A 60,948-nucleotide genomic window follows, 5' to 3' on the forward strand; every position below is an offset into this window, starting at 1 on the left:
TCAGCTGTCTATATAAGTTTTGTAATAACTTGTGTAGTGAATATTTTGTAATTGCACATGACATGAACTTGAACTGGCAGGTAAGTAAGCCTTGAAACAGAAACTGTGCTTATTTCACTGTGATGCATGTAGATGATATTGACCTGAATGGACCAGTCAGAGTCCAACAGTTTCCTGTGTTGTAGCACTTAATAAATATGTTATGTTTCTTATTCTCCAAGTCCAGACCTGGGCATTCTATGACCAGTGGGTGACATCCATCCCTTCGCTGTCCCTGTGTGGCCCACAAATGGTAGCTGTGGCAGTGCCATGGAGATAGTGGGATCTGCAGCCCTATTGGTTTGGCCCTCCACAAGGGATAAGGTTACTTGTGTCCCCTTGGGAAAATTAATTGCCCACCCATCCCAGTCTGTAAAACTCTGTTCCACATGGAACAGGGCCTGGTGGCTCAGCAGACTGATAGCATTGTGATTAACACCAGCTGTCTGCAATTACTGTAAGTTCGAATCTCACCAGGCTCAAGGTTGACTCAGCCTTCCATCCTTTCTAAGGTAGGTAAATTGAGGATCCAGTTTGTGGGGGCAATAAGCTGACTTTGTATAAATATACAAAAGTATGAAGGCTATTGCTTAACGCATTGTAAGCTGCCCTGAGTCTCCGGAGAAGGGCGGCATATAAATCAAAAAAATTTTTTTTTAAAAAAAGATGCTTGTAAATAGTTTCATATGTCAGCCAAATCACTGATGCAGATTTTAAGAGGGTGTACGAAGCAAGGGGTGTCAGCAAAAATCCCCCCTCTTCTTTCCAAGACAGATGTCTCCTGTCTGCAGAAGAATACTGGGATACTACCCTTTGTGGACTAATTCTGTTCCTCCTGAGTCACTATAAATGGTTTGCATATTTTAAATGTGAATGTCAGTTTTTTTGTGGTCATACCAAAATACTATTTCAGTAACATTCATCTGACTCCACATTCCCACATAAGCTCCCCACCATCATGGCAAGCTACAATATCTGAGATGCTTATTGATCTCTTTCCCAGATGAGTGTCTAACCGATCCTACACTGTCCAACATAGACAGTGTACTCCTGATTAGTTTATGTAAATAAGTAAAATATGAACTTTGCAGTAATGTTTTTCAGCAAAATGATAAAGATTCTCTTGAATCAAGGTTGAGTCAAGGCTGATAATTTTATGGAAATGTCCATGTAGCTTTCTGGCAGAAATGATTTACTGTCACCTTATTCTGGGATGTTTTTAGACTGTCCAGACTAGCCTTGAGTTTTTCTGATAGTCTCTTATCAAAGTAATATCCAGGTCTGACCTTGCTTAAGTTTTTTGAAGAGCAGCCAGTCACCTAAGTATATAGGTGATCTTCTCAGTCGATCTGCACCAATTACTCAGTGAGGCTGTGTTGTGGCTTTGAAAACCAGGTCCAAAGCAGTGCTACCATTTTCCGTACTTTTTTGCTTTCCTTTATAACAACAACAGAACAGTGATCTTCTGCTAGCTTGAAAAGGAGCAGAAATTTCTACTTTTTCAGCAACGCTAACCATAGGAAGTATGCTAGGAAAAAAATCAGTTTCTCAGCAGGCCTATCCAGTACATTCCTATTAGTGTTTTAGAATGGCTTGAATATTTTTTAAGCAAGTGTGGAATGTTCCTGTTATTTAGATTTACAAATATGGATATACATTGACTATTTCAAAATTAATCATTTGTTGTAGTGGAAGAGATGAGGTGGGAAGTAGGTGCCTTCAGGAAAAGCTTTTAACGTGCTGTCATTTGCAAAATCCTATGGGTGGTCCTGGCAACAGGTGCCACTTCCCCTTTTTTCTTCTGACTAGCTGTGCTAAAAAACATCCATCTGGGATTCCAAACAATCTGTTGAAATCCATGCTAAAAGACAGCAAGAGAAGGTTTATTTTTTCCTTGTAACACTGATTTCTTCTGCCACCGTAAAAAAAAACAAAACTTTTTTTCTTCCTCTTTCCGTCTGTTTCCTCTTTCACCTTCCACTCATGTTATGAGAATACTCCCAAAAAATAATGATCAAGACGCATAGTTGTTGTGAATCACTTTAATAAGCAGTAATGAAGATTTTCAGTATCCATTGCCTGTAGAATGTTTTAAACAATTGACTGTGGATGGGACTATATGGACCCTTGGCTCAATTTGTGAAATTCACTTCAGGATTAGAGCTTTTGTTTACACATTCCCTTTTCCCAACTGGAAGCATATGGAATTCTGCCAACTCTTCCCCCTATGCATTTTCTTTCTTGATTGGCAGGGCAATGCTGGAAGGAGGACAAGATTGGACATATACAGTCATCTATCTAAAATTCCTTACAATGCATAGCAATAGAGCCAGTTTGGTCTAGTGATTAAGGTACCTGGCTAGAAACTAGGAGACTGTGAGTTCAAGTACTGTGTTAGCCATGAAAGCCAGCAGAGTGACTCTAGGCCAGTCGCTCATCTCAGCCCCACTTGCAGGGGTTGTTGTTGTAGGGAAAATAGGAGGAAAAAACAGTATTGTGTGCATTTGTCGTTTTGAGTGATTTGTAGAATTAATCAAAGCAGGAAATAAACAAGCAAACAAATAAGGTTTTGTCCATCTTGTACTGAAGTATACATAGTTTGAAGCTGAGACCCAGTTTTAAGTGAACTGGGAGAATGCAAATGACCAGCTGTTCGCAAGGAGTATAAATTCTTCCATTCCCCACCATCCAGTCAGAGCTGAAGAAGTTTCTTGGATGAGAAGCAAAACGTTGTCAAAAAACTCCCCAGAAAGTCCAGTTGCCTCTTGAAAAAGCACCTTTGGGATTCCCAATCTTGTTCTATTTTATTATAATCTACAAATATAGGTGCATATAGACAAACCATGATATTGTTGAAGACAGCATTTTAGCTGCTACATTGTAAAGAGTAAATTATACTGTATAAGTTCCTAAATTTTTAAATAATTCCAGTATTTAACAATCTCTGGCTAAAGCACTAAGTAGAATTGATGTAAAGTAAATCAATTGTTAACTATTATAAGAACAATCATAAAATGGCAAGACACAAGACACAATTGGCTTCTTGCAATAGTTGAAATGTTTGCTGTCTGGGTTTAATGCTACTTCTGTCTGGGAAAAAAAATTAAGCCTGAAACTTGCAAAAGCTAAAAATAAGTCTCCTTTTCTCCTGAAAAAATCAACATAAAATTGATGGTAACATTATAGCATATCTACATGTACATATTTGATGCATCTTGGTAATCACAAGTGATAGTAAGACTAACAACAGAAAGGGTCAAGGAAAATCATTAATAAAATATATACAGTCATGCAAAGAAAACCTTAAAGAGAAAATTCTTTTATCCAATGAAAAAATAACTGTTCTAAGATTTGCTTAGTTAAAAAAAAAGTGAAGATGGAATTAAATGCATACAGTACTTCAACAAGACACATGTAGTTAGTGCCATATCAGTATTTCCTGAAGCTGTATGTCTAACACTATTAATTTAGCTATTCTAAATGTTACCTAGTTATTAACATAGTTTAACAAGAAAAAACTTCCTTCCACCAAATACAGTATGGGAAAGACAGAACATATTCCTGGATTTTAATAGATATTGTATGTAAGAAGAAAATGAATAGTATTCTCCAGTAATACCCTTCTGATTTGGCAAAGATAAGATATTTGAATGTGCTAAATACTTCTAAGTAGTGACTACAGCATTGAGTAAATATATTGCATATTCTCTATTAGAAACATATTCCATATTGGATATACATTATTGCATACTTGAATGGTATAAGGAAGAAATTTTAAAAAAAACTGTTGATTTGATTTAGCTAACCATCTGATGTTTTGAAATGTCCCTTAGTCCATTCATGGCCAAGAGATAAGATTATAAAAAGCCATACTCATCATTATCAAAATGACCTTTTGCTTTCATAGTTTAGCCCATTTCTTCTACTTTAGTCAACATAAATTCAAATGCCCAATTTTCATCAACAAAAGCAAGGCTCATTTAAGAGCTTCCACTTTTAGCTGATTAAATTGCCTCCAATTTACTGGAAACTGGAGCTTATCTATACAGAAAAATGTATTTTGGACCCATAATATTCGGCTTTAAGTTATCAAATTATATTGGGCCAAAGTTTGGAAAGAAATTATGACGAAATGATTCACTTTTGAAACATGAAACAAATTTTCTGAATTAAACTGATGGAAGCAACATTTGGAAAATCAAAGTCAACACTTAATAATTCTTTTTCTCAGAATGCTGTGATGGCAAATGGCTTTCAGGCTGATTTTAGCACAAATGGCTTTCAGACTAATCATCCCAAATCAGGATCAATAGACTTATTTAAAGCTTACTCATTCTTACACCTGTCTGTCATCAAAAAGCTACCATATCTAAAGAGAAAGGGGGGGGAGAGGGAGGGAGAGATCTGACAAAATAGAAGTTCTATAAATTTTTTAGTGAACATATGAAGATTTACATGACCACCAAACTCACCAAAGATGATTCTGGACAGATTACAAAAGTATAAACAGAGAGCAAACCTCAAGATGCCATCTAGGATAATGAAATACCTGCAAGAAAATAACTCAGAGAGCACCAAGGACTCTACAGTTGAATCCTGAGCTACAAATATTCTCTTCTATTATAAATGAAATATTCACTTAGGGCTTTCAAACTCCAGTCCTGGTGGTAATCTGGAATGATATTGGCTACAGAGTGCTGGTCATGCAGTTTCTTTTCCAAAACTAGATTAAAGTGGACTCTGAAAGTGGGCTAAGATAAATCCTAAGAAACAGATAGAAAAAGTAATGGCTGTTCGCATCCGGGCTATCATTTGTCCAAATACAACATATTTAAAACTAGCATCAATGAAAGGTTCAGCATGTTATTTCTCCTTTTTAAAGATCTCTGCTTGAAGTTCAACTGATGGCAGAACAAGATGCACAGTTAAATCTCTGAGGAAACCATAGAAATTTGATAAAGTCAAGGTTACATTTTCCAAGGATGCTTAGAATTTATACTGTAGAAGGAACAGTAGGTCAAGAGAGTACATTTGCACCAGCAGCACGGCAAAATAATACATTGAGATTGTGAAACCAGACAGGATAAAAGAAACAAAAAACTAGATCTGCTGGGCAATGTTGAGACTAGTAAACATAGTGTACCAATATAGTAACTGCCTATGCAGAAAGTTGGGAAAGCAGCACTTGTTTTGTTTTTATTATTGCCTTTGGATTTTAGCAAACATAATGTGCACTTTACTTACAGCTTTAAGTTTACCAAGATTCAATGCAAACGAAATAACTCTTGACTGTACTTATTCTATCCTGCTCCCTTGCTGGGCAAATGGAAGACAAATGGGCAAATGGAAGACAAATGCTTCCATTCGTCAGCTACTGTGTGATGTGATACGAATAATCTGTCCCCTCCAGTCCCAGGCACTTTGTCCAAGGCTTCTGAAGGGACCCAAACTAGCTAATCTCTGGATGTTTGTTTGTTTGTTTTACAAATTCACCATGGAAACTCACCATGGGGTTCACTGGTTGAACTGAAACAATTATCCTTTCTTCCTTTTCTTCTTCGAACAAGGTGTAATTGACAAGAGTTCTGTCAGATATCTCTAAGAGGCAGGAAGAATGATTAAATGGTGGGACATTCTAAACTGGTCTACATAAGGATACACCAGGCAGAAAAGTACTAAGGGAAGTCAACAGAAGACAAAAGTTATCTCAATGGAAGTCAAATCCTCTAAGAATCACCAATGGAAAGCAAAGCAAATGGAGATGGCTTTCCTGGCACAAATGGTGCTGGTAGTGGGGTCAACATGCAAGGAAATGCAAACATAGTTGAGTAGATGTGTATGGTACACCTGGTTCAGTCACAATGTTAGGTATCTCTGTGGCCAAAGTGGAAGAAGGAGTTAAATCTAGAAAGGGATTTTTAAGGTTGACCTCACTACCAGCAGATTTATGCAGAGATGCCAAAGTGGCAAGAGATCTCAAAGTTGTAGTGTGGCAAACCTCTTAGATTTTTACCATGAGGACATTGGGTTTTAGAAAAATTAACAAGCATCCTTGTGGTTTTTCCCCCCGTTGTTTATTACCAGATATAGGCAAGTTTTCTTAGTTTCATTTTCAGAGAAGTAGAGCAATTTAGGAAGTATTCTGCTAAGGCAGTTAAGAATAATGTCTTCTTTCCCATGCCCTCTTCTCTATAGCTGTAAATACATAGGAATGTGGCAGTGATTTACAGCTACTCGTGCCAATTTATCTAAGTTAACTTGTTTCACTATGTGTAGTGTAGTTAGCTTAAGCTTGTGACTATTTAGGGGTAGAGTTTTTCTTCAATTTAATTTATCTTCAATTGTCTCCTGATTTATCAGAGAGCAAAGGTGTTAAATTACACTGGTAATTTCTGGTCTTCTCTCTTCAGCCTCCATTGCTGTCCATCCCTCTTTTACCATGGCTTTCTCAATACACTATCCAAAAGCACTTCAAGCACTTCACTCTGGTTCTCCTGGAATCATCAGGCATTCAGCACTTTAAACAGGCTGGAGTCCATTTTAATTTGCCAGCCATCATTTTTTCCTCTCTTTCTTCAAATCTAGCCAGATCCCCACTTTTCTATGAGAAAGTTTCTGCCTGTGAGAAAAAAAAATGTTATTTTCTCTTCTCCCAGACATCCTTTACAGAAAAGAACAACAGGCTTGTCTGGGAGTTCACATCACAGGATGGCAGGTACTACTTTAACTGCTTTATGCATTATCTTCTGTTTTACCTTTTTTCTTTTGATTTCTTTGGCTCACTACTTGGAAGAGATATTAAAGTGTCGTGATGTGTCTATACTTACAAAGATCAGAATCGTGCAATTCACGGTATTCACGGTAAGACTGGATGGAAACAAAAGTTAGACTTTGAAGAAGCAGATAAGAAGAGCATTGATGCCTTTGAACCAGGGGTGAAATGCTCTCAGTTCAGACCGGCTCGGGCGAGTAGGTAGCGATGGCAGTGAGCAGTTCGTAGAACCGGTAGCAAAAATCCCTGCCCCACCCCCCCATGCCCAGCTGAGCCGCGCGATCATCAGAGGCTTTTTTTCTTTTAAATGCCTCTGACAATCCCAGCTCTGATGATCCCAGCTGAGTTGCCTGCTAAACTGAGCTGGGATGTCAGAGCCATTTAAAAGAAAAAAAGTTTTTTCTTTTAAATGGCTCTGACGATCCCAGCTGAGTTGCCTGATCGGCAGAGGGTTTTTTAAAAACCCTCTGACGATCAGGCAACTCAGCTGGGATCGTCAGAGCCTTTTGAAAGCATTTTTTAACATGGTTTTACATGTAAAAAATGGTTTTAAAAGTAAAAAATTGGTCACGCCCATCCAGTCAAATTACACCCCCCCCACAGAACCGTAGTAACAAATTTTAGTTTTTATTATTATTTCAAATTTATTTCAAATATTTCACCACTGCTTTGAACTTTGGTGTTCAAGAACACTCTTGAGAAAATGGGCAGCCAAGGAAACAGACTGATGGATCATCAAACAAATCAACCTAGAGTTCTCAATCAAAATACAAATGACCAGGCTGAAATTATTATACTTCAGGCACATTATGCAGAAATCTAGCTCTCTGGATAAGGCTCTAATGCTGGGAAAGGTGGAAGGAAAGAGAAGAAGAGGATGACCAATAACACTGTGGATGAATTGGTTATGTGGCAACAAAAGCACCATTGGAAGATCTGAAGAACCAGGTTAGGGATAGAATAACATGGAGAAAATCTAACTATATGCTTGCTAGAAGCTGAAAATGACTTGATGGCATACCATCAATCAATTAATATAATCTTATTTTCTGAATTTTGCATAATGTTGCTTACTGTGGAAGAGAATTGTGTGATGGGTAGATATGGGTATAATGAGCTTGCCTTTAAGGTGGGAAAGCAGAATGAAGAGTTTTCCAGGGAAGAAATTGCACACTGATGATGGCGCCACTATAAACAGAGCAAACTACTGCGGCAGAATGAAGAGCTGGTGAGTAGACCACCTCTTCCTAATTCCTCTCTGACAAGGACTTGGGATCATCCACAAGCGCTCCAGACAGCTGGTCCTTGTGAGGGGACTGCAAGACAGCAGATTTAGAGCTCTGGGAGATGAGGAAATAGCTATCATGCTCAAACCATGGTCAACACTTTTAAAAGGACACAGGGTTCACATTTATTTTATTTAAATTTCACATTTCTGAACCATTCATCTCCTTCAAAGAAGGACTCTGAGTTGTGTACAATAAAGTATGAAAATGTAAAACAGCATACTATAAAATTAAAAGCCAGTGCGCCAGGACTGGACAGAATACCTGTGCAGGAGCTACTGACCTGGGACCAGCTTTCTCTAGCAGCATATTACAACTTGCTGCTAGCCGCTGGCAACCTGCCAAAATATCTAGCCTGCTCGCAAGTGGTGTTTCTGCCCAAGACGGAGAAGCCATCAACTCTTGGGGACTACAGGCCTATCTCGATTGCCTCAACCATCCTACGGGCATTTCACAAGATCATGGCCCAGCGCTTCTGAGATACGCTTCAGCTCTCTCCCTTCCAACATGCGTTCCTCCATAGAGATGGCTGCCTCGAGGCAATGACCCTGCTACATACCATCTTTAAAATTTTTAAAATCTTTTAAAATTTTAGAATTAATTTAAAAAAATTTAAAAAACATTCAGGGAAGCAAAAATAATTACACCATTAAAATGTGTCCTTTTTCCTATCATTCATAAATTGCTTCACACACACACACACACACACACACACAACAAATGGGTAATTAGAACTTTGATTTTGGAAAGTTATGAACAGACTAAGTGTTAAGATGAAATATGATTCTGAATTCATTAAAATACAGAGGTACCTTGGTATTCATCATGAATTGGTTCTGGAAGGCACGATGAGTACAGAAAAAGATGAGTACCAAACAAGTTTTTCCCATAAGGAATAGTGTAGTGAGTCACAAGGCAGTTGACCCTGACAAGTTCTAACTTGTGTTTTGAGTACCAAACAAAAAATGAGTACTAAGACAAAATTTTTGTGTCAAAATGCGTTGAGTACCAAATTGGATGAGTTTCCAAGCAGTGGAGTACCAAGGTAACATTGTATTATATAGGATGGGACTTTGAAGGTTGGACACTAGAGGAACAAAAAGGAACCAAAGATTATAATTAATCTTTTAATTGACTCTGTAGCTCAGAATTGCTCTGAACTGTGAGATGAGCGGCAAATAAATTTGATAAATAAATAGACAAATTAAAACAGAAAAACACTTCTTTTCTACTTACTTTTTGTAGAAGGAGTGGAAGAACCTGGGGGCAGAGTTAAAAGAGGGACAGCCTGGAATCCCTATGTAACCACAAGTGAAATAAGTCCAACCTCTCCTTGAATTCTATTGACCCTTATCTAACTCCAAGCAGGTGCTAATGTTAGTTGAGAATATTCATATACACGAGTAGCAATAAATCAGTTTTATTGGATCTTCATGTGTTCACCTGATCTTTAATGCCCGAGATTTTTCTATTTTCTTTTCTATATCTTCTATTTTTCCTTTTTTTTCTTTAGTTTGTATTAATTCTTTGCCATTGTAGTTATAATTTTTAATAACATTACTATTAAAAAAAGAAAAGTCCAATGAAGGAGGAACAGCTTCTTTCTTTGTTATCTTGTGCTTAATTCTCTGCTGGAAATTCCTATTTCAGATGCTTTTAGGTTTCATGGTAGTAAAAGAATAGACATCTTTGCAAAGACATTAGTGAGACAATCACTGGAATTATCATCAACACCAAGCATGATCACCCTAATCTTACTTGAAGTTGGCCTTGGTGCAATTATTCATCATGTCTATCTTCCCCCATCAGCTGATTAGTCAGTGGCTCAGTTGCACAACCAGAGAAGGGTCTGCCTCTTCCTCCTCCCTGGGAGTGTTAATTGGCCAGATGTCTTCCTTTACGCTTATTTGAACTTGGGAGAAGTTCAGATAAGTGTGGGAGGACCAACAGAGTCTACCCCTGGCAGAGTCCCGAAGATGTAGGTTCCCCATTCCTGCTCCGATTGGCAGATATTTTCCTTACAGGCTGGTGAAAGGGATGATCCAAAGCCCAAGGAGGAAAAACAACTGCGATGTGTGTAAAGGATGGTAAACTCACAATTCTGGACATTACTATCTGACAGTGAAGCAGAAGCAACGGAAGCAGGAAAGGGTTTGGCCACAGGGGCAAGCAAATATTATGCTAACTTTGCTTTGTGCCAATTCTAGGTTGAGTGGACATCACTTCAAGTAAATTGTGGAAAAATGACGCAGTGAGAAATGGAAGCATGATCATTATGTTATGGGTACACCATGTATTGCTGTAGGCAATGCAAGTCAGTCTTGCTCCAAATAAATTGGACAACGTCTTCTAGGTGTCAAAACTCCAGACAATTAGTAAATGGCAGACCAAACTACTAAAGAGACAGGACAGTTTCTCTTTACTGGCATTTAGTGGTTATCTAGATTTTTGCTCCCCAGATCTGATACCCTTAAACATTTGTAGACTTTAACCATCAGGTTAGCCCCCTCCCCTCAAAAAATCCCCACATAGATCTGTATCATGTTTGCATATGCCTCATCAAATCGTCTCAAGTTAATCTGCAAATCTTTGATTTATTGGTTTCATCTTGTGAAATGAGTTGTCTTTACTGACATCATTTTTATGGGGGCGGGGGAAGCCCTATCCACTTTGGGAAACCAAACACCAAATCCTGGAACTCTGGAGACTGTACTTGTCACGCACAGTTTCCCATCTTTATTGTACCTCTAAATTTAGCTTGAGAAGTCAGTGTGGTTGCCTTTTCCTGATTAGAAATTGAGGCTTTAGTTCCATCTACAGGCAAGATTCTTGCACAACTGGTGCTGCTTTCTGACTGCCTATTTTCTTTCATTGAGGTTTGCAAACTTTCATGCAAAATGAAATGTTTCATTAAAGCATAAGGGAAAGACAAATTAAGAACTCACCCCCTCCCCCATCAATCTCTTTACACACGCATGATTTTGATATTTCAGATTGATCCAATAATCACACTGTTTTTCTGCACTAGTTAATCACATGCTGACCAGATTGTGGTCAAGGCATAGGAGCTTGACAAAACACAGTTTTATTGCTTGGTCCCTTTCCTCTAGAAATCAGTATTTTGGACTTTACAATTTGTATTTTACCATTTAGTTTCTTCTTCTGAAGAATTTCCTGAGAAATATCTGTGTATTGCAAAAAAAAAAAAAAAAAAAGCAGCAGCAGCAAATATAGAATAGGTTCACACAACTGTGCTAAAACCATATAGGTAATCCTCAATTTATGACCACAATTAAGCCCACAATTTCTGTTGCTAAGCAGAATATTTCTTAAGTAAACGTTGCCCAATTTTATGACCTTTCTTGCCACAGTTGTTAAGTGAATAACTGCAGATGTTAAATTAGTAACACGGCTGTTAAGTGAATCTGACTTCCCCATTAGCTTTGCTTGTCAGGAGGTCACAAAAGGTGACCACATGACCCCAGGACACTGCAAATGTCATAAATATGAGTCAGTTGCCAAACATTTGAATTTTGATCACATGACCATGGGGATGATGCAATGGTCGTAAGGATGAAAAAAGATCGTAAGTCACTTTTTTCAGTGCCGTTGTAACTTCAAACTACAACACTAGATGAAGTGTTGTAATTTGAGGACTGCCTATATTTTATTGTGTTTATCCAATAAGATACAACCAACATGATTTCAGGTAGTTTATTATATAAAACAGTGCAATTGTACAATGTACAATGACAGAAAAGTAGTAAATACCGTGTTTCCCCAAAAATAAGACCCTGTCTTATATTTTTTTGAACCCCAAAATAAGCGGTTGGCCTTATTTTCGGGGAGATCTTATTATTTTGGGGCACATGGAGCAAGACAGGGATCCTCTTGCAATCTTACCTGATTTCCAGCTCTGTCTCCCTAACCCTAATCAGAGGAAATGGCAGGGACCGGCTGCACATGTGGTTAAATATTTTCAGGGAGGGCTTATTTTCAGGGGGACTTATTTTAGTGCATGCGCTCAAAAGCCCGATTGGGCTTATTATCAGGGGATGTCTTATTTTAGGGGAAACAGGGTATAATATTCACCAATTACTCCCCAAAGGCCCTCCAGAACAAGTCTGTCATTAATTTTTTCTTGAAGGCCAAAAATGAGGATTGCAATCTAAGATTGAGAGGGAAAGTGTTCCCCAACATGAGGTCTACCACAGAGAAACATTACTTGAGAGGCAACCCTTCACTGCATGGGAGACATTAAAGTTGGGCAGGTCACTTTTATACAGAGAAGGAGGTCCAATTAATATTTCAAGACCAAGCTTAATAAGTCAAGACAATCACTTTCAATTGCACCCAGAAACTTATTAATAATCAATATAGCAATAGCACTTAAGACTTATATACTGCTTCACAGCCCTCTCTAAGTGGTTTACAGAGTCAGCATATTGCCCCCAACTATTTGGATCCTCATTTTACCAACCTTGGAAGGCTGAGTCAGTCTTGAGCCAGTCAGGATCAAACTCCTGGAGTGAGTAGTGAAGTAGCCTGCAGTACTACATTCTAACCACTGCGCCACCATGGCTGGGCACTTTAATATAGCTTAAAGTTACATAGGTGTTACATGATTATTGCAGCTTTGACAAATATATAGGCTACCAACTGAGTTTGCACCAAATGCAATCTCTGTACTTTGGACCAATTGTGATTTCAAGGTGCCCTCCATAGTCACCCCCATAAAGAGAATATCGCAGCAAGCTAAAGGTCTGGTGAAAAGCCACCTATCCAGAGCCTCCACCTGCATTTTAAGCATCAGCCCTGAATCTAACCAACAGATGATCTTTTCCAGCAGCTTCATATAGGTATTAAACAGGAGAGGTGAGAGCATCAAATCCTTTGGGATCCCACAAATGAGAACCTCAATGGCTAACCTCTTGTTCTTCCTGCTACTGATTGTTCCCAACCCAGGGGTGAAATCCAGCAGGTTCTGACAGGTTCTGGAGAACCAGTAGTGGAAATTTTGAGTAGTTTGGAGAACCAGCAAATGCCACCTCTGGCTCGCCCCAGAGTGGGGAAGGAATGGAGATTTTGCAATATCCTTCCCCCAGGAATGGGGTGGGAATGGAGATTTTGCAGTATCCTTCCCCTATCACGCCCACCAAGCCACACCATGCCCACAGAATGGGTAGTAAAAAAATTTGGATTCCAACACTGTCCCAACGCCTCAGGAAAGAGCAAAAACCAGTGAAACATTGTGACCCCACAGCCATAGGATGCTATAATTGGAGTAATCGAATGTTGCTGAGAACTCTAAGAGGACAAGGAGTTGTGTGCTCCCCTTATCCAGATCCAGATTTACCCTTTGTTTCCCTCCACCCCAAATCTACTTTCCATTGCTTCATCTCCTGGAAGACTTCTATAAATTAAGGAGCTCCCTGGGATCAGCGAAGAACAAGAGGCTGTTCAGGGGCAATCTTGTTGCGACCTCCCTATTTCAAATGGCAGATAGATCCTTGGTAGAACTGCCTATTCAACGATTAGGAAATTTCCCAAGTGTCCTTTGGAAGCACCCATTTCTATTAACTAGAATACAACTGAGGTTTTGTTGATAACACCCTTGACTTGGTTCACATAATACACTAATCCATAAATCAAGTTGGTTTGGTTTTAAATATAATATATATATATATGAATAACTCTACAATGCTCTGTTTTCTTTCTGTATTCATGTTATGCTTTGAGAACTGCATGCAATGAAATTTCACTTTAATGTATGCCAATTAGTGTACATTCAAAGTGACAATAAACTATTCTATTCTATTTCTATTCTAATTCTATTCTATTCTACAATATGTGTAAGTTTAAAACATGAAACTCCATGCCCTCAGTTAATTTCCTTTTTAAAAAATCAGAGTTGGCAAAGGGGCATTGTCTCCCATGCAAGCTAATAGAAGTAGAAAAGTATTTACAGTGTAAGGACCAGAACTGCTAATATGTTAAAGTACATATGTGACTGTGTGTGGGATAGAGTAGCTGAAAAACAGCTGTATTCCCATAGAAAAAAACTGTTTTCTTTGGAGCCAGCTTCTTTGGAGAAGCTATTCAGGAATACTTTAATTCTGTATTTGCCAAGCAAATTTAGCCAATTGTGGTTTAGCCATAAACAAACCATAGTTAGCATGATGCATGAATCAGCCTGAGCCATTTTTTTAAAAACTGATTCACACATAACTAAGCCACAAATTTTAAATTATGGTTTATTGAATAAGCCACAATTGGCTAATCTCAGGCACAGTGCTAAATGCCATGCTGCTTGATTTACATATTTTCTGATTGACTGCAGGGATCACACATTACACTAATCCCAACCACATAATCCATAGTATGGTGTAACATGCAAATCCCAAATTCACATAAAGCCTTAAGCACAACTTGGCTTACTTGTGTGTATGTCTTAGCATGTTATATCAAACCAACCGCTGGGTTTGCAAATCTTGGTTTACGTTTTTTGCAAGTTATTGCAAACTCAACCAGTTTTGGTTAATTCATTAAACGATGGATAACCAAATAATGCACTCAGTGTCTTTATATTCTGCTTAAATCACTGCCAGGACAGGTTAAAGTAAACACAGCCTTAAGTGGAGCTGGACACCCAGTGACTGCATCTATACAATCTTCTTGTTTTCTTTAAGCTCCTGAAGACTACAAGGGAGCTTTCCCCCCCCCCCAAAAAAAAAGTGTTCAGTCGCTCTAAGAAGAAAAAAAAAAAGAACAATATCACCTCTTTAGCAATTGTACTACACTTTCAGAGACTTAAACCACTGCGTTCAACGTATTGCAGCTAGTTAACAACGGACCCTCGGATCGTCCCCCGCGCTCTACTTACGCGGAAATCGTTCTCTCGCCTCTGGCTCCAGCTATTTAAAAGGGGTGGCCCGCGGAGGCGTGGCCTCCACAGGCCCCGCCCCAATGCATTCTTGAGCTTCTGCCTCGTTTAGCCCAGCCCGGCCGGGTTGCGGATCGTGTGATTGACACGGACCAAAGTTATCCCGGAATAAAGGAAGCACGCATGTGCCATCACACCGGATGTGAACATGCGTACTTGCGCCCCCAGCTTGCTTTACCCGGGATCTCGCTTTGTTAAAAAAAAAAAAAAAAAAAAAAAGCTGGAATCCGTGCCGAGCCGTGCCAACTTATCCGATCCGTTCTGCGGCTTCTAGAGCTGCAAAAAGGGATAGGGGAAAAAAAAAAAGGCCATCTTTCTCATCCTTTCCCTTTCCCAATAAACGGAAGCCTTAGGTTTCCCAGGACCAATCAATTGAACCGAGCCAAGCCCGTTCCAGTCCCGGGAAGGCTTCCTTGCCAGGCTCAAGCAATAGCCGCTTCATGGCTTTTCGTGCCTCCGCTCGTGCGCCTTTTGAGTTTTGATCCTTAACCGGGAGGTGGGCGCGGCGGGGAGATCGGAAGCCGGGAAAAGCATGGATTTTCGAGGCAAGAAGTACGAGCGGGGCACTAACTGGTCGGATCCCGAGGTAGTGGAGCTTCTGCAACTGTGGGCTGACGAGTCCGTGCAGGCGGAGCTGGAGAGCTGCCTGCGGAACCAGCACGTCTTCAACCGGATCGCCGAAGTGCTGCGCGAGAAGGGCATCCACCGCACCGGCGATCAGTGCCGGGAGAAGATCAAGAAAATGAAGCTCGAGTACCGTCGCATCAAGGACAACAACAAGGCTCCGCGCGGGGGCAGGACGTGGAAGTTCTACGAGGTGATGGACCGCGTCCTGGCCAGCCGTCCTCCGCTCGTCTACAGCGCCACCGGCAACGGCAACGGCAGCTACGTGTTGACGCAGCAAGGGCTCCCGGGTGGGGTGGTGGAGAGCTACCATCCCCACTTGGGCCCTTCTTCGGGGCTGACCTTCCCACCCTCTCAGCCCCCCGAGCAGATGGAGATCAAATGCGAGGAGGTGGATTCAGAGGACCAGTGCTTGATGCCTGAGCCTCTGCCTTCTCTCACTACTTACCAGCCTGGGGGCTCTGCTGAGGAGCAGGAGATAGACAGGGCCTTCCTGGAGAGGTCCCAGCCTGACTCACCCATCTCCAGGGTGGAGATCCCCATTGAGACCACTGTCTCCCTCTCAGGTAGGAATGCCACATCGATTCAGGCCATCCTGCAGAGCCTCTTATCCTGCTGCTGAAAAAAGGCTGAGCAGCGGCCACAATCCCTGGTTCTTTTGAAGCTCGCTGGGTGGCTGGGAACCCTACAGCTCCTGGATGGGTTTCCCCTCAGAGATGCTTGTCATTATGAAAGGTTTCTCCAGGTTTCCTATCTTCTTGCAACCTGAATTGCTTTTGCCCTGAGGAGAATAGCTGGATCTTTTTGCAGGACCTAACTGGACATCCTGTTAAATGGGCATCTGCCAAAACAGTATGGGTGTTGGGAAGTAGTTAAACAGCACACAGTAAATTGTAATCCTCTCTTCCAGAATCCTGCAATAAAGACTAAAACAAAACAAAACAAAAAACCCAAGAGAGGAACAGTATTGCCCCCGCCACTAATCTTTCTTCCCTCCCCAATACTTCGTCCTTAAAGTTCTGTCATTTTTAGGGAACGTTTCTCACTTCCTTTCTCTCCTTCAATTGAATGCTGGGGAAAAGAGAAATGGGATCACAGCAGTAGTGGGTTTCAATTTAGTTTGCTACCGGTTTGCTCGTGTGCGCACATGCGCAGAAGCAGGTGGGCGGAGCCTCCCGGCCCCGCCGCTACTGGTTTGCCTGAACTAGTAGCAACCTACCACTGGATCGCAGTGCAAGAAGTGAAGTTGGTCTGCTAACTGAGCAATGCCATGCAGCAGGGTGGATTTGATTTAAATCAAGTCGATTTAAATCACAATTTAAATCACTAATAAAAAGGCTTGATTTAAATAAACTCGATTTAAATCATAATTTTTAAAGTGCAACTGTCATCTCTGTCCCGCAGCAGCTCCTCCTCTGACCCACTGTTGGGGCGGAAAATAGGAGAAAAATATCTGCCTACCAAAACAATGGGATAAAGGAATATCCCTGAACTTTTTTATATTTTTAAGTCTATCCAAATATTTTAAATCAACATAACTGAAGCATGCTTGGAAACTGATCTTTGTAGTGTTTGATGTGCAAACAGTAGCTTTAACCCATGACAGACAATAGGTTTAAATGAATTCAGGACAGAAGTAAATGGCTTTGGATCTCATAAAGACCAATTAGTTCTGATTACAAGTCAAAAGTACCCTGAAGGTTTAAACTCCACCAAGCAAATATACACTACTTAGTTACTTAAACACCTTCAAGTCTTCATAAGCAGTCACAAAGTGAGTTTCTGCTATTGTTCTCTCCATTCATTTTTTCCAGGACCACAAGATCACCTGAACAGGTTTGTTAAAGCAGAAGAAACTTGTAGTAATACCTTTGACTATGGATTGGTGAAGTTCTGTTATTATTTTTAGGCCAAGAGGAAACAGCATTCTTGGAAACTTTCTTTTAGCAATCTCAGCGTATGATTGATTGGTGACGGAATAATTTAGGAAATGGACTATTTTTGGTTGGGAGCAAAACACTGGAATTCATAAAAGAAGATGATTACTTGGCAAATATTGTCTTTTTCATCAGTTTTGGTCTCTCAGAAATCATTGGGTCTTAGAATCTTGTAGAGATGACAGATATTTCAAATAGAACTGTCCATTTGACAGTGTCTTAGGAAATCACCTTTATCTTTCTGAGGTCTCAAAATACTTTAACCAGGGTATAATCTAGGATTCTCTCTGTGTTTCTATATAATAGCTTATGATAGCAGAGATTTTAATGGAGAAAGCAAACAAATCTCAGTGCTTCTTTAAGTTTTTTGTTTTGTTTTGTTACTGGGACTTATATTCTGTAGAAATATATGTGGCAATACAGATTCAGCTGATCATATTAGCATACTTGTTTAGCAGTAAACAAACTTTTTAATTGATTAACATTATTAAAATGTTTATAACCTGAACTGTATCAATATATATATAGTGATAGATAGATAGATAGATAGATAGATGATAGATAGATAAATACAGATACAGATACAGATATAGATAGATATAGATAGATATAACATAAGACATCAAAAATAAAAACAGTGCTGTCACTGAGACGTCACAAACTGGACTGTATACTATAAAATGTTCACAGGAGCTAGAAACCCCCCCCCTTCCTCATACAATATGCTATTTTTTTATATTCAGTCAGATGTATAGAGGGAATGATGGGCAGTGTGCTTCTGTGCAGTATATCCAGAGTAACACATTCAGACATAACTATACATTGGGCTCTACCCCCCATTTCAGCAGAAAATGTAAATGAAGCTGGAAGAAAAACTTTAATGAAGTAATCTATAGATGAACTCCCATGTGGTGATGGAAGTTATTTAGCTGAAGCAGATGAATTAACTTAGATTTATTTTTAATAAACCCTTATGAATAAACTCAGACCATAATCCTTTACTTGGAACCACTCATAATTATGACTGGAGGTTTGGTAAGACTAGGATATCTCTCAACTTTTGCATGTAGCCATTTTGCCTATTGAATTAATGTGGAACTGTACAATAGCCTTGGTCTAAGGAGAAATGCTGGATGGGATGATGGCTAGATTTGCATTATACCCTAAACCAAAATGGGATTTTTTTTCTCATTTATTGTTTAGTGTTTTCAGCAAAGCTAGCTACTATAAAATATTATATACTTTATAATATAGTAAACTGGAGATTCAGCTGCATTCTTGTGTCTGTGTAACATACATTATCTATTATATAAAGAAAAATGTGCATTGCTCAATATTCTTTGTTGTATGCAACTCATGTAAACTGAAATGTAACTCATTTACTCAGTTTGTCAGGAGTCAGATTAAAAGATGATAGCAGATAATCATTTAAGCAACTTTGACCTTTGCACAAAAAAAGAATTGTTAGGGTTATTTATCCTTAATCTGCTTACTCTTAGGTTTCAGGGAACCTAATGCAGTTTCTTCATCCCGGATCCAAAGTCTAGGGGCATGGCCTGGTTTTTCTACTTTGCACCGCTTGAGGAAGAAAAGGAAAGGCCAGCGGTTAAAAGATCCTATGGATGCCCTGCTGTTGAAAACTTTAACCGCCCAGCGGGAAATGGAGGAGCGCTTTCTGCAGATGGAGGAACGCCGCCTCCAGCGAGATGTGGAAGTGGAGGAGCGCCGAATCCAACTGGAGCAGCGACGCTTTGAATTGGAACGGGATCATGACTTCCGTATGTTCAATGTCTTTGCCCAAATGCTGAATGTCTTAAAGCAGGGCAATCAGGGCTCTTGTGCAACTGGAGTAGCTTCAAATGTAGACCTTCACCAAACATTCTCCAATTCCACAGAAATAGGAGAACGGCTGTCAGAAGAAGCCAAGGCCCTCCAGTTAGGGCAAACCAGATGGGATAGTGCAACTAAGGGGTTGCATTCCTGCCACCATGCTGATTTTCAAAACAGCTCTTACCTCTCTGTCCGAGGTAATATGGCTGTTGCTTCGATGTTCTCAGAGGAGGTGTACCAGCTCTACCATGATGACAAGTATGATGAGGACAAAAACCCCAGTGTGAGTAAAAAGTCTTGTCGTTACTTGTCTCTAAATAAGCTCCATCACTGGAGGTTTTTAAGAAGAGATTGGACAACCATTTAACTGGAATGGCATAGACGGCATGGCATGGAATGGCATGCTTGAACAGAGGGGTGGACTAGAAGACTGTGTTCAAACTGTTATTCTGTTATTCTTTATCCTGATTTTCAGTGACTATTATTTATTCTTTCTTCAAGAAAGAAAAGCTTTAACAAAGATGTTATGTCTTAGTTCTTCAGTGGGGAATTTAAATGACTGAATTAGGCTTATTTGAGATGTTGAGAGCATTTTATAGAATATATGTCCAATGCAGAAGGAAATAAGGAAGGAAATTTGTTCATTTATGAACTATCTTGGTATATTATATAGGACAGAAAGGAAGATAATTGCTATTCTCTAAACCTACCAAGACATTTATTTATTGAGTTAACAACTATCTTGGACTAAACTTTTTTTTAAAAAAAAACTTAACAAAAAGATGAACTTTAGGCAGTAGCCACACTAGGGGTGAAGTGGTTTAATAATTTTCTCTATAACTTCCATGTAAATTTCCTTGCCTCATCAGGCAGAAATGAATGTTAGATGAAAAGATCTTGCATTATTTATTTTAAAATGGCTTGATTTTAGAGTTAATTCTCCTAAATATGGCAAATAAGAACATTTTAAACCATAAAGACTAATGCTATTTTTTAATGCCAAGAAAGAATGCCAACCACACAAAGTCATTGTGATTGGGTCCTATTTTTAAGAGAGAGTGACCCTGAGTACCATATTTTTCAGAGTATAAGACACACCTTAGTTTTTGGGGAGGAAAATAAGAAAAAAACTGATTGGCAGGTGGATTGGCCTCCAGGAATACCCCCAATCAGCTATTCCCAGAGGTGAATTTTAGCAACAGGTTCCTTGGTTGTGAGCTCTGTGCCTTTTTTTTTGCCTTTTTTTCTGCCTCTGAAACTTCTGAAACTGTTTCAGAAAAAAAAATCCTGCCTCCAAAACTGAGCTTCAGAAAAAAAGCCTCTGAAGCTCTGTTTGGGGGCTTCTTTTCTGAAGCTTCTTTTCTGATGCTTTTTTCAGCCTCCATTTGAGAAGCTGGGCGGGGCTACATTTGGAGTATAAGACGCACCCAGATTTTCACCCTCTTTTTGGGGGGGGGAAAGGTACGTCTTATACTCTGAAAAATACAGTACTTTACTTGGCATGTGCTTCTAAATTTGTAGTGCAGATGATTTACATAGATGGCTAAATATTTTAAATCAAAGAAGAGCGGTTATGTTCTATTTCATTTTCATCAATGGATTCAAGGTAGATTTTCAGGTAGTTTCCCATCCAGACCCAAGCTAGACTATGACCTGTTAGCTTAAGTTAGTTGAAAGTTGGGACACCAGAGATTTCTCAATTATAGCTCCCAGTATCTGTTAATATGGGCATGCTTTCTGAGATGTTGAGAATTTTAGTATAGTAGCATTTGCAGGACCATACATTCCCTGTCTGTAAACAAAATAATTTGCCAGAAATACCTATTTTTATGATGGTTTAGAATTTTTTGTTCCATTTCACCCTTCATTGCTGGCATTACGTTCTTAACACTGATTATAGTGAGTTTTATCCTGCTGCCAAATTTAAAAACTAGGGTCAGTGTAGATTCTATAGTGATTTTCACAGTAGTTCTTAGCTTTTTCTCCAAAGCAACATTAGTAGAGTTTTCTGCAGATTAACTTTTATTTTACATGCTTAATACGTGACTCTTCCATCCTAAAGAACTTTCAGAGCTGCTTACTGTAAAAACAAACACGCTTTGCTCCGATGATAAACATTAAAACAGCAGGGCATCCAAATGGAAGCAGCATTAATACTACTATCCATCAATAAAACCAGCTATGCTAGCTCTAATCAGCATGATGTTTTTATATTATATAAACCTCAAATAGTTATCTTCATTTCAAACTTCATTCAAAATGTGAGTTTTTTTAAAAAAAACCAACCTAATTACATTTTTTTTAGCTAAGAAGCCCATTACAAGAATGCTAATCTTTTAGTTCATTCTCCCATAGCAATCAGTATAGACTGTGTAATATAGCTGAACTGTTGAACTGATTTGGTTTGGATTCAAACCCTCTCTTAGCCATTAATTTTAGGGTTTTTTAAAAATACTGTTGCTCATTTAAGTTAGCTTACTGGACTTCTGTGCAAAAAAATTGGCATAAACCAATATATCTTTCCTTAGCAAATAGTAGCAATTAAATATATAAAGTACATTTTATTCATATAAAAGTTACCTGTAAAATAGGCACAGCTAAGCTCCCCCTCCCATGAGTAATGAATGAAGGAATTGGTATGTATCTCTCTGTGTTTGTGTAGAATGCTGCAGTTTCTTTGAGTCTTGTATGAAAAATTAAGCTCCCAAACATAAACAATGGTATGGAATAAACAATGAACAATATAAATATAGGCAAATTTCAAATGAAATAGAACAGAACAGAATAGAATAGAATAACAGAGTTGGAAGGGACCTTGGAGGTCTTCTAGTCCAACCCCCTGCTTAGGCAGGAAACCGTACACCACTTCAGACAAAAGGTTATCCAATCTCTTCTTAAAAACTTCCAGTGTTGGAGCAATTACAACTTCTGGAGGCAAATTGTTCCACTGATTAATTGTTCTAACTGTCAGGAAATTTCTCCTTAGTTCTAAGTTGCTTCTCTCCTTGATTATTTTCCACCCATTGCTTCTTGTCCTACCCTGAGTTGCTTTGGAGAATAGTTTGACACCCTCTTCTTTGTGGCAACCCCTGAGATATTGGAGCACTGCTATCATGTTACCCCTAGTCCTTCTTTTCATCAAACTAGACATATCCAGTTCCAGCAACCATTCTTTATATGTTTTAGCCTCCAGTCCCCTAATCATCTTTGTTGCTCTTCTCTGCAGTCTTTCTAGAGTCTCAACGTCTTTTCTACATCGTGGCAACCAAAACTGGATGCAGTAATCCATGTGTAGCCTTACCAAGGCATTATAAAGTGGTATTAATACTTCACGTGATCTTAATTCTATCCCTCTGTTTATGCAGCCTAGAACTATGTTGGGTTTTTTTGGCAACTGCAGCACACTGCTGGTTCATATTTATTTATTTATTTATTTATTTATTTATTTATTGCGATTTATATGCCGCCTTTCTCCCTAGGGACTCAAGGCGGCTTACAAAATGACAACTTCAATACAAATCACAATACAATACCAAATTAAAATCAGTAACCCAATTAAAAACGATTTAAAATTATAACCAACATTTAAATGATTCTCCACTAGGACTCCAAGATCCTTCTCACAAAAACTACTATTGAGCAATGTACAATATATACTGTACCTGTGCATTTGGTTTTTTCTTGCCTAAATGTAGAACTTTATCTTGTTCACCATTGAATTTCATTTTGTTAGATAGCGCCCAATGTTCAAATCTGTCAAGATCCTTCTGTATCTTAAGCCTATCTTGTGGAGTGTTGGCTATTCCTGCTATCTTGGTGTTGTCTGCAAATTTGATGAGTTCCCCATCGTCCAAATCATTGATGAAGATTTTGAAGAGTACTGGGCCTAAAACAGAGCTTTGGGGTATGTCACTGCATACTTCCCTCCATGTAGATGCAGTTCCATTGAGGAGTACACATTGAGTGTGGTTGGTCAGCCAGTTATGAATCCATCTGGTGGTGATGCTGTCTAATCCACATTTTTCTATTTTATCAAGTAGTAGGTTATGGTCTACTTTATCAAATGCCTTACTGAAGTCCAAGTAAATTATATTGACAGCATTCCTCTGGTCCGCTAATTTTGTCACTTTGTCAAAGAATACAATAAGATTAGTCTGGCATGATCTGTTTTTGACAAACCCATGTTGGCTTTTGGTTATTACTTTGTTTCTAGGTGTTTGCTGATTCGTTGCTTGATTATCTTTTCCAGAATCTTCCCTGGTATTGAGGTCAGGCTGATAGGTCTGTAGTTTCCTGGATCTATTTTTTTTCCTTTTTTGAAGATGAGAACTACATCAGCTCTTTTCCAGTCCTCTGGCAGTTCCCTGGTGCCCCAGGTTTTTTGAAAGATATAGTTCAGTGGTTCTGAGAACTCGTCTGCCAGTTTCTTCAGAACCTTGGGGTATAATCCATCTGGTCCTGGTGATTTGAACTTGTCTAGTGTAGACAGGTGCTCACTTACCATTTTCTTCCCTATTTTAACTTGTGTTCCTAATCTGTTTTTTGTGGTGCTGTTTTTGATAGGTTGAATTATTTTTTTCCTTCGTGTAAAGACAGATGCAAAAAACTAGTTAAGTAGTTCTGCTTTCTCCCTGTTGCTTGTCACATTCTTGCCACTTTCTCCCAGCCAATTGTTTCCTTGATTTTTTTTTCTTGTTTTTAACATGTTGGAAGAAGCTTTTTTTGTTATTTTTTACTTTTATCACAATCCTTTGTTCATTTCCTCACTTCATCTTTGTAGGCTCAGGCTATTTGCTGATATTCTGCCTTAGTTTTGTGCCCCTCTTTCCACTTTTTATACTTGTCCTTTTTGTCTTGCAATTTGTCAGAAGGTTCTTTATGCAGCCATGCTGGTTTCTTTTGAGAGCTGTTATTTTTCTTCTTCATTGGTATTGTGCTAGACTGGGCTTTTATAATCTCACTTTTCAAAATTTCCCAAGCTTCTTGAGTTGTTCTCCCCTTGAGAATTCTCATCCATGGAACCTTCCCAAGCTTTCTCTAAGTTTATTGAAATTAGCTCTCTTAAAGTCCAAGACTCTAGTTTGACTTTGTTCTATTGCTTGTGCTTGCATAATGTTGAATTCCAATATTGCATGATCATTGCCTCACCCCCAGGTTCCTGTAGCTTCAATACCTTCTATCATTTCATATCTGTTAGTGAGAATTAAGTCCAATATGGCTGATCCCCTTGTTCCCTTCTCTACTTTTTGGGAAACAAAGTTGTCTGCTAAGTTTGTTAGGAACCTGTTGGATTGTTACAGGAAAAATGACGGACTAGAACAAGCTCTTCAGTGCAGGAAAGAGTTTATTTGCGCAAGGTTCAAACAGTCCAAAGACAGCGAAAAGTCTGAACAGTGATGGCTGATTTCAACCAGATATTTATACAGTATAAAGACAAAGTTATTACGAAGAGTGCAACATTTCACACGTAGAAGTTACCCTTTAATCTATCTCTAGGAAAGACATAACAGCCTGGTTCCCACAGGCTCAGGTTCTCAGCTCCGGAGCTCAAGACATAATAAAAGAGGAGATAAGGGGCTCAAAGGCGCCTTAAGAGCAGTAAAGAGGACAGTAAGGGAAGCAGTTTTTCTTCTCTAGGATATACATGACATTTGGGGTGTAATAAACAGTAAACAACAGGATGTATCTGTTTAGGGTCAGTTTGCCCTTTTACAATGCTGTACCTACGTCAAATACCGTTTGTCAATTCAGCACCTTGGCACGGAAGAGGCACTTCTGCCTTGACCAAAGATTTGGATTTCTAATATTTAAGTTTTATCCCAATATCGAATCCTAGCCTGGCTCATACCCCCCCTTTGTGACTCATCTGGATCTTCCACTTTGTGCAGAGTTTGTCTCTCAATTGATGTCAGGGTAGATAAAATCTCCCATTACTATTGTGATGTGTTTGCTACATGCTTTAGTTAACTGACTTCCAAAAAGTTCATCTATTTTCTCTGTTTGTTTGGTTGGATGGCCTACAGTATAGACCTATGGCAATGTCACCCCTCCCCCCTTTAATATTGACCCAAATGCATTCAAGATAATTTTTGTCATTGTTGTGCTCTATTTCTGTAGAGATGTAGTTAATTTCTTATATAGTGTGCAATTCCACCTCCTCTTTTATTTGATCTATTTCTTATAAATAATTTAAATCCCTCTAGCTGTATGTTCCATTGTGGGTTTCATCCTACCAAGTTTCTGTAATGACAACAATATAATATTTTTACAAGTCTTCCACACGCACACAAAAAATCCACACAAAATGAAACATAACACCTCTTGACTCATATATAGTATGATAGAAGTATCATAATCCTCTTTCCAGAATCTTTACTGGCTCTAGTAATGCTAAAGTTTTATAGAACAGAATTTTGAGGTAGCTAATAGGATAGCAAATAATTCTTGTTTTTAATGAAACATTTATCTGTATTCCCAGGGCATCATTAATTTGGCTGTCAGCGAGAACAAACTCTGCTTTGATCTAATATCCAAAAAGGTAAGAATATTGTAAATACCCATCATTCTTAAGTAATAGTGATCATCAGGTGATGTCATTTTATGATAATTTCACGAAGAAAATAATTTCCCAGATGAGTCACGAAAGGTTTATATTGTTTTTTCTCTTTTATTACCAACTTTGTTCTCTTCCTAAATAACCGTATGCTTCTTCCTTCATCATGGACTGTGGGCATTTGAGAAATCTGTTTAGGGAGATTTGTTGGGTCACTAATACATGAATTACAATACCAATCTAGTTTTTAATCCATGAACCTCAGCCAAATGGTTTCATGTTAAATGGATAAATTCTTTTAGTCCCTTATTCCAGTGGTGAAATCCACATTTTTTTACTACCGGTTCTGTGGGCGTGGCTTGGTGGGCATGGTGTGGCTTGGTGGGCATGACAGGGGAAGGATACTGCAAAATCTTCATTCCCACCCCACTCCAGGGGAAGGATACTGCAAAATCTCCATTTCCTCCCCACTCCTGGAAGAAGGATATTGCAAAATCTCCATTCGCACCCCATTCTGGGGCCAGCCAGAGGTGGTATTTGCCGGTTCTCTGAACTACTCAAAATTTCCACTACCGCTTCTCCGAACTGCTCAAAATTCCTGCTACCGGTTCTCCAGAACCTGTCAGAACTTGCTGGATTTCACCCCTGCCTTATTCCCTATCCCAGGTCTTTTATTTCCATAAAAGAGGAGAGGGGAGCAGTAGCCAAAATCTGGTAGGTTGTGATAAGAAGCAAAGCCACTGCTTTCTTTTAAATTGATGGCAATGCAGTTTAAGCACAGTATATGTATGCGTTTTATACACATGTTGTGAAAATTACTAAATAATAGTGAACTAAATCACTCAATAAAAACATAGGCCTATTTCATACTATTCAAAGTCATGGGTTGTACACTTGTAGTTTCTTAGACAAGCAACTCTTGATTGAGTTCATCCAACTAAATCAAAAAGAAAGGACTCACAATGTGCATACCCAACTTCACTGTGTGTGGTTCATTTGCAAGATACCTTCCAAGTGAAGAAGGAAATTATCAACCTTCATAGCTTTTACTTGCTAATTTCCAGACCGTTTCCTGGCAATATGCGTAATAATTCTGTCCTCTTCTCATTGCTGATAGCTGACCCAAAGTGCCACAAACCTCACAGATCCTTCCCTGCTGCAGTACCCTGATTGGAAGGGCCATATGTTGTAAGTAGCCTTGGTCATGAATCTTCACCCTCTTTTGTCAGAAAGTCTGAATCTGTGTTTTCCATGATACAGCCTAGAGAGGAATGAAGATACCATTTTGAAAACTCTAATTGCTTTTGTATCTTCTTCAGTGTACGAGAAGAAGTGGCTCGATTTTTGACCTATTACAGCAAAGCCCCTGCACCTCTCAAAGCAGAAAATGTAAGTCAACCTACTTTGGGGTTTGTCTGATTTTTTTTTCTCCCTGCAAGTGACTACCATTATGTGTCAGAAAGTCTTCAGGGTACTCCTTGCTTAACAACCGGTCTGTCAAGGTTCTGACTAAAGAATAAATGAATGTCATTTAGCAACTATTCAAAAAGACCCACCAAAAAGTATTTACAAACCAGATTTGAATTTTGACATCCACCCCCATGGTCATGGTATTGCATTTTGGACATTTGGCAGCTGGCCCGCATTTATGGCCGTTTGCAGTGTGCTGCGATCACATGGCTGCGATTTACAATGTTCCAGTCTCCAGCAAAAATGTCCATTGTGAACAATGGGGTTGCTTAACGACCACAGTATTTGCTTAATAATCGTGGCTTTACTTTACGGTCGCTGCATTTGCATAAAATTTGCTGCAAAAAGATATCGTAAAATTGGATTGGTAATATGATGACCCACTTAACAACCAGCACAATTTCTGACCATAATTCTGGCATCAACTATGGTTATAAGTCAAGAACTATGTTAGGAGTGTGTAGAAAGCAAGTGGATGGTACTGGGAAAAGAAGTTGCAGAGTGATAAAGACAGCAGAAATTATACTTTTGTGTCACAGGTTTTCTAATCTCTCATCCCTGCCCTCCAATTTCTCAACACATGTATCTATTGTAGCAATGCAAAAAGAAAATAAATGTTTTTTTTCCTTGGGGTGGACAAGCTTAATGTATTCTTGAGTGAGGAGCTGCCAACACAACATATGTGTACACTTTAAACCCAAGAATACACTAAGGCAGAAGCTCATCCACCCCAAAGATAAAATAGCCAGACACAAACTGAGCAATGTGGTATATGCAGTGCAATGCAGCGAGATATGTGCAGATCTGTAATTGGGGAAACAAGCCAAGCACTTCACAAACACATGGCACAACAGAGGAAAACAAGTCCATCAGGACAGGATTCAGCAGTTCATCTGCATCTGAAAGACAAAGGTCACTTTTTTGAAGACAGCAGAGTTCACATTCTGGACAGATAGAACCACTGGATTGAAAGAGGGGTCAAAGAAGCCATCTATCTTAAAAGTGAACAGCCCTGTTTCAACAGAGAGGGAAGAATACAACACCACCTATCTCCTGTTTACAACAGAGTCCTTTCAGCAGTCCCAAGAAGGTTCCATACTCATTTGTACTCTGATTCAGAGGTGACTCTGAGGATAAACCCTCAAGTGACCTCAACAACTCTCAGAGAGCTAATGGCCAACTCTCAGAATACTAACAACCAGATGACTGCAAATATATAAATCTTTACATTCCCCACCGTTCAGTTAGAACTGAAGAAGCTTTTGGATGAGAAGTGAAATGTTTTCAAGGGGGAACCCCCCCCCCAAGAAAATCCAGTTGCCTTTTGGAAAAGCATCTTTGAGACACAAATAGGAGGAGTTGCTGTAGCCTCAGAAGTCTGAGCCTCAGGAGGTGGCTTCCTTTCTTGAGACCGCTACTTGCCTACGTGCTGGGGGACATCAGTTCATTTGATAACTTAGCTTAGAATGAGAGGAATATGCGCTCTGCAGTGCAATGCAGAGTGTCTTTCAGATGCTGAATCCTGTCCTGACGGGTTTATTCTCCTTTGTTGTGCTACAGAGTGACCTTTGTCTATCCATGGATGTACTCTGAAGTGAATCACAAATTCGTAGTAGAAAACTTTATGGGAAAGAAGGACTATCCTTCAAGTTTATTTATTTGTTTATTTAACATATTTATATTGCTCTCCACCTACCAACGTGACATCAAGATGGTGCTGTGCAATTCTCAGCACCCAGTGGAATATCTGCTGCCCAGTGGTTAAGGGAACCCTAGGAGGGCTGGTAACACTACCACAGAAGAGTTCAGTTGTCACTCCTTATTTGTTCCTCCTCAACCAGATCAAATAAACCAGGATAAGAGCATCTATGGAGATTTTCAGTCATCCAGATCATGGTTGTCCCTAAGGTGCTTTTTTCAAAAAGCGACTGGACTTTGTTTTTCCTTGAAGATGTTTCGCTTCTCATCCAAGAAGCTTTTTCAATTCTGACATCAAGAAGCTTCTTGGATGAGAAGTGAAACATCTTCACTTCAACCGAAGTCCGGTTGCCTTTTGAAAAAGCAGTTTTGGGATAAGAGGGGGGTTATGGTAGAGAAAGAAGAGAACGGATAATCCTTGGTGCTAGAAATCTTATTGGAAAGAATAGTCTCTCTAGAAAATAATAACACTCTGAATAACTTTTCTCTAGGTGATTCTGCAGAATGGCTGTGGATCTTTGTTTTCTACTTTAGCTAACGTTCTGTGTGATTCAGGAGGTAAGTGAGCTGGAGCAATTTAAAATACAAGTTTGTTAGATGGTAGCAAAGCAGGAATTTTTGCAGAAGAGGAATGAAATTGCTTAGGTTTCATGGGTGAACATGTGTGTACATGTGATACAGAACATATGTTCTGTACTAACATAGTACAGAATGCCTGTACTAAATAACTCACATTCATCAGGGTGGATCTGGAGAAGGCTTTTGATTAATTAGTTGCCGTTGTTGGTACATTAAAGGGTTTTTTTAACCTGCTTGATTATGACAGTTTATTCCATAAACACTGTTACTGTATATCAGGGGTGTCATTTCTTTGAGGCCCGCATCAGGGTTGAGTTTGACCTCAGGGGGCCAGGGTGGGCATGGTCAGCTCGATGTCACTCATTTCGCTCTGCCAGCGAAAACAGGCTCCTGAGCTCCATTTTCAGCTGTGATGGCCTCCTGCAACCCTCTGCCAGCAAAAACAGAGCTCAGGAGGGCTCTGGGCAGTCCTCCAGAGCTTGGTGGTTTTTTTTTTGGATTTTTTTTTTAAAAAAACAAAACATAAAACATAAATCCATCATCAATTATAATTACAAAGAGTGTGTCGGTTGGTTACAAGTCTTTTGTGCATCTTCACCACATTCATAACTTACTGATTATCTAATTTCTCATATTATCAATCATATATATATCTTTGTATTATTATCCTCATTAATCATTTATTTAACTATGGCTATTTCTTCCCTCATTTCATAGAAAATATTTTCAAATTTAAATTAATTTATATTATATCATTCATTTCCTCATCCTAGATCGATCCAATAATCATACATCTTTATATTGTATATTATATCTTTCTACAGTTCTTGTATTATAAAGATTTCCTTGATCCAGTTGTGTCATCGTCCAGATGTGGGCTGCTTCAGTCGGATCTGTTGCTGGCTGAGCCATAGGTTTTTTTGACCACGCCCCTTGCTGCTCCCTTTGGGGTCCAGTTTAGGCTCAGTCGGCCTGAGAGTAACATCTCCTACAGATCTGCTCTCAGCCCAGGTCTGTTCGATTGCATTTAAATTGTAAGTTTTTTTTACTTTTTAATTTCTTATTTCTTTCTTTTATTTTACTGTTTAAATTTTTCTTGTATTTTTCCCAAGGGTACCGGTCTACTATGCTAGTTCAATTTTTTTTTTGAATTTTTGTAGCCTACCGGTATACCTTGTATTGGAGCAGCCTGTTCTATCAGGCTTTCAATAGCTCCAGGCGGTGGCCATTTTGGAAGCCTCTTTTGCACGTCTTTTTAAAACTGTTTTCCTTTGGTGGGTTTTTTTTAACTCTATGCCACCAACAACAGCGCAGGGGGTTTAAACCATTTTATCACCAACGTTTATAGCGAATTTCTGGGGAAAACCCCAGAATCGCTAAAATCGGCCGCCGCCACCGGCCTCAGCTCCGGAACCGCTAATCAGCTGTAGGGCGGTCCTTTGAAGCGCTGCGGCACTTCGGAGAGCATATTATTGCCGCTTTGCCACCAACGAGTCCATAGGAGGCTTTTTTCAACGTTTTGAGCCTCAATCCTCCTATACCACCAACGGAGCTTATACAGGAGAGCTGTAAGGTTTCCTTACACTCTCCATGTGGCAATATTACAGCCTAGGATTTTTGTGCTGTAAAGGCGTTTAACGGGCTGTTTCTAGGTTCTCCTAGACAGTCACCTCTAGAGCAACGTATATTCTGCTCACGTGTTACCTGGCAGCCAGTGAGCAAACGCAAAAACCTTTGCTTTTGTTTATCTTACCACGTGGTGAAAGTGAAACTAATTCTTTACAGTCGACATCTTGGTCGCAGTGAGTATACTATTGCAATGGCAGAGCGTTCTTCCCAAGGGGAGGGAAATACCATGTTTCCAGGAAAAAAAGCAGATTTCAAATGCAAGCACTCTTCTAAAGCAGAAGAAAAAGACTTGCAACAGAGGCATAAGCTCCCCCCCTCCCTGTTGTTGAAGTTCACCAGGCTTGATCTTCAGAAGGTGAGAGTGGGGTTCTTATACAGGAAGAACAGGGCACTCTGCAAAATCCATTTGCAAGTCAAATAATTTCTCCGGCTTCTGATTCTGGCAGAAATGTGACACCAGCTCAGGCTGCAAGGGAGTTGCCCTTGCAAGATCAGACCCCAGAGGACCCTTTTAAAAATCTGCCTGAAATCTTAAAGATCTTAATTGATCGGGCCATTGCTTCTCAAGTGGCGGATGCCTATAAGAGACATCATTCTGGCTCAATAATTTCTGAGCATTCCACTCATGCTAGAGTCTCTCCTGCAGTTATCCTTACTGGCTCTCATTCCCCTACAGCTTCTAGGGCTAGTGAATCTTTTGCATTGGAGATGGATCACCATTCTGATTTATCAGATGATGAGGGCGTAATTCAAGATCAACCTGCCTTTACAGGCTTATTTCCTCCAAACAAATTTAAGTCTCTGTTACATAAGGCACGCATTACTGCAGCTCTAGACAATGATGATTACATTAAGGAAATGCAAGAAGATAGCCAGGGTCATGAAAAAGGACTTTTTTCTGAACCTACTTCTGAACAATTCTTTGTTCCAATCCCTCAATTATTCACAAACGTGGTTAAGAAACAATGGTCTAGCCCTGCAACCATGGCCTCTGTCCTTGCCCAAGATAGGAAATATTATACGGTTGCACCCAAATTTGCTCAACTGTTGCAAGTCCCCCCAGTGGACAGCCCTGTAGCAGCTCTTTCATCTCCCTCCTCATATGTGACGGGATACTTCCAAGGGTCTACGACCAGAGGATAAAAAATTAGACTTCCTGTGCAAAAAGAATCACCAGGCTGCAGCATGGGCAAATTAATCGGCTGCCTCAGCCTCCTTTTTCAGCCAATCAACCATCCTTTGGCTTCAGCAATTGCAAGCAAGAGTGCCCCCTAGTGAGGTTCGCCTCCATCAGGATATTAATAAAATCATAGCTGCTACTCAATTCTCAGCTGATGCCACTCTAAATTCGGTCAAATTTGCCTCTAGAGCTCTAGCCTCTACTGTATAAGCCCGCAGGATGATCTGGCTCCGTCAGTGGCTAGCAGATCTTCGGGCCAAATGGTGTTTGGCTGCAGCTCCATATTCTGCAGTGAAATTATTTGGTGAGTCACTTGAGCCTCTCCTTATTGAAACACGGGACAAGCGTAAGGTTCTACGTTCAACATCTACGCGTGTTGACAGACGATCTTCTCCTTATTACAGGAGGGCATCCTTTCGTCCCTATTACCATGGAAGTACCTCCCAACAGGGTTTCCCTCAGGGATCAAGCCGGTCTTCGGACCGTCAGTCCTTTTGGGATGGGGCAGACAATTCACACAGTCCAAGCAGCCTTTTCGTGGCTCCGGCTACCACCAGTCCCACAACCGTAAGTGATTCATCACCAAATCCTCCCATTGGAGGCCGCCTGGCTCTCTTTGCAGACAGGTGGAAAGCCTCTACCCCAGATCTCTGGGTCCTATCTATAGTAACATTTGGCCTCCCCCTGGAATTTCTCTCCACACCTCCGACCCGTTTCATCCAATGCCCACCTTACAGCAGCGAGTCCAGACACCTCCTGATGAACCAAGCTGTTCAGCATCTCCTGCATATACACGCCATAGAGGAGGTCCCTCAAAGCGAATGGAAGCAAAGATTTTATTCTATCCTGTTTGTGGTTCCGAAATGGTCGGGGGGGGGGGGTGGAGGGCAATACTAGATTTAAAGTTTCTCAATTCTTACATAGTGTATCGCAGATTCAAAATGTGTTCACTAACCTCTATTCTTCAGGGGATTCGTCCCAACGACTTTCTAGTTTCCATAGATCTCACGGAGGCCTACCTTCACATTCCCATACTGCCAAAACATCGGCAATATCTCTGCTTCAGCTACGCAGGAAAACATCTACAGTACCGGGCCCTTCCCTTCGGACTGGCGTCGGCACTGAGGGTCTTCACAAAGGTACTGGCAGTAGTAGCAGCTCACCTGAGGCAACAACCGGTAAGGCTCCAGGCTTACCTGGATGATATTTTGATTCTAGCTCCCTCTAACGACCAAGCCTTACATGATCTAAACATCACAATTCGAACCTTGAACGAACACAGGTTCCTAGTCAACTACAAGAAGAGCCAATTAGTACCAGTCCACAGACTCGTCCACCTCAGTGCCATTATACATACACATCAAGGCGCAGTCTACCTGTCCTTGGAACGTCGAGCCGACATCAAAGACATGATAGCTCACATTCACAAAAACCCTTCTGTTCCATTGGCCACCTTGTCAAAACTTCTAGGCAAAATGATCTCCTGCATTCAGATCGTCCCCTGGACACGCCTTCACGCCCGACACTTCCAGTGGTTTCTACTGCCTTTCCAACGGAAGCGACAAGCTAACACCATGGCCACTGTCAGAGTCCCACTATCAGTCAGGCGATCACTACACTGGTGGACATTGCCTTCTCTAGACAAGGGATGTCTTTTCATGGACCAAAACAGGATCACCCTCACGACAGATGCCAGTCTCCATGGCTGGGGAGCGCATCTAGAATCGCATGTGGCTCAGGGTCATTGGTCTCCATCAGACCTGACCAACCCCATAAATTGGCTAGAACTGAAGGCCATCCACCTGGCTCTCACACAATTTCAACAGTTTGTTCAAAACCATCATGTTCTGGTGCTGACAGACAACATAGCTGCAAAAGCACATGGCAATCGTCAAGGGGGGACTTGCTCGAGACGTCTCATGGAGGAAGCCGTTCGTCTAGGCAAGTGGGCCGAACAACATCTCCTCTCCATCCGAGCAGATCACATAGCAGGGACGGAGAACATCCAAGCAGATTTCCTCAGCAGGACCCAGATAGACAATGCCGAGTGGCAGCTACATCCGGACATTTTCCAAGCGATATGCAACAGGTTCGGGTTTCCGCACATAGACCTCTTCGCAACGAAACTGAACACTCAACTTCCTCGCTTCTTTTCAAGGTTCCCGACTCCGGGAGCGGAAGGGATCAATGTTCTCCGACTCACATGGCCTCCCGATCTTCACTATGCCTTCCCACCTCTGCCTCTGATCCAAGCTCTGCTTCGGAAGGTGGTTGCTGACAGGGCGGAAATAATCCTGATAGCTCTGCACTGGCCACGGCGCCTGTGGTTTGCGGATCTGGTCACTCTCTCCATATCACACCATTGGAGGATTCCATCAGACCAGATCGTCCTGCGGCAGGGAGTCTTGATCCATCCAGAACCTCAGTGGCTCCAACTGACTGCTTGGCACTTGAAAGGGCCCTCCTAAAGTGGGACATGTATTCAGATAGGGTGATTCCTACTGTACAGGCTTGTAGACGCAGGTCCACGGTTAGGCTTTACAATATCACCTGGGTAGCCTTTGTAAGATGGTGTAGATCCCACCAGGTCAATCCTCTTTTAGCCTCCCCTCCACAGGTCCTAGAATTTCTGCAGAATGGCTTGGACCGCGGTCTGGCCCACAGCACCCTTAGAAGGCATGTGGCGGCACTGTCTACAGCCTTATCCAGGCCCTCTGAACAGCCACTCACTCACCATCCCATTATTAGAAAATTTCTGAGAGGTGTCAGGCTCTTACGGCCTTCCTCAATTCATAGGTATCCCACTTGGGATTTACCCAGAGTCCTTGACGCCTTGACGGCATCTCCCTTCGAGCCCCTCCGCACGGTCCACCTTTGTTTCCTCACCCTTAAGGTAGCATTCTTAGTGGCCATAACTTCAGCTTGCTGTATTTCAGAGCTGGCAGCTCTGTCTGTTAGAGAAGATCTCTGCATTTTCAGACCTGACACTGTCGTCTTAAGACTGGATCCCTCTTTTATTCCCAAAGTTAATTTACTCTTTCATAGGACTCAGGACATTATTCTCCCCAATTTTTGTCCTAGACCTTCCCATAGCTTGGAAGGGAGGTGGCACACCTTAGATGTGCGGAGGGCTCTAAAAATATACATTACACAAACTGCCCCTTTCAGAAAATCCGAGGCTTTGTTTGTCTCCTTCTTGCCAAGTTCCTTAGGGAATAAGGTTTCCTCTGCAACGGTTGGTCGTTGGATCAGAGCATGTATTGCCTCCGCATATCAGGCCCAGGTGGTTCCTATTCCTAGTCAAATTACTGCTCACTCCACCCAGAGTGCGGCTACATCGGCAGCCTGGGCAACTCAGGCTTCCCTCGAGGAGGTCTGCAGGGTGGCCACCTGGTCCACCCCCTTGCCATTTATTAGACAAGGGGGTTACAAGTTAGATGTCTTTGCTTCTACGGAAGCGGCATTTGGCAGGAGGATTTTGCAACAGGTGCACCGGACAGGGATCTCACCAGGCCCTTCGTCATCCCGCCCTTAGGACTGCCAAAACTTTGGTATGTCCCACATCGGACGATGACACAACTGGATCAAGGAAATTAGGCATTGGTCTTACCTTGAAGGCCAAATTTCTTGATAGTTGTGTCATCGTCCAGCCCCTCCTTCTGTCTCAGGGCCTGTACAGTTTGTTTCATTAATGTTAAAAGAGTTTATTTTCCAGTTGTCCCGTTGGACCAGTTTCTATTTCTGATTATGGTGGTTCCTGTTGGAGATCTTTCCTGTGGCCTTCTTCACCAAACTGGACCCCAAAGGGAGGAGCAAGGGGCGTGGTCAAAAAAACTATGGCTCAGCCAGCAACAGATCCGACTGAAGCAGCCCACATCTGGATGATGACACAACTATCAAGAAATTTGGCCTTCAAGGTAAGACCAGTGCCTAGTCTCAACCATATTTCATTTCCACGTTTTTTTATCTAGCCATTGATAAAATAGATCCCATATCTTATAATATTGTTTATCTTCTTGTTCTCAAATTTCAAATGTCAATTTGCTCATTTCAGCACATTCTATTATTTTCTTAATAACTTCATCTTGCATTGGTATTTTCTCATTTTTCCAGTTTTTAGCAAACACAATTCTAGCCACTGTTAATACATTCACAATCAGATATCTCAATTCTCTATTGTATATTTCTGGTACAATCCCTAATAAAAAAATCTCTGGTTTTTTTCCAACCATGTGTGGATTTTAGTCCAGTATCTTTTGGCTTCCACACACGTCCACCACATATGGTAATATGAGCCTGGTATCTGATGACATTTCCAACACTTTTCGGATTTATTCTTGAACATTCTGGCTATTCTCATTGGGGGTAGATGCCACAGAACTCGGTTTTTGCTGGCAGAGGCACTGCGGGCCGGTCCTTTGCTGTTTCCAGGGCATCCCCGCGGGCCAGATCTAAGTAGGCAGGATCTGGCCCTGGGCTTTGAATTTGACACCCCTGCTGTATGTGATGATACCACAAACTACACAGATATTTATTTATCGTATTTGTATACTGACAATGATTTATGAGCCAAAAGAAGATGAACTCTGTGGAAAAAGAATATCTGTAGGCATACCTCTATATATTATATAATGGAACTCATTTTTTTTCTTTTTTCTTAGTAAATTCTGCTTTACTTCATATGTACAACATTCATACATTTGACCTAGTATGTGCACTCATCCAAGAATACAGTGGAAAACAACAAAAACAAAACCCCCACAGAATTCCCATCTTTAAATAGATATATCTTTAAATGGATAAATATGAGTATAGGGCTTCAGAAAATTTAATTCTTTTTGTCTTTATCAATTCAGTTTTCTTTTCATTTGAATTCTATTCTACTTTAAATGTTCTCTAGGAGTGATGAGCTAGGAAATCACAAGAGAGTTTTTTGTAATGGGGCAGGGGTTAAATCCAAAAGGAGAAAGGTGTACAGTATATTTTCATGGACTCTGCATTGAGTGCTCATTTCCTTCTCAGGAAGAGATTCTTGGGATAGACCTATTTTTCTCTCTGCTGAGATGAATGATCTGTGTTACCTTTTTCACTGGAAAAAGTTTGAGGCTGTTCTATTAGTCCTTTTTCTCATATGCTGCTGCTTGAATTGCCCTAGCATAGCATTCCACAAGCTAATGCCCATGATGATGGAGTGTGATGGGAATTACAGTTGACACAATTTTTCTCGGGAAGCTGGGTAAGACTTCATTTTACAGGGATGGGCAAACTAGGCAGCCATCATCTTCCCATCATCTCCAAAGCTTTTCCAATAAAACCACCTAACTTGTACTTTTCCAGCTGAAAATAAAATTGCTTGCCCTGTCTTAGCTCTTTAAAAACTATTGTTAATTTGACTGAATTCTCAAGTAGTTTTTTAATTAAAAAAAAATCCTTTTCCATTCCATTGACGGATGTACATTGTGTCTTTGAGGTGTGGAAATGACATTAAAACCCATCAGAACTGCAGACCACAAAATCAAAATTAACTAAATTAACATATAGTTCGAAGTCCCAAAGGTGCTTTTTCAAGAGGCAACTGGATTTTCTGGTTTTTCTTTGAAGACGTTTCACTTCTCATCCAAGAGTTGAAGAAGTCAACTATGACCTGGATGACTGAGTATCGTCATAGACATACCGTATATATCAAATCTTATAAATAATAGAACTGATCCTCAGTAATATAAGGAATGCCAGTAGCAGCAGTAGGTTATTGCTTTATTCTTTTTATTTCAGAAGCATTCCTGATTGCTACTCCTTTCTATGGAGGAATCATCAAAGATGTGCACATGTATGGCAGGGTCAAGCTGGTTTATGCCTATTTAGATAGCCAGGTAAGTAAGCATATGAATGATTACCATATTCTGGAATCTCTTGGCATTCCATTCAGCTTTCTGGCTATATCACTTGATCATAGGAACAATAAACTTGTAACCAGTTGGGTTGGCCCTCACGTCGACCAAATATTCTCTATTGGGTTGGATTAGCAGAATATTAATGGTAATGTTGCGTGATATAAAAGTAGATAGGAGAGTAAATAGATCATAGGGACTTGGAGATACAAACATTTGGGAATCTGGATAAAAAGAATGCTTGTGCTTAGATTAGCATTCCAACATTTTTTATGATTTGCTGAAATATCTTTCTTGAAATACATGCAGATTCCAAGTTCTGTGAATGTCTGAATGATGCCACCTTGGTTATTAATATTCCTCATTATTTATTTATTTATTTATTTATTTATTTATTTATTTATTTATTTATTTATTTATTTGAATTTCTATACCGCCCTACTCCCAATTTTTAAGAAAGGTGACAGAGCCGCCCCATCCAACTACCGACCCATCAGTCTTCTTAATATAATTTCAAAAATGTATACGAAACATCTCCTAAATAAAATAGAGGACTGGTGCTTGGATAAGGAAATTCTGGCAAATGAGCAGGCAGGTTTTAGATCAGGTAGGTCTACCATAGACAATTGTTTTGTCCTTTCCCACTTAATTAATAAATACAAGACCCAGGGGAAAAAGCTGTATACCGCCTTTATTGATCTTACTGCTGCTTTTGATTCTATAGATAGGAACCATTTGTGGAGGAAACTACAAGTTATGGGGATGGACCCCAGACTTATTTTGTTGATCAGGATTCTCTATACTAATACGGCAATTAGAGTCAGATATGCAGCAAATGGGGCCTCAACAAACAGCATACCGACAACTAGAGGAGTGAGGCAGGGCTGCCTGCTGGGCCCTACTCTTTTTAACCTTTATATAAATGATATCCCAGCGCAGCTGGATGATCTTATGACGCACAGCCCCCAAATAGGCTCTAGATTTATTAACATATTAATGTATGCCGATGACTTAGTGTTGTTTTCTAGAACCCAAATAGGAATGAGGAGACTTCTTGACAAGCTCACACGTTACTGTACTGCAAACCACTTGACTATAAATGTAGCTAAATCAAAAGTTTTAGTCTTTGGCAACAAGAATAAAAAGCACAATTGGCAGATTAACGACACAAAAATTGAACAAGTTACCCAATATACTTATCTTGGAATTGTTTTTTCCAGTGCAGGAGGTTGGACTCCGCACCATCAATACCTTTCTCAAAAGGTTAGAGCAGGAGCAAGCCTTGTATCTAAATTAAGTAAACGAATCCAACCAACCTCCATTTTACCTCTTCGTAAAGTCTTTCAGGCTAAACTTGTTCCGATCATGCTCTATGGTGCTGAAATTTGGGGTCTTACAGAGGCCCCCATATTAGAGAGAACTCAAAATAATCTGTTAAGGAGGATGCTTGGGGTAAACAATTCCACTTCAGCTGCAGCCGTCAGAGCTGAATTGGGACATTTCTCACTATACACCTATACAATCACTAGGGCGGTAGCCTACTGGCTAAAAATGACCCAGATGGATGCCAGCAGACTCCCTAAAATATGTCTAGAGGAACAGCAGATTTCAAATCCTCAAAGGTATTCCTGGCTAACCCGGCTGTCAGAAATATTGAACCAATATGGCGTAGGGTTCCCGTTGTGTGACACACTGAACCAAGTTAAACAACGGATTAAAGATATACATGGGCAAATGGATATGGCAACCCTTTCAACTAATCATTCCCTTAAACTGCTGACAGCAGTTAAAACAACTTTCACCCTGGAAAAGTATTTATATTTAGAAATGCCATCAGTGGAGAGACAGTTATTTGTTAAGTTTAGATTCGAACTTCTAGATACCAACGTTAGATTCAGCCGTTATCGGAAAATCCCGTATGACAAAAGAATATGCATATGTGGGGTAAACGTCGTGGAGGACACGGCGCATATAATATTCGAATGTAGTCTCTATCAGGAAGTTAGAAATCAATATCTGTCCCCAATTATAAATAAATTTCCCCACTGGAATATAAGCCAAAAATTAGCATTTCTGTTCAGGGCTGACTCTCCTCCCCTGGTAAGAGCGATCACTCGATACCTTAAAAGGTTGACGGCAATACGAGCCAGTTATATCAAGGAAAATTTTATCGATTGTAAGAAAGATGAGCTCAGTTAGAGAGGAGCTATCCTATTTGGGTTATCTAGTCTTCTAGTCTTGGCAACTTAGCTATTGAAATTCGATATGGTAAAATTTTAATGTCATCTAGCATATATTTTTAGATTGCTATTTTTGTAACTGTTTTATCTTTTTCCCTTTTTCTCTTCTGTTTTGTTTGAAAAGGCCTTCGGGCTATTCAATAAACTATACTATACTATACTATACTCCCGAAGGACTCAGGGCGGTGAACAGCCACAGAATAAAACACATAAATACAAAAATTTAAAATAGAATAAAAATGAATTAAATAATTTGGCTGAGACAAATTTAAAATACCCCATAATTTAAAAACAAATTAAAATTTACATTTAAAAAGGGGAGAAGATTTAGGCCAGGCCAGCTTGATGAAATAAGAAAGTCTTAAGCGCGTGACGGAAGGTGCGCAGATCCAGGATCCTCCGTATCTCCAGGGGGAGCTCGTTCCAGATCGTAGGTGCCCCCACAGAGAAGGCTCTCCCCCTGGGGGCCGCCAGTCGACATTGTTTGGCCGACGGCACCCGCGCATCGGATCCAGCACATGCAACAATTAGTGTTGCACGTGCTGGATCTGAAAGCCACTATTCAATCTCTTGTTTGGTATATTTCAGGTCACTGGCAGTTGCACTCGTCCATTCCAGCTTACAGTGGATAAGCTAAAGAAAGCCTTGCAGGATGCACAATCAGAGGTGAACTTTGCTGATTCAATTCTTACCAGATCATTCCAGTGGCAAGCTAGTCTGCCAGCCTTAACTATTTTTCTAAACATTGGTTGTCAAGTGCAATATGAGCTCATCTGGAGCAACTTTCCTTGTTCTGTGTTTAAACCCTTTAGAATGAATAAACCTTTAAAAAAAGTTATTACCTTCAACCAGTAATTTCCCTAAGCCTGTTTAACTTTGAATGAAATGAAGGTCAGAGTGCTACCTACAAGTGCCCTCTTACTAATCTAACTTCCAAATGAATATATGACAAAGAAATTTGCTTTACCAAAGATTTCTATCATTTGTGTTTCTAACATAATTGTTTTTCCACTAGAAAATGAAGGAATTGTTGTTCAGTAGAAAGATACTTTTTTCCTTCGGTATGGATCATTTACTTAGAGAGTTTTAAATTACCTGTATTATTTTATTACCCTTTCTGACTTTTGTGTTTGGTGTGTTTATCAATTAAATGTATTTTTAATGTTCTGTTTTAATAATTATTTTAAAAAAATAGTAGGCTAGAATGAACTACAAATAGTCTGCAGCTCTAAAATACTTGTGAGAACTCATCATACCCAGTTGATTTTATTAACTGGGATGGGGCAGGCATCAGGGACATTGGAAAGATGTAGCTTCTAGAAGAGTAGACTCTCTGACCTCATCTTATAGCAACTTTCTTTGCACTATTTTTCCAAAGCACTCCTAAGGAAGGGTGGAGCTACTTTTCTTTGAGATTAATACATAGGGAGGAGGGGGGAGGATTTAAATCCATCAGGATCATGCATAAAAAAAAATTGCCACACTGTAGAATGCGCTGTTCTCCTGTGTGCTGCTTGGAGAATCCAAGCAATGGGTTATCTTTAGTCTGGTTGGCCAGAGACTGAGTTGAATTATTTTTTATTTATATGCCGCCCTTCTCCGGAGACTCAGGGCAGCTTACAATGTGTTAAGCAATAGCCTTCATACTTTTGTATATTTATACAAAGTCATCTTATTGCCCCCACAATCTGGGTCCTCATTTTACCTACCTTAGAAAGGATGGAATGCTGAGTCAACCTTGAGCCTGGTGAGATTTGAACTTGCAGTAGTTGCAGGCAGCTGGTGAATTTGCTTAGCCACACCTCTTCCTCCTGTGAGCTTCAGTGTTTTAACTCAGTCAGCCTAAAGAGACTTGCTTCTATTCCCTCTCCATTGCGTGGACTTTCCAAATCTAATTCAAATAGCCACAAAATTCCATCTTTCTCACCAATTGCCTCAAATTTGATTCTACCACTTCTAAAACTATCCCCAGCGCTGCGTGGCAGCCGGCAGCCGCTCCGTAGAGCCAATTAGTTCCGGAGCAAACGTTCACTCCGGAGCCTATCACCATTGCCGCTATAGCAAGCACAGCGGCAGCGCTTCACTTTGGCCTCAATTTCGGCCCCCTTGAGGAGGATCAGCGGCAGGAAACAGCGGACCGCCATCCGGAGCTCCGGAGGATCGTTTGGGTCTCTCCTTTCGTCAGTACAGCAAGTAAGGAGCCACGTGAGTTTGGTGATCGGCTCCAGTGCTCATAAACCGCATTGCTGGTTTAGCGCTTGAAATTGGATAGTGGCTTGGGGACTGTAGTGTCTGTCCCACACCATTTTGTTTACTGCTGATTCATTGTGGTTGCGCAAGGGGCTGTTTTGATCAGTTTCGTACCTAATCTTATTACAGCAGTTGCAATTGCGCTTACAAACTAGTGTCAGTTTGGCGCCTTAATTGCTAGAATTGGAGTGAAGAGAAATACTTTAATTCAAAAAACTGCAATTCAAGTGTCTTCTATAATTGAATCTGCTTATTCATTCCAAGATGGCGGATCGCAGCTCTTCTCACTCCAAAGATACTGCAGCCTCATCTTCTGCCTCTAGAAGAACTATGACTTCTGATCAAAGTAAGACAATCAGTGCACCGTTTGGGCCTTCCACTGGATCCAAGGCTTCTACTTCAACAGCTGCTGATAAAGATGCAGAGCAAAGGCAAAAAGCTTTAGAAAAACAATTTGCCAAGGCCCGAAAGCGGGCAGAAGCCTCTGCAGGCCCAGGCCCCCACTCAGGCCATTCAGAGGCTAATATTTCCCTGGCTCAAGGCTTGTCCTCTTCAGGATCACCTGAGGACAGAATATCTTGGTCTCCAGACCATCCTACACATCCTCCAGCTCAATTGCTTAATTATACAGAGGATGCTATTCCCTTATCTAGTCAGGGCACCTCAGAGCAAGTGGCCACTTCAGCCCCTAGGAAGGCAGCTCCCTCAGCCACATTCACTCCTACAGCGGCGGGGCTCCACCCTGAGGAGAACCAAAATCCTGTCCTTTCTCAGGAGCTCTGCAACATCCTTACCCAGACCATTGCCCAGGGCATTGATTCAGCCCTGCTCAGGAGGGGCATACCTGCATCCGCTCCCAGTGGCACCACACCCAACGTGCCCCAGGGCCATCCAGAAAGGGTTTATTCCCAGGTTCCTCATTCACCTCAAGAGTATCAGGGCAGCGAGGTGTCTTACACTTGGGAGGAGGAAGACTTTGGGGAGCATGAGCTATCTGAGGATGAAGATAAATCACCTGACAAGCCAGCATTCGCTGGTCTTTTCAATCCCAACATGTTTAAGACCTTATTATATAAGGCCAAAACCACTGCCAATTTGGGGGTTGCAGCTGGGGCATCTGATCGCTCTGCTGAGCAGGATCCCAATGCCCATTTATTCACTGAACCAGTCACTACTCAAGAGGTTGTTCCTTCTCCCAAATTATTTGTAGACATTATCCGGAAACAGTGGAACCAACCTAGGTCCTTGTCTAATCCCAGTGGTTTAGACAAGAAGATGTATACCGTAGAGCAGGAAGTGGAGGACATGCTTAAATTACCAGCAATAGATGCTCCCTTCACCAATCTGGCCTCATCTAACATTCTCCCCTCAGACTCAGCAGAAGGGCTGAAAACCGAGGATAGGAAAGCGGAGATGTCAGTTTGTAAGACACATCAAGCTGCTGCCTGGGCAATTAGATCAACCACAGCAGCTTCCTTTTTTAACAGAACATCTCTCCTTTGGCTACCCCAAATGCAGGCATGTGCACCACCAGGGGATGTCAGATTACATCAGGACATCAACAAATTGATAGCTGCAGCAGAATATTCTTCTGATGCAACACTTAATGCAGCAAAATTTGCTTCCAGAGCATTGGCGTCCAAAGTTACTTCTAGATGCTTACTATGGCTTCGCCATTGGCAAGCCGATATGAAATCCAAGTGGAAGTTGGCGTCTGCTCCCTTCCAAAGTAGCAATCTCTTCAGTGAAGTTCTAGACACCATACTAGTGGAGACCAAAGACAAACGGAAAATGCTTCCCCTTCCACACAGGAGGACTGACAGGAGATACTCTCCCTTCTATCGCAGGCAGTTCTTTCATGGGTCTGAAGGCGGTTACCCCGCCCCAACCTACCAGAGGACATACCCCCCCACCACTGATCGCTCCCAGGATAGAGCCTTATTCAGGGACAGGCCCAGACAGTCTCAGTCTAGGAGACTCTTTCAGGGAGCCAGTGGTAGACCCTACCGCAGGTCCAAGTGACTCCCAGTTAGGGGTTGCCATTGGAGGCCGCCTCATGATGTTCGTCACCCAATGGGAACTGACCACGGCCGATGCCTGGGCTCTGCAAACAGTCAGGCTTGGCCTCACCTTGGAATTTTCTTCCACCCTCCACCCCCCCAAGGAGGTTCATCTCTTGCACGCTACACAGAGATACCACCAAGAGGTCTCTGATGGAAGCCGAGATCCACCACCTGTTGTCCATACAGGCCATAGAACCAGTGCCTGTCCAACAGCGGGGTCTCAGCTTCTATTCGATTCTCTTTCTGATCCAGAAGAAATCGGGGCAGCAGGGGTATATTAGATCTAAAACAACTCAATATGCACATAAAATACAAGCGCTTCAAGATGCAATCCCTAACCTCAATACTGAATTGCATCAGACAGGGAGATATCCTAACATCAATAGATCTCAAAGAAGTCTACCTGCATATCCCAATTCGGATCTCGCACAGGAAATATCTCAGATTCTGCTACGCAGGACAACACTTTCAATACAGAGCCCTTCCCTTCGGTCTCTCCTCTGTCCCCAGGACCTTTACCAAGCTCCTAGATGTTGTGGCAGCTCGTCTTCGAACTCGCCCCATCAGGCTTCAATGCTATTTAGACGACATTTTGATCCAATCGTCATCCCTCAGGCAGGCAATACAGGATCTGTTAGAGACAATCCACACTCTTCAGATACACGGCTTTTCAGTAAATCTGGAAAAGAGCCAGTTAATTCTCTCCCACAGTATCCTCCACTTAGGGACACGCATAGACTCACTCAGTTGTCAGGTCTTCCTGTCACCAGAACGTCAGGCCAGCATACGGGCCATAATACAGCAGGTCAGGTCATCCCGGTCAGTGTCCCTGGCAGTATTGTCCCAGCTGTTAGGGAAGATGATCTCCTGCCTCACCATAGTTCCTTGGGCAAGGCTCCATTCTCAAACCCTGCAATGGCTCCTCTTACCAAGCCAACGAACAGGCAACAGCCATTCCCCGACAAGAGTCAGAGTGCCACCGAAGGTCCTCCGATCCCTAGATTGGTGGATGTCGCCTTCCCTAGAGAAAGGCTGTCTTTTCAAGGATCCTCCACGACTAACACTGACTTCGGATGCCAGTCTATTTGGCTGGGGGGCACACATGGGTTCCCAGATGGCTCAAGGCAGATGGTCCCCACAGGAACTGTTACACGACATCAACTGGCTGGAGCTGAGAGCTGCCCACCTAGCTCTGCGCCATTTCCATCGCTCATTGACGAACCATCACATGTTGCTGTTGACCGACAATGTCACCACCAAGGCGCACGTGAACAGACAACGGGGCACCCGATCCAAGGATCTGATGTCCGAAGCGGCGAGCCTTGGCCTCTGGGCGGAGTCTCATCTACTTTCCCTTCAGGCAGAACATATTTCCGGAACGAACAACGAACAGGCGGACTGGTTGAGCAGAACAACCATCAACCAGTCCGAATGGTGTCTCCACCCAGACCTGTTCCACCAACTGACGACCAGGTTCAGCCAACCATGTGTGGATCTATTTGCCACTCCAAGGAACACTCAGCTACCATGGTTCTTTTCCCACTTTCCGATGCCAGGGATCGAACCAACGCTCTCCGGGTGCCCTGGCCTCAGGGACTCTTATATGCCTTTCGTCCGACCCCTCTCCTGAGGGTCTGGATGAGGAAATTCTACTAATGGCACCGCACTGGCCCAGACGGGTGTGGTTTACGGACCTAGTGTCGCTGTAGGTATCACGCCCCTGGAGGATCCCGCCAGACAGGATTTCCCTCAGCCAGCGGGCCGTACATCATCCCGAGCCACAATGGCTCCAACTGGCCGTCTGGCACTTGAGAGAGAAAACCTGAAGAAATCCAGATTCTCAAGTGAAGTGATTTCTATCATTTAGGCTTCTCGCCGCCCGTCTACCACCAGGATCTATGAAGCTACATGATCATCATTTTCCGCTGGTGTCGCAAATCGCACATAACACCTACGTTAGCCTCTATCCCGGACGTTTTGAGTTTCCTCCAGTCAGGCTTTAAGCAGGGACTTTCTACCAACACACTCCGCAGGCAGGTAGCTGCTCTGGCGACTATCTTCCATTGCGAGGGCACAATCACCCTCTCTCAACATCCGAGGGTGAGAAGTTTTCTGAAAGGAGTCTCCAACTTCCGTCCTCCTACTGTACATAGGTACCCATCTTGGGATTTGCCTCTCATCCTGCAAGCGCTCACGTCTTCGCCTTTCGAGCCATTAGGGTCCGCCAGTCTCAGGATACTTACCTTCAAAGTCGCCTTTCTGATTGCAATCACATCAGCTAGAAGAATTTCCGAGATGGCAGCTCTATTGGTACGCAAGGACTTATGCCTCTTTTACTCCGACAGAGTAGTTCTCCGATTGGACCTGACCTTCGTGCCCAAAATCAATTCCTGGTTCCACAGGGCACAGGAGGTCGTTTTACCAAACTTTTGCCCTGAACCTGCACATCCCAGGAAACGACGTTGGCACACTCTCGACATTCGTAGGGCGCTCCGCAAGTATATAGACAGGACTGCATTATTCAGGAGATCTGAATCACTGTTTCTATCATTCCAGCCCAATTCCTTGGGAAAGAAAGTGACTCCATCAACAATTGCGAGGTGCTCAAGGCTTGCATCGCAATGGCTTACGAGCACGAAGCTAGACCACTTCGGGGACACATTATTGCGCATTCAACACGCATTGCCGCCACCACGGCAGCTTGGGCTACACAAGCTTCCATACTAGAAATTTGCAGGGCAGCCACTTGGGTCTCTCCCACTACATTTATCAGGAATTACAAATTGGACACGTTTGTCTCGGCCGAGGCATCATTTGGCAGAAGAGTCCTGCAGCAGGTTCTATCTGGCAAAAGGCCCCTGGACCGCTCGGACTCCCGCCCTAGGGATATTTAGCTTGGGTATATCCCATTGCTTGGACTCTCTAAGCAGCGCACAGGAGAAGGAACATTGGAATTTACCCAAATGTTCGTTCTATGTGTGCTGCAGGAGAGTCTAATCCTTCCCTAGTTCTTGTAGCGGTCCAGCCTCCAGCTCAGGGGATCTAATTCCATCATCATGGCTACGTCATCTCCAGATCCTCTTCGTTGAAACACTGAAGCTCACAGGAGGAAGAGGCGTGGCTAAGCAAATTCAACTCAGTCTCTGGCCAACCAGACTAAAGATAACCCATTACTTGGACTCTCCTGCAGCGCACATAGAATGAACATTCAGGTAAGTTCCAATGTTCCATTTAAAGAGTGAAATCAAGCTGCATGTTTCAGCCACTTAATAATAAAAAAAGTTGGTTTTTACAATCACCGTCCTGCAGAATAAGTGGGTTTCCTGACAGGCTGTATTTTATATATTGATCTGTTTAGTTCCCATATACACATATATTTGCACTTCTAAATGCTCTTGTTTCTTTTATAGGGCATCAAAGTAAGGGGTTTAATTCTCCTGAATCCACAAAATCCCTTGGGGGATATCTATTCTCTCTCAGAGTTACAGGACTACTTGGAATTTGCAAAAAGGTGTGACAATCTTACATGTTTTAGAGAATCTGATGGGTCAAAATTTCAATATGATATGTCCCCAGTTAGCATCAAGCATTTCCTCATATTATAAACAGTTGTTATGTTATCGATTTTGAAAGTATTTAGAAACCTTTTTGTAGCTTGCTGGCCAGAACCAGGAATGCAAATATCATAAATCATAATTTTCAAGTGGAAGCAGTTTATGTGAGAGAAGGTGATACAAAAATATCCTAAGCTCTCTAAGAGTTTCTCGGTCCTGAGGTTCACTGGCCTTTACTGTAGATTGATGCAAATTTAGACTATGATCAGCTTTTACTTGAATTTGATGAACAGGAAGAATAGAATTAATTATTGTAACATTGCATTCACAGATAACCTCAAGGGTTTTGTGTGGATTTTGAACAGCATGGAAAAGGAAACAGGCCTGTTTAATTATTATGGTGTGCCTGCCATGAAGTGAAAAATTTGGCACCATCTTGAAACAGCTACCTCAGTAGGACTAGAGCCATTGAAGAGCAATATCTCCAGTTTCCATGGGAGAGAAAGAGAGACTAAAAAATGAAGTAAAAAATGTGCTGGAAGAGGGCAACAAATATGAATTCAAGGAAGTAGAAGATACTCAGTTATCAGAGATAACTGAAAGACGTTTAGTCATCGAGGCTGGGATTTCTAATTTCCTTCCATTTCATTAATTTCATTACATTACATCTCTATAAGCTTTTAGTGGGAGAGTTAAGGCAGACTCTAATCAGTGGGCTGCTTTGTGTATCAAAGCATTTACGGGAAGATTGTAGTATCTATTGAAGTTGTGTTGTAATTTCTAGCAATGAGTGTGTTCTTGATTAGCTGATGCTTGAACTCCATTCTTATTCTCAAACATTCTTAGAATCATGGATGTTCTTTTCTAGTCAATCATTATAGTGACTGTCCGTGAAAGAATGCAAACTTCTTGCCTATTTCATGAGAGCCAGATATTTTCCTTCCAACTGCTGAAGTCTTCTCTTTTCCTCTGTTCTAGACATGAGCTGCACGTGATTGTTGATGAGGTCTATATGCTGTCAGTTTTTGATGATTCTGCCACATTTCACAGTGTACTGGAAATGGAAAGGTAACGTCTGCTTTACAGTTTCACTCATCTAGTAGCAAAGATCACCAATGCTAGCAAATCATTATAGTTAGAAGCCTTATGCATTTAGCAAAATAAATAAATAAATAATGCAATCTGTGAAGGATAGGAGTGCCTTTCCAGCTCAGAAGTGGAAATTGTTTTTTTGAAGTAAAATATTCTATATTCCCTAAATGAGAACAGTAGTTTTGTTTGTGTTTCTGCATCAGCATATCTTGTGGCTTCAGAAGGTGTCTTTGTAATCCAATTTTTTTTTCTCATTTTAGAAAGCACTACTGAGAGAATACCTCTTTCTCTTCCCACTTTATATCGTTCTCACATTTTTCTAGCAGCCACAGTGGCTCACCTCAGAAGCTAAGCATGGTCAGCTCTGATTAATACTTTGATGAGGGACACCCAATTGTCTGGGAAGAAGGCAATGGCAGACAAATTCTGTAATGTGGTTAAGAAAATTATATGGAGGCAAAGAGGTTGAGCTCCCCTTTACTTCCTGAAACACATTTGGGAAAACATATCTTTTAGGAAGGAAGGAAGAAGATCTTGGGCCCTTTTTGGGGGAAGGGGTTGGACTGCTAAACTACAATAGATGGAATTTATGAAACTGCTGTTGATGAATGGATCAAGTAATGGGAAAATTTAATCATTTGTATCTTGACATAGTCTTGACAGAAACTTTCTCTTCGAAGCTTCTCCTTTTGCTTCCAGTAAAGGGTGGGGTGGAGGGGTATTGCTGACATTTAAAAGTTCGGTTTCTCCAATTTTTCCATATTCACAAAATTAACAGGTGATTCATTTGACCCTATGGGACAAAGTTTCTATTAACAATATCAATAATTATTAATCATGTTCTTTGTTGTTTTGGCATTCTGGGTTGATGGTCAAGAACAACCTTTCCTAATTTAATGCCTTGAGATGTGCTTTACTTTTTTTTTTTTATTTATTTATATGCCACCCTTCTCCAGAGACTCAGGGTGGCTTACAATGCATTAAGCAATAGCCTTCATACTTTTGTATATTTTATACAAAGTCAGCTAATTGCCCCCACAATCCGGGTCCTCATTTTACCCACCTTAGAAAGGATGGAAGGCTGAATCAACCTTGAGCCTGGTGAGATTTGAACTTGCAGTAATTGCAGGCAGCTGATGTTAATAACAGTGCTTTAGTCTGCTGCGCCACCAGGGCTCTTATAACTCCCATGACTCCAAATGGGAAGTTTGGAAGTCCCATGACTTCTCTGGGAATTTTGGGAGTGGTAGTCAAATATATTTAGAAAGCACCAGAGTGGAAAAGGTTGATCAAGAAGTCTCAATTATTAATTGAAAATATTCATATAAGTATTCTTCTTACATACAGATTGCCTGATCCACAAAGGACCCATGTGTTGTGGGGGGTTAGTAAGGTAAGTATTATTCTACTATTATTTAGGTGATACTCCCTTAAATTCTTAGACTATGAATGTTGGTTGAATCAAAATATTTACAGTACTTATATTATGGAAGCTGGATTGGTAATGCTTCTCTTCATTTACAGGATTTTGCTATGTCTGGAATCCGGTTTGCTGCCTTGTACACACCAAACCAAGATGTTATCAAAGCTGTGTCTTGTTTTAGTTACTTTCATTGTATCTGTGGGCCTATACAATACCAAATTGCCCAGCTACTCAGAGACAGAGGTGAGTAACATGAGATCATCTATATTCATTGCTCCTCTTGAGGAGAGACTTTTGCTACGGGTGTTCCTATTTTATTTTATTTTTATAAATATATATCTGCCATATAATTTTGAGTTGTATCCTAGAATTTCAGGAAGTATTTTGAAGGTGATTGCCAGTTCGACAAATTTGGGATTTAAAAAAACAACAACCTTAAACCTATGTGTGGTCACACTCAAGCACATCAAATATATAGCCTTGGAAATTCTTGACCATTGTTTTCGCTATGGCCTAATTTACATATACACATTCTTGTCCAGTGTCAGTGACAAATGATGTCTACAAATGAATGATCACATATCAAATGGAGCAGGTGGAACATGAATGTTGCCTTATTTTACATAAAGGGCAATATTCTCAATGGAGTCCATCCATCCATTGATCTATCAGGCTTTTAAAAATTAAGTAATAATGCATATTTATGTCTTTGCTAAGTGTCTTTCTACTCTTGGCTAGATTGGATCAACCAAGTATACTTACGCACCAACCATGAGAGACTGAAAGCTGCACACACTTTTATAACAGATGAACTCAAGACCCTTGGCATTCCCTTCCTCAACCGCAGTGCAGGTTTTTTTATATGGATAGACTTTCGAAAGGTCAGTGGTCTTTAGATGCCCTGTATCTATTTGCCAGAAGAAAAACAGATGGTTCTTTTTACAAGTAGGGTATGAAGGCAACTGATCTTCTCTATAGTTTGTATCTAGAATTTCAAATTCCACTTAGTTTATCTTGACAAAAAAAACCCCAAAAATATCTTTACAATCTAGTTTGATTGATCTTTGTGAGAAACAGAATGGATAGATTGGATAGACCAGAAATTCTCTTCTTGGTCTCAGGAAAGGACTAACAGAAATCAAGTCAATATCTTTTTTTTTTTTAATGGGAAAAAATAATGGTAGCTCAAATACACATATTTATTTATTTATTTATTTATTTATTTATTTATTTATTTATTTATTGCGATTTATATGCCGCCTTTCTCCCTAGGGACTCAAGGCGGCTTACAAAATGACAACTTCAATACAAATCACAATACAATACCAAATTAAAATCAGTAACCCAATTAAAAAAGATTTAAAATTATACCAGTGTACCCCCAAACGGATCAGTTTAATTGGCGGAAGAGCCACGTCTTCAGCTCGCGACAGAAGGAAAGAAGGTCGGGGGCTGTCCTGAGCTCAGTGGGCAATCCATTCCAGAGGGTCGGGGCTCCCACAGAGAATGCCCTCCCCCTGGGGGTCGTCAGCTGACATTGTTTGGCTGACGGCACCCTGAGGAGGCCGACTCTGTGAGAGCGCACAGAACGATGGGAGAACAGCTGGAGATGGTCCTGCAAGTACCCCGGGTCTAAGCCATGAAGGGCTTTATAGGTGAGCACCAGCACCTTGAAACGTATCCGGAGTGCCACCGGTACCAGTGCAGCTCACGCAGGAGAGGTGTTACATGGGAGTATCTAGACGCCCCCGTAACTACCCGCGCGGCTGCATTTTGGACTAGCTGAAGCCTCCGGACACATCCCAAGGGCAGCCCCATGTAGAGGGTGTTACAGTAGTCCAACCTAGAGGTAACAAGGGCGTGAGTGACCATGGCGAGGGCATCCCGGTCTAGGAACGGGCGCAACTGGCGCACAAGATGGACCTGTGCGAAGGCCCCCCTGGTTACGGCCGTCAGATGGTCATCTAAAGACAGCCGAGAATCCAGGAGGACACCCAAGTTGCGGACCCTATCGGAGGGAGCAAGGGTTTCACCTCCGATCATTAAGGATGGAACCTCCAGATCCCGGGATGCCGGCATCCACAGCCACTCAGTCTTGGAAGGGTTGAGTCTAAGCCTGTTCCTCCCCATCCAAACCCGCACCGCTTCCAGGCATTTAAAAATGTAGGATTTAAGTATCTGACACATTTGGAGAGCCCAAGTTTGGGAGGGCTGAAATATACGCATCATTGTGAGTGTGTTTTATGTGTACATGCATTATGTACATTTATTTATTTATTTATTTATTTATTTATTTATTTATTTATTTATTTATTTATTTATTTATTTATTTTATTGAATTTCTATACCGCCCTACTCCCGAAGGACTCAGGGCGGTGAACAGCCATAAAATAAAACACATACATATACAAAATTTAAAATCGAATAAAATGAATTAAATAAATTTGGCTGAATTGATACCCATAATTTAAAATACCCATATTATAAAATACAGTAAAAATTTAAAATTTACACTTAAAAGGGAGAAGATTTAGGCGAGGCCAGCTTGATGAAATAAAAGAGTCTTCAGCTCACGGCGGAAGGTGTGCAGATCCGGAATCCTCCGTATCTCTGGGGGGAGCTCATTCCAGATCTTCAGTGCCCCCACAGAGAAGGCTCTCCCCCTAGGGGCCGACAGCCGACATTGTTTGGCCGACGGCACCTGGAGGAGCCCCTCTCTGTGGGAGCGTACTGGTCGGTGGGAGGCTATTGATGGTAGTAGGTGGTCCCGTAAGTAACCAGGTCCTAAGCCATGGAGCGCTTTAAAGGTGGTAACCAGAACTTTGAAGCGCACCCGGAAGACCACCGGGAGCCAGTGCAGCTCGCACAGGAGAGGTGTTACATGGGAGCTCCACGCTGCTCCCATAACCACCCGCGCGGCCGCACTCTGCGCCAGTTGGAGCCTCCGGGTGCACCTCAAGGGGAGCCCCATGTAGAGAGCGTTACAATAGTCCAGACGAGAGGTGACGAGGGCATGAGTGACTGTGCGTAACGAGTCCCGATCTAGAAAGGGACGCAACTGGCGAATCAGGCGAACCTGATGAAAAATCCTCCCGGTCACGGCCGTCAAGTGCTCTTCTAAAGACAGCCGTGAATCCAGGAGGACGCCCAAGTTACGAGCCCAAGTTACCAGCCCTTTCCGTGGGGGCCAATGATTCGCCCCCAATAGCCAGCGATGGCGCCAGCTGACTATATCGGGACGTCGGAAACCACATACCGGTATTTGCATCTTCACATATACACACATCATAAACATCTTTTTTGGTTGCTGTTTGGATATGAGATTTTACTTTTTTGCTCGGTTCTCAGTCTATCCTTAGTCTTTAGGGTAGAGATAGGGAAACTGTGGTCTACAAAGATTGCTGAACTACAGACCTCATCATGTCTCATCATTGGCTGGGGCTGCTAGGAGTTATAATTTTGCCACATCTGATGACACAGATTGTCTATCCATCCTGTGTGGGTTAAATTTTCTGCAGTTTGAGAGAGAATGATGCAATTACTTTTTATAGGACTATAAAACTGGCTTTTTTATTCGTTTACTCTCTTTTCAACTGATTCCAGTATTTAAGAAAAAGAACATTTGAAGAGGAGATGCTACTGTGGAAACGCTTCCTGGACAAAAAGGTCTTACTCTCTCCTGGTATCTCATTTGAGTGCAATGAGCCTGGCTGGTTTCGCATTATCTTTGCTGATAAGATAAATCGACTGCGGCTTGGTTAGTGTTGTCCTCATCTATATTGTATCCAAGTTTAGCCCAATAGATGATCCAACTTCTACCACTTAAGATAGGATGTTGCAGTCCTGGGCAAATGGAATTAACAATCAAATGCTAGATAGAATTAGATGTGCACACAATTGTTGGACAGTATTCAAGTTGGTTGGCCAAATGTTGTGTATACCATTCTTTCCTCCTTAGTTTTACCATCCTAGCTCTTCTTTGCATTCTGATTTTATTGTCTTTATTTTTTAAACCAATTGAAGACAGATGGACATTCTAGAACCAGAGAAGTAGGAGTAAGTGACCCTCAAGTCATGGACACTTCTTTGGGAAGTAATAAGTCCTATTTTATTTAGCTGGTTTGAATACATTTTGAAACACTTAAGTGAACTGAAAAATCCTGGAATGGTTCATTTGTAAGTATATACTAGAAAAGAGAGAGTTGGTGGCAGGTGTAGATTTTCATGGTATCCAGTGTAAGTTCATTGTCTGGGTTATTGATTTAGCTCAAAGGAAAAATCTGATGGTGGCTATGTTTTTACTCTTATTAAGGTATTTTCAAATATCTGCATCCAATTTTTATTTCATCCTATCTATTTCCCGTACTTACTTCCCACCCACCCCCACCCATTTTTCCAGGGATGCAGAGAATCTGTGAAGTACTAGAAGAACAAGAACGTGAAATCCTGAATGAAGACAAAGATCCATTGTGTCTGTCTGAATCAGAAGGCACAGTAGACAGCACAGATGAAGTGATCTTTGTGTCTCACCACCAGGAACCAACTTCCTCCGGGAGTTCCTCCCTTGGCGATCTAATTGGTCTCCTTCAGCAACAAATGCGCTCATCTGATTGGTTGCAGAAAAATACAGTGGAGCAGTTTGCACAAGAGAAACCAGAAGTCTATGATGTTTTCAGCAAGTTAGTGGGGAAGAAATAGCATTGGTGCATTCTTCCAGAGGCTATCAATCAATTTTGTCTTTTAAATTACTTATTGATATTTTTTTCTATCTACTAGGAAACCATTTATTTCTTTTCAGCCTTCTCATAATTATGATGGATAGGGCGCAACTAGCAAGGGGTTGGCATTTCTGCAATCTCTAACTTTTGTATTATCTTTTTTTTTTTTTAAATGAGTAGACTTGTCTCTTAAGCAATTTCATATTTTTCTGAAGGTTTTTTTTTTTCATCTTAACAGATTGTTTTCAAAGAATTGTCATGCCTTTAGCTGAAACCCAGAATGCAGCTAACTTGGATCTAAATTACACATTTTGCAAAGTAATTTTTTAAAAAATTAGAAGCAGGTTTAAATGTATTCTTACACAGGTAAAGAAAGTCATGGATCTCATTGTGAGAAGATTTATTAATTAAGTCGAGGATTCTCAAGGCCAGAAGACATGTCACATTTCCTGTCTCTTCACTGTTGAAGGGATCAGGAGGAGACCCTAGAGCAGTGGTTCTCAACCTTCCTAATGCCGCGACCCTTTAATACAGTTCTTCATGTTGTGGTGACCCCCAACCATAAAATTATTCCTAAAACCATTGAAAATATTATTATTATTGTTATTACTATTATTATTTATTGAATTTGTATACCGCCCTACTCCCGAAGGACTCAGGGTGGTGAACAGCCAAAAGATAAAATACATATAATACAAATGTTAAAAAACCATTAAAATACAATTAAATAAATATGTGTTTTCTGATGGTCTTAGGTGACCCCTGTGAAAGGGTCGTTCGACCCCCAAAGGGGTCGCGACCCACAGGTTGAGAACCACTGCCCTAGAGCCATCTCCTCTCTGTAGTTCTTCTCCTGTCAGACATGAATTGTTATGGCTGACATTAATTAACTACAATGAATTGTACAAAATACTATTTTTTAACTAGGGTTTAAAGTGTAGTTAAGAATGTTTTTCAGTTAGGGAGTATGCATTCTTTGTCTTTGGGATCAAGAAGGCATGAAACTGATGTAGAACTATTAACAGAAGGGGAGGGCAAAAAGCACTTTTTTAGTTAAAAATACATATGTAATGTATGTTTAACTAATCTATTTTATGCGGTGGGTTGGCTATACAAACAAAAAGAAAGCAAAAAAAGTATCACATCAGCAAAAATCATTAACTTTTTGCTGAAAGGTGGCAAAGTATTGCTACTCTGCAACCAGAAGTTGCAGAAATGGATCTTAGTACCCACACGTTTATTGGCTACAAATCACCACATCTAATTTAAAGCAAGTATGCAGAAGCTGTGGCCTTCCAATCTTGGGTGCCCCTTCCAAAGTTTTAAATATTAATGGTAAATTAAAGCATTCACACACACAAGGGAAATGGGACGTGAGGTTCTGAATCCATTCAGGATTATTAGCAGGCTGACATTGTTACATTTATATTGATCTGAAAATCTTCACAGTTAACACAAAACCTTAAATTCTGTAATAGTTTAAGGCATTCCACCTTGAGATTACTATGTTCTAAATCTGTTTCTTTTTATAGCTTGGATTCATATCTGAAATAAAAAAATCCATTGTTCTCTCATCAGTCCTGAAACAAAATAACATCATTCACACTTAGAAATGCTGTTCTATAATAAATTTTGCTATAAATTGATTGTTTAAAACTTCTATGGTAGGATTGTCACGTGAATAGGCAAAATCCTAATTTAGATAGCTGCATTGTAGAAAAGTGGAAAATGTACCATCACATGAAAAGAAACGGACCTTAAATAAGGATTTGCAGATTAATACTTATTGAAGAATACTGGTTGTTTCTTAAATTGTTTTTAGAATAAATTAAGATGATTTTTATCCAGCAGCAGGAAGAGAAAGAAAATAGTTTAAGATTCAGTTGTTTGGCTTAGCACTTTGATAGTAAATGACAATGATGATGGGTCAGTGTGCCTTATCAGGATTGTTTCATAAATTTTTAAAATTTCTTTCCTAAAAATAATAAAAAAGAAATTGCTATTTGTTTTTCAGTGTGTAATTGAGTTGACAGAATGTTCTGACCATCATTACCAACCCATTCTATAATTCATTATTATAATGATGAATATAATAACTATATAAGTTATATAGTTATTATTTAATAACTATATAATAACTATATTCCGGTACTTTCTGCTCTCTTGACATCTCCAAAGTTCTCAATTCATACCCTTCCACTTCCCAAACTCTCATCTAAATTTTCCTCGGGCTGTACTGCTGCTTTTTCCCTATATCATTGCTCTGTTCACTGCTCCTTCATCCCTGACCTCTCTCCATTGTGTCACCTAGGGCTCCTGACCTTCCAACTCTCCTCCCCAATAGCAGGCATGCACTATCAATCTTTCTAAAGTTAGGTCATGAGTAAGGGTCCTTTGCAACCTGTCGATTCAAGCATAGTCTATAGGTTAATTGCCTGCTAGTTAGCAATCTCCTGAATTTTTCCATAATAGTAAAACCTGCTTTGCAGGCAGACTGATTGAACTTTATCATGTTGGGTTGCACATTTGAAAAGAAAGTTATTCATTATGGCCATAACCAAAAAAGTTCATTATGGGTACAGGCTATTTTAGACAAAATAATAAAGATATACAGTCAGGTCCAGAAATATTGGGACATTGACACAATTCTAACATCTTTGGCTCTATACACCACCACAATGGAGTTGGAATGAAACAAACACAATGTGCTTTAACTGCAGACTGTCAGCTTTAATTTAAGGGTATGTACATCCAACTCAGGTGAACAGTGTAGGACTTACAGCAGTTTGCATATGTGCCTCCCACTTGTTAAGGGACCAAAAGTAATGGGACAGAATAATAATCATAAATCAAACTTTCCCTTCTTAATACTTGGTTGCAAATCCTTTGCAGTCAATCACAGCCTGAAGTCTGGAACGCATAGACATCACCAGACGCTGGGTTTCATCCCTGGTGATGCTCTGCCAGGCCTCTACTGCAACTGTCTTCAGTTCCTGCTTGTTCTTGGGGCATTTTCCCTTCAGTTTTGTCTTCAGCAAGTAAAATGCATGCTCAATGGGATTCAGGTCAGGTGATAGACTTGGCCATTGCATAACATTCCACTTCTGTCCCTTCAAAAACTCTTTGGTTGCTTTTGCAGTATGCTTTGGGTCATTGTCCATCTGCACTATGAAGTGCCTTCCAATGAGTTCTGCAGCATTTGGCTGAATGTGAGCAGATAATATTGCCCGAAACATTTCAGAATTCATCCTGCTGCTTTTGTCAGCAGTCACATCATCAATAAATACAAGAGAACCAGTTCCATTGGCAGCCATAAATGCCCACGCCATGACACTGCCACCACCATGCTTCACTGATGAGGTGGTATGCTTAGGATCATGAGCAGTTCCTTTCCTTCTCCATATTCTTCTCTTCCCATCACTCTGGTACAAGTTGATCTTGGTCTCATCTGTCCATAGGATCTTGTTCCAGAACTGTGAAGGCTTTGTTAGATGTTGTTTGGCAAACTCTAATCTGGCCTTCCTGTTTTTGAGGCTCACCAATGGTTTACATCTTGTGGTGAACCCTCTGTATTCACTCTGGTGAAGTCTTCTCTTGATTGTTGACTTTGACACACATACACCTACCTCCTGGAGAGTGTTCTTGATCTGGCCAACTGTTGTGAAGGGTGTTTTCTTCACCAGGGAAAGAATTCTTCGGTCATCCACCACACTTGTTTTCCGTGGTCTCCTGGGTCTTTTGGTGTTGCTGAGCTCACCGGTGCATTCCTTCTTTTTGAGAATGTTTCAAACAGTTGTTTTGGCCATGCCTAATGTTCTTGCTATCTCTCTGATGGGTTTGTTTTGTTTCTTCAGCCTAATGATGGCTTGCTTCACTGATAGTGACAGCTCTTTGGATCTTATCTTGAGAGTTGACAGCAACAGATTCCAAATGCAAATAGCACACTTGAAATGAACTTTGGGCCTTTTATCTGCACATTGTAATTGGGGTAATGAGGGAATATCACACACATGGCCATGGAACAGCTGAGAAGCCAATTGTCCCATTACTTTTGGTCCCTTAACAAGTGGGAGGCACATATACAAACTGCTGTAAATCCTACACCGTTCACCTGAGTTGGATGTACACACCCTCAAATTAAAGCTGACAGTCTGCAGTTAACGCACATTGTGTTTGTTTCATTCCAACTCCATTGTGGTGGTGTATAGAGCCAAAGATGTTAGAATTGTGTCGATGTCCCAATATTTCTGGACCTGACTGTAATATCTCCCTAGTTTATAAGGTCCAGATTTTTTTTCAGTAGGTTTTGTTTTTCAAACTTTTTTTGGTCCTAAGCTGCAGGGAACAGTTATTCATAGTAAAAGACATGAGCAAAACAAAGCATAACAATCCCATGTTGTATAAACTTAGGAGGCAAATGCTTTTTTTAGTTGTTCTGTATATTCCCTGCTGTTCTTCATCAGATTCTGAATGTGCAGAAGGACATGCATGCATTCCTATTCTAGCCAAGTCCTCCTCATGACCTTTATTTTCCTCTTCTGAACAAGATGCAGAATATGTATGATGGGGTAAAGATAGATACTGTGATTAGCTGTGGTAACAAACATTTTTTCATTGTTTCCTACTTAGAATATGTAGCATCAAAACAAGTCCGCAGAAATATTCACAAGGTTTTCTAGAGAAGTGTTGGCAGACAACCAAGTCCCACTATTTAAACTCTCATTTTAGAAAACAAAAACATTGGATATTTGATGATACTGGATCAAAGGTATAGAACTGTTGCTATCTGTGACTTTGTGGCCCTTACAAGTAAAATACTTGCATATTATATAAAATTAGCATCTGGCTTCAGTCCAGGTATAATAATGTTTATGTAATATGACTCCATTCTGTTACTTTAAGTGCACGTAGTATCTGCAGCCAAATTTACAGTGTGCTATTTCTGATATAGAACTGATGTCTCTTGGATGTGCCATTTCAGAATGTACATTAGGGAACTGTATTTATAAGACACTATAATCAAAGTCACCCTTGTGATAAGTAATCGTTTTGAGCCTAATTTTGATTAGAATGTATATATACAATTGTCTTCTGTGAGGGGACTACATCATATCAGAAATTGCACTTGCAGGTTGATTTCTCATTGAAGATTCCTCTAATAATTTCCCTTATTCTTTCTA

General features: G+C 40.9%; 1 protein-coding gene across 1 annotated transcript; it reads left to right on the top strand.

Annotated features, from left to right (window-relative positions):
• The first annotated feature begins 15,219 nt into the window (after positions 1 to 15,219).
• Positions 15,220 to 57,699, top strand: LOC139311190 (probable inactive 1-aminocyclopropane-1-carboxylate synthase-like protein 2). Its single transcript, XM_070935566.1, has 15 exons — positions 15,220 to 16,230; positions 19,101 to 19,714; positions 25,910 to 25,969; positions 27,102 to 27,172; positions 27,304 to 27,373; positions 29,644 to 29,710; positions 38,313 to 38,410; positions 41,257 to 41,334; positions 48,392 to 48,492; positions 49,514 to 49,603; positions 50,975 to 51,020; positions 51,152 to 51,293; positions 51,789 to 51,931; positions 54,654 to 54,807; positions 55,450 to 57,699. Exons 1-15 carry the CDS (start codon positions 15,573 to 15,575, stop codon positions 55,746 to 55,748), a joined length of 2,691 nt encoding a protein of 896 aa, XP_070791667.1. The 5' UTR covers positions 15,220 to 15,572; the 3' UTR covers positions 55,749 to 57,699.
• The last annotated feature ends 3,249 nt before the right edge of the window (positions 57,700 to 60,948 follow it).

This window comes from Pituophis catenifer, unplaced genomic scaffold, assembly GCF_029215685.1.
Source record: "Pituophis catenifer annectens isolate HBS135680 unplaced genomic scaffold, rPitCat1.0.hap2 SCAF_1, whole genome shotgun sequence".
NCBI lineage: Eukaryota > Metazoa > Chordata > Lepidosauria > Squamata > Colubridae > Pituophis > Pituophis catenifer.

Bases quoted from the DNA above. Each gene is read 5' to 3' on its own strand.
- LOC139311190 (XM_070935566.1), top strand. From the start codon at position 15,573: ATGGATTTTCGAGGCAAGAAGTACGAGCGGGGCACTAACTGGTCGGAT. The intron at 27,173-27,303 runs GTAAGTAGCCTT...TATCTTCTTCAG, and splicing joins GATTGGAAGGGCCATATGTT to TGTACGAGAAGAAGTGGCTC. The intron at 51,932-54,653 runs GTCAGTGGTCTT...AACTGATTCCAG, and splicing joins TATGGATAGACTTTCGAAAG to TATTTAAGAAAAAGAACATT.